General features: G+C 37.1%; 2 protein-coding genes across 2 annotated transcripts; one reads left to right on the top strand and one right to left on the bottom strand.

The window, feature by feature from the left end:
- Window positions 1-28,985: 28,985 nt before the first annotated feature.
- LOC116161419 (110 kDa antigen-like) lies at window positions 28,986-30,048 on the bottom strand. Its single transcript, XM_031474755.1, has 2 exons — window positions 29,956-30,048; window positions 28,986-29,294 (listed from the first exon to the last, which is right to left on the bottom strand). Exons 1-2 carry the CDS (start codon window positions 30,046-30,048, stop codon window positions 28,986-28,988), a joined length of 402 nt encoding a protein of 133 aa, XP_031330615.1.
- Window positions 30,049-47,343: 17,295 nt separating this feature from the next.
- On the top strand, window positions 47,344-70,553 carry LOC116161417. Its single transcript, XM_031474753.1, has 5 exons — window positions 47,344-47,634; window positions 47,687-47,845; window positions 70,122-70,236; window positions 70,296-70,361; window positions 70,486-70,553. The coding sequence occupies exons 1-5, from the start codon at window positions 47,344-47,346 to the stop codon at window positions 70,551-70,553; spliced, it is 699 nt and encodes a 232-aa protein (XP_031330613.1).
- The last annotated feature ends 1,536 nt before the right edge of the window (window positions 70,554-72,089 follow it).

The raw sequence follows: 72,089 nt of genomic DNA, 5'->3' as shown, positions 1-72,089 counted from the left end.
CGTGCGGTTTTGAAAAACAGTTTCGCAATAATTACTAATCAATTAATTATTCTTATATAATAAAGGGGTAATTACGTTGCAAGGGCCGCAGCTTTTATCGTATTCACTAAGGCGACATTTGCGTTATCGTGTTGGGAAATGCCGTGATTTATTGGTTACGAATTTTTTGATAAAAACACCATGTAGTAATTCAAAAAAACAATGGTCAAAAAAAGTCTTCAACAGCTGCGCCAGTTTTTTGCCGAAGTGGTTTTATGAATGAACCTGATAAGTTAAAAAAAACGTATCTGGAGTTTTTTTGTTTATTATTGATATAGGGTTTTTGACGAGTTTGACCAATGCAGCTTTGGCTCGCAGCGTTTGTGCAACCCCTCCGATGTCTCTAACTAATTTTTTAGATAATTCATTTTTTTAAATTACACATCATTAATAACCCCGAATGCAGATCGTTTATTTATTACAAGTGACCCGTCCCCTCTTAGATTAGTGTTTATCTGTTTCCGTAAGTTGTAAGAAGTGCGGCGATTACGACGATTGTGGGTTATCGAAAAAAATTTTGTAATTATCCTACACGTGCTGCTTTTCGTTATTATTTGTTATAAATAATTTGTTAGCGAAACGGGAAGGGCGTAGTATTTTTCATAAAGGACGCCGGCGCCGGTCCATTTGTCATGACGTCACGCTGTCACTTCCGGAATGGGATCGCGTCCACAGAGAGTAACTATCTGTAACGTCATCTATTGCTAATGCGAATCCCATTCCGATAATCTTTCCCCGTCTTTCGATTTTCAAATTAATTACGCACGGCCCTGCATCGAGCGCAATTAGCATTTTTTTAAGTGGGCCAATAAAAACTTTACGGCACTCATTAGACCGCAACCGAAAATCTTTGGAATTTCGGTACGGGTTGTAAAAAGGCGCAGGGATATACGATTTCGGTGGATTGCGTAAACACGAATCGAATTTCGATATTGGGCTCGTTGACCTAAAGAGAAATTTGAAGATAACGGCGGGAATTAATTACACACTCATAATTTCGGTGTAATTATGGCATTAGTAGCTACAATCAAGACCTACCCCAATTGGACACTTCTTGCATTCTAGCTATAACCTCAAAGACTCATCAGGATTATAAGGCTCTAAGATCCTTAAACCCTTACTGTAGGCAACCCTTAAGAGCTTTAGCGCAAGAAGTCATTAGAGAAAATCTCCGCAACATTGCATTTTCAAGATGTTTTCACATCGCCAGTAGACTCGTCTCGTCCAGGTCCAAACGTGCCACCCTCCTCTGACATTCCGCCCTTGTGATATGATACCGATCATGGGTCGAGGAGGACTGTAGTTCATAACAATTAATTCCTTTCAGTGAGACCTTTCATTAGAGTACCATGAATAATAAAACCAGCCTCCTCCTCCCCCCCCCCGGTTTTGCAAAAAAGTTCAGGATTTCATGACAATTCTACCAAAAGTATAGATCTTTCAGGGTTTACTTTAAAAACCGTTTAAAGGGTTGCAGTCTCCAGGCCTTCGAATAACTTTCTAAAGACTAAAGGACTTTAAAGATCCTAAATCCGACGCTCTCTTTTTCGTGTCGTCAATAGAAGCTCGAGCTAGGAGAAGTACCCAAAAATTGAGTACTATTTTGTGGCGGGTTTTTACCGAAATCCACCAAAATGTACAGTGACGTCGGAGGTGGGTACTGACAAAGGGAATGTGGTAGTCCCCTACAAGCTATTGCCAATGGTTGTTAGTCTTTGCACTTGACGTACACTTTTTCATCTGGCCAGGTACCAATTTTCTGTCACTACGTCATAAATTCGCTCGTATGAGCTAATTAAGGTTAATGGGGATTCAATAAAACAAGCAATTATGCGCTAATTACGTACAAAAATCATCTTGAGGATTCTATTCTGGCTTTCCCCATAAATTACAAATTTTTGATCTGGTCAGATACAAATTCTCATAATCTAATTCTAATGAGCTAATTAAGTGCAATTGAGTTACAATTAAGCAAACAATCATGCGCTAATTATACCCTAAAACGCATTTAAACACATTTGCCACTAATTCATAAATTGGAATGAACCAATTAACGTTAATTGGGTGCAATCAAGTAAACAATTAAGCCTTGAATATGCGCAAAATCATCTTCAAAGCTCTATGCTGGTCTTTGCACTTTACTTACACGCTTATTGGTCTGGGCAGGTGTCAAATTTCTGTCACTGATTAATAAATTAACTCGAATCAGCTAATTTAAGTCAATTAGGTTACAATCGAACAAAAAAAATTAAACGCTAATTACGCGCAGAAACGCTCTTTGCACTCAACCAATTGTCTAATTACCGTTAGGATTACAAGCAAGCAAATAATTATGCGCTAATTATACCCTAAAACGCATTTAAACACATTTGCCACTAATTCATAAATTGGAATGAACCAATTAACGTTAATTGGGTGCAATCAAGTAAACAATTAAGCCTTGAATATGCGCAAAATCATCTTCAAAGCTCTATGCTGGTCTTTGCACTTTACTTACACGCTTATTGGTCTGGGCAGGTGTCAAATTTCTGTCACTGATTAATAAATTAACTCGAATCAGCTAATTTAAGTCAATTAGGTTACAATCGAACAAAAAAAATTAAACGCTAATTACGCGCAGAAACGCTCTTTGCACTCAACCAATTGTCTAATTACCGTTAGGATTACAAGCAAGCAAATAATTATGCGCTAATTATTCGCAAAGTGATCGTGAAGATTGAATCTTGCCTTTGCACACAACTTTACTTTTTTATCTCGTCGCTACGACCTAATTTTATATTAGCCCGAATAAATTAATAAATTAAGGGCAATCAGGTTACAGTTAATTCAAGTTGCGCCAATGAATCGTAGCCATTATCAATGTTGTACTTTCGTGTTAAAATGCAAGTTGCACGTTTTTCGGGCTATACATACACTAATTCACTACTACTCAATTACCAAAAGTAGGTATGCCCAATTCAGTTACAGTAAATTAATTTAGCATGCACTAATTATGCGCTCAATGCTAAACCTTCACTGCAAGTTTCGCGTTTTTGATTTGACGGGGGACTACCAATGTACTAATTATGCCCAATTAGGTTACAATAAATTAAGTGCACATGCGCTAATTATGAGCGAAATCATTTTGTGTGCTAATTAAGTCCAATCATGTGACAATGAATTGGAGCTACAATTAATTAGACTTACTTGCACTAATTACGCGCGTATTTGATTCCAATCAGGCGACATTCAATTAAACTTAGGTACCTGGGCTGTTTATTTCGATATTCTAGAAAGGTCGTCTCACTAATGATTCAAAATCAGTTGAATTTTAGAGATTTATGTGCAAGACAGGACCAAAAAATCATTCAAGTGAGCGATTAGAGTACCGTGAAGAATAATAAAATCACCCCCCCCCCCCCCCCAATCGGCAATATATTTCACGGCTTCAGGACAATTCTACCAAAAGTAAAAATGGCATATTACTTCACTTCTTAAAGGGTTGCACGACCCGGAAAAAAATTTTCCTTATGTGGCCTGTAGAATCCACAACTTCAAACAGTTCCAAGATTGGGCTACTAGTTCAAAAGTTACACTTACAATTAAGCAAACAATCATGCACTAATTACACCAAAAGGCATTTGCTATCAACTTACACACATTTGGCACTAATTCATAAATTGGAATGAAGCAATTAACGTTAATTGGGTGAAATCACGTAAACAATTAGGTGTTGATTACGCCCAAAATCGTCTTCGATGCTCTATGCTGGTCTTCGCGCTTTACTTACACGCTTTGGTCTGGGCAGGTACCAATTTTCCGCCACTGATTAATAAATTAATTCGAATCAGCTAATTTAGGTTAATTAGGTTATAATCGAACAAACAAAATTATACGCTAATTACCTGCAAAAACGCTCTTTGCACTCAACCAATTAGCTAATTACGGTTAGGATTACAAGCAAGCAAATAATTATGCGCAAAGTGATCTTGAAGATTGAATCTTGCCTTTGCCTCATCGCTACGACCTAATTCTATATTAGCCCGAATGCACTAATTAAGGGCAATCAGGTTACAGTTAATTCAAGTTGCGCCAATTAGTCGTAGCCATTATCAATGTTGATGCAATGTTGCACGTTTTTCGGTCTAATCATACATTCACTTCTACTAAATTACAAATTAGACCGAATGAACTAATTATGCTCAATTGGGTTACAGTAAATTAATGTTACATGCGCTAATTACTAACGAAGTCAGTTTCAACATTGTCTCTTCGTGTCAAAATGCAACTTGCACTTTCTGGTTAGATCAAGCATTAATTCGTTGCGGCCTAATTATAAAGTAATTAAAGCCATACAGTAAATTCAACTTTCATCCGCCAATTACTCGTCAAGTCGTGCCCAATGTTGTACCTTCGCGTTACCATGCAAGTTTCTTGTTTTGGTCCATTCAGGAGGTAATTCACTGCTACCCAATTACATATACACTACTTCAGGCCAATCTGAATGTAGTCAATTAAACTTACACGCGCTAATTTTGCGCGAAGTCATTTTTAAGGTTGTTTCTTCGTGTCAACTTGCAGCTTTTACGATCTCCATCTGGTCGGAATTGATTTCGAATGAAGTAATTAAGGCTAATTAGGATACAACAATGAAATTATATGCGCTAATTATGCGCTCAATGTTGAACATTCACTGCAAGTTGCGCGTTTTTGATCTGACGAGGGACTAATTCACTACTACCAATGCACTAATTATGCCCAATTAGGTTACAATAAATTAAGTGCACATGAGCAAAATCATTTTGAGTGCTAATTAAGTCCAAACGATGAAGTAAATGCGATAATTACGCTGGAAGTCTCAAATTGTACGTCTATAGTCCTAATTGTAAATTAGCTCGAATATACTAATTGGAGATACAATTAATTAGACTTATTTGCACTAATTACGCGCGACAATCAATTAAACTTAGATACCTGGGCTGTTCATTTCGAGATTCTAGAGAGGTCGTCTCACTAATGATTCAAAATCAGTTGAATTTTAGAGACCATAACCATAGGACCAAAAAATCACGAAAGTGAGGGATTTTTTTTGACGCATGGACGGTTTTCACCGCTCACGATGCTATATTCGAACAACCTCAGATTATTAACCTTAATTTCCAGATTGTAGTGAAGCTGTCACTCTGGTGGCCCCAATTGAAATAGTTTTCACAGGTAATAGAGACCCAAAAAAATTCAACTGAATTTTATTAACAAACGGGCTCAAGGCGCGATATTCAATCAGTTCTAAATTTGAGATTCTATTAGGGGCTGTCGCTGTAGCGCCTCAAAAAAGCAACCGAAATAGTTGAACAGAGACCCAAACAATCATTCAAGTGAATTGCAGCTAAAGCTTTTAAGAGCTTCTGTCATACGTTGTAAGTATAACACGGATTTTAAGGACTTCACCAATAGATGTCTCGTCCAGACTTTGTGAGTACTTTCCTCCGAAAAAAACCGTTTTTGAGATATTCGCTCTTAAAATTTTGACGTAACCAATAGATGTATTTCTTCCAGGCGTCTCAATTCTTATTCTGAGAGCCAATAATTCCCGATATGCTTTTGGTATTCTTCTGGAACTGGCGTAAAACAACTTATAGGTATTGCTGTGTGCCCCACGTTCGGCGCCACAAAAGAATGCTGTGTGCCCCACGTTGGGCGCCACAAAAGAATGCTGTGTGCCCCACGTTGGGCGCCACAAAAGAATGCTGTGTGCCCCACGTTGGGCGCCACAAAAGCATGCTGTGTGCACTGATCCGTAGACCAGAAAGACCGTACACAAAACACCAAAACAAAAACCTAGCTAGCTCTTTCCCTTTACTTGTTAACAGGGCACAAAACTTTTCCCCTGCACAGAGGACAGATTTTTACTCTGCTCTCAGGGAACCTGTTAACTTCTAACAGATAGTGGGGTAAACCCGGTAAACCAAATACCTTAAACTCCAAATTCAAAATTTTGAATAATTAAAATGGACCTTGAGCAAGCATCCAATAAAAACAACAGGTAAATTATAAAAGAAGAAAATTACAAAAATGCGATTTAATCTTAACACACAACAGAAAAATGGTACAAAAACACAAAGAATTATGACAGACTAAAATTAAGACTGAACTACCTACATTATTTGTCTGGGAATTGAAATATTCAAATAAAAGGTATCCTTACACAGTTCACAAAAATAATTTTCAATGAACACACTTTATACTAACGACCGGGTAATCGCAGCATCTTCTCTTGGGGTAGATACGGATGTTCCAAATTTAAAAAAAACTCAACTTCAAACTGAATCACGTTGAAAACATTCTTATGAAATGCCGATAAACTTTCAATGCTGGCTGTGGCTTCAAAACGAATAATCATCGATGGAAATCGCAAGAAACGAAATAAATTCTTCAACGAAACGTAGTACTGCGTAAACTCTGGCAAAAAACTGATTTAAATTGGCAGCACTATGGCCTTAAATTTGGCATAAAGCTGATTTCAAATCTTCAACAAAACGTAACTCTGCTCTGAACGTAGCAAAAAGAAACTCTCAAGGAAACGTAGTTCGGCGTTGACTGTGGTTAAAAGCGACGCGAATGATTTTTTGGGTTTCAATTATTTCGGTTGATTTTTTGTGGCGCTACAGCGACAGCCCCTAATAGAATCTCAAATTTAGAACTGATTGAATATCGCGCCTTGAGCCCGTTTGTTAATAAAATTCAGTTGAATTTTTTTGGGTCTCTATTACCTGTGAATACTATTTCAATTGGGGCCACCAGAGTGACAGATCTGGAAATTAAGGTTAATAATCTTAGGTTGTTCGAATATAGCATCGTGAGCCGTGAAAACCGTCCATGCGTAAAAAAAATCCCTCAGATTTTTTGGTCCTATGGTTATGGTCTCTAAAATTCAACTGATTTTGAATCATTAGTGAGACGACCTCTCCAGAATCTCGACGAAATGAACAGCCCAGGCACCTAAGTTTAATTCATTGTCGCGCGTAATTAGTGCAAGTAAGTCTAATTAATTGTATCTCCAATTAGTATATTCGAGCTAATTTACAATTAGGACTATAGACGTACAATTTGAGACTTCCAGCGTAATTATCGCATTTACTTCATCGTTTGGACTTAATTAGCACTCAAAATGATTTTGCTCATGTGCACTTAATTTATTTTAACCTAATTGGGCATAATTAGTGCATTGGTAGTAGTGAATTAGTCCCTCGTCAGATCAAAAACGCGCAACTTGCAGTGAATGTTCAACATTGAGCGCATAATTAGCGCATATAATTTCATTGTTGTATCCTAATTAGCCTTAATTACTTCATTCGAAACGTAAAAGCTGCAAGTTGACACGAAGAAACAACCTTAAAAATGACTTCGCGCAAAATTAGCGCGTGTTAGTTTAATTGACTACATTCAGATTGGCCTGAAATAGTAATATGTAACTGAGTAACAGTGAATTACCTCCTGAATGGACCAAAACAAGAAACTTGCATGGTAACGCGAAGGTACAACATTGGGCACGACTTGACGAGTAATTGGCTGATGAAAGTTGAATTTACTGTATGGCTTTAATTACTTTATAATTAGGCCGTAACGAATTAATGCTTGATCTAACCAGAAAGTGCAAGTTGCATTTCGACACGAAGAGACAATGTTAGTAATTAGCGCATGTAACATTAATTTACTGTAACCCAATTGGGCATAATTAGTTCATTCGCTCTAATTTGTAATTGAGTAGAACTGAATGAATGTATGATTAGACCGAAAAACGTGCAACTTGCATCAACATTGATAATGGCTACGACTAATTGGCGCAAGTTGAATGAACTGTAACCTGATTGCCCTTAATTAGTGCATTTGGGCTAATATAGAATTAGGTCGTAGCGACGAGGCAAAGGCAAGATTCAATCTTCAAGATCACTTTGCGCATAATATTTGCTTGCTTGTAATCCTAACTGTAATTAGCTAATTGGTTGAGTGCAAAGAGCGTTTTTGCAGGTAATTAGCGTATAATTTTGTTTGTTCGATTATAACCTAATTAACCTAAATTAGCTGATTCGAGTTAATTTATTAATCAGTGGCGGAAAATTGGTACCTGCCCAGACCAAAGCGTGTAAGTAAAGCGCGAAGACCAGCATAGGGCTTCGAAGACGATTTTGGGCGTAATCAACGCCTAATTGTTTACGTGATTTCACCCAATTAACGTTAATTGCTTCATTCCAATTTATGAATTAGTGCCAAATGTGTGTAAGTTGATAGCAAATGCCTTTTGGTATAATTAGTGCATGATTGTTTGCTTAATTGTAAGTGTAACTTTTGCACTAGTAGCCCAATCTTGGAACTGTTTGAAATTGTGGATTCTACAGGCCGCATTCTATAAGAAAAATTTTTTTCTGGGTCGATCTGAGACAATTTTTTTTTCGGGCCTCAAAAAAAGGCAGTGTATAACCTTCCTTTTTTACCAAAAATCGACTGCACCAAAATTTCTCGGGAAAACACTTTTTCTTATTAATTTTGGTGCGTAGAATCCAAAACAATTCGTACTTTTTCGATCAGACTTCTCAATCAAAAGTTAAGACTAGAAACCAATTTCGAAAGAAAATCAATCAAAAGTTATAGACTAGAAACCAATTTCGAAAGAAAGACTTCAAAAAAGTTATAGACTAGAAACCAATTTCGAAAGAAAATTCAAAGGGCTGTAACTTTTGAACTAGTAGCCCAATCTGGGAACTGTTTGAAATTGTGGATTCTACAGGCCGCATTCTACGTACGTAGCAAAAAGAAACTCTCAAGGAAACGTAGTTCTGCGTTGACTGTGGTTAAAAGCGACGCTTTTCCTTTTAACGTCCTATTTAAGGCGAAAACCCTTCTTCCGAATATCAAAATTATAAGAACCAATACACAGTTGACAACAAAGACTATCTCCTCAACGTACGTTAATAGACCAAAAACTAGAGGTCGAATGATTTTTATAAATCAATTTATCAGAAATTAAGAGATAGATCCAACCTTAAATTCTAGGAAAAAATAAAATTTCATCTCTCTTAACTACACAGAAAAAAACGATAAATCACATCCACCTGTCAATTAAATTAAGCATTTACAATAAATTCATAACAGACAAAGACCCGACAATTCCTAGAGATTCTACGTTAAATAAAATAAAAATGTAAACAAAAACAACCTTGACCGCTTTCTCGTATGACACAATAATCCCCATGCTGTTACATAGACCAACGACAAATTAATAAAATTTAGCTAAAAATGTTAATTACACAAAAAAACACCACCCTTGTCCATCTTAATTAAGATTTCTGAAAATTTCATCCTGCCAGGCCAAATAAACACAGCAATAACAACAATAAATCTCATACACACCCCCAAACTACTACAAATAAGATTATTGCAATTTTACATGTTTTTTTAATCAATTTACCACTAATCTGCCTGGAATAGTTCAGGATTTGCATTTGAGGTTCGGACACGATCTCACAAAAACAATTTCCTAAACAAAATCAAACTCTCGCTCTGTACCAGAAATCAGAAATGCCCGAGAAAACAATCCTATCATCCCTAAGCTAATATTAAACCAAAATTGAACATCTCGCACTGTACCGTCAACCAAATATGCCTGTGAACCAATCCTATCATCCCTAGTCTTTTTCCTAAACTTTTTCCATTTTCGTTTTTCTTTTTCTACACCCTTCTCTAAATGAATTCAGGGTTTCTCTATAAAAATTACAAAAAATCGTTTACCTACTCTTTTCACTTATAATCAAATAATCAATTCCTACTTACTCCTTGCAAAAACTCACTACTCCTAATTTTAAACTTATCCTGCTTCCTAACATTCTCATCCTGTTCTAAGCTACTCAAATTCCCTTCATTCTCGATCGCTAATTCCAACTCTAAATCTCCTACATCCCTATCATAATAAAAATTCCTCGAAAAATTCTGAAAAAATTCTCCCTGATGGTTACCTAACATCTCATAATTTGTTTCTATCTCCTTCCCTCCTATTCCTTTCCTTGATAAAACGTTCACATTTAAATTATTACTCCCTTTCACGTACTTAATCTCAAACAAATTCTCCTGTAAAATTCTACCCCTACAATAAATCTTATTACGCAAAACTCTTCGCTATTAAATAATCCAAATCCCTATTCTCAACATCTATTTCACACTTCCTATAATTCAATAACTTCAACTTCATCTCAGGTTCCCTAACAATTCCTCCAATAAAATAACTACCTAAGTCAACCCTATTCTCTTCTTTCTCTTATACCACCTTCGTCTTGCCTATAAACTTCTTCAATACCGCAGTATGTGCTCTTCTGTATGTCGGTCTGTGTGTTCCATCGAGACCTCGGCCCCTGGGCCACCTAGAGACTTCGGGTTTTCGCTGACTGGCTGGCAGGCTGTCCGGCTGAGATCTCAGCAATTACATCAGCTGGAGCCTTTACAGCCTAGAGGACCTTTCGTCAATTATTGGGCAATAATCAAAAGTCTGCGTGTCGCTACGTCGACGCTGTGAATTTGTACAATACAAAATGATATAGGTGTAATAGGTAAAATGGCGGAAATACCCAATAAAATATCACTTCCGATTAGCTGGTGGTGGCGTATACAAATTCGTTTATAATCATTATTTGTCGAGGGCGTACCAAAAAAAAAGGTTGAATGCAAATATTTATTACGTCTCACTAAGTTTAATTGACGCCATTATCAATATTTCGGTAGCACATGAATCATGCACGCTCAAACACTGTCGTTTTTTGTCCGAATGCACAACGAAAATTACGTGTAGGTATAGGTAACCATGTGAAAAATTTTTCTAGTTAACCGTAATTTACACTCTAAAAAATGTGAATCGAAAATCGCTTTGTGTACTTATACGTATAACCTTGATTTGTATAGAATAAATTGTGTATACATAATAACCCTGATCTCTTTTTAATGGTCGCGCGGGCAATTTGAGTTAATACGACTTTTTTTGGCGGGAGAAAAAAATACCTTTTCGAAAAGTCCGAATCTCCTCCGCCGCGTGTGTCGAAATCGAAATTTACCGCGCGCGGCGAAAAAAAAAGGCCGCGTTCAGCGCATTTAGGAATGTGTCGGGTTTTGCTTTTGTTTCATGTCATTAGGACTAAATACGTACATTTCCTGTGCGAGCAGACGAATTTCAGGTCCGGTTAATGATGATTATACTTCGAAGAGATTGCACCTCGGATTAATCAAAGGTACTGATACGAGAGATGCGATGGTGAACGACCCTGCTCCATTTTAGATCTTGTCCCAATCAAATAATTAAATAGACGTTAGTGGAAGAACCGTTAGAAATTCTTCGCGGCAAGATTTATTAAATACCACGTAATCTTCCTCGAAGAAGCTGGTAGCGAATTTCGTAGACGAACGGAACCATCAAAGGCGAGCAAACTCGTTTTTTTTGTAGAAAAAATAATTTAAATATTTCGGTAGCTACAATAGATGCAATTTAATTAACATCGGGTCGTTTTTAGTGTGTCAAAATTTCGAGATCGAAATTAATTACGCCGACCCTACCGTCCGAATCTACTGCTAATTAGCCCATATTTCTATGATCGATAAAACAGGCGCCGTGCAAGATACAGTTTTAGAAAAGTAAATGGTTTCTTTAGCCTCGCGCGAAGGAAGTTGAAACTTTTTTGTCCCCCCTGGCCATTTCACTTTGGGACACCTGCTAAACTCCTAGGCCGTTGAACCAAAATCGAAATTTTGCGGTGCTCGAGCTTTTCCATTGGTTCAGTGACTTGTCACTATCAATCTCTCTCTCATTAGTTTTATCGTAATCCTTTTATCTATTCGTAAAAGGAATGTGGATGGCCATTTTTCAGGTTTTTGAGAAATCGCACCACTTAAGAGTTGGCGTTTTTTGCCCTTTCTTCTAGTGACCGACTTCCAAAATCGTTTCTGAGGCCAACAGAATGTTTCTAATAAGATTGTTACTTTATCATCTAAGGACACTTCTAGGAGATTTCGAAAAAAGGCCACTAATATTCCCTATAAGTGATTTAAATTTTTACATTAGTTTAAGAAGATTTATAAAGAAGAAGAAAACACCATCCAGAAAGCGTTTCAAGTTCCAAGAAGACTTCAGAGATTTTTAGACCATTTACCAAATGCTCCTAAAAGCCCAAAAAAACCTCTCGATAAGAAGTCATCGTCAACCTAGAAATGAAATTCCGTTGTCAAACTGTGGAGATACAACTAGCGTGGGAGAGGGTAGAAGCGAGGGGGTATGGAATACCTTCTGGGAAAGGACCAAATCAATCTTCACTGCCCTACAACTGCCATAAGGTATTCGTACACTGGGGGGGTATTCCATACCCCCCAGAGCTACGTTCTCGCTCGAAACGTTCGGATGTAAAGGCTCTTTCCTATCATTATAGTGTAAGTGCTAAGGTCTCCAAAACTCTTAGGGAAGAACGTAGAACCGCGGGTTCTGGGGGGTAATACCCCCAGAAATAGACCGAATCAATCTTCATTGCTCTACAACAGTCATAAGATGTTTATATACTGGGGGGTATTCCATACCCTCCAGACTCCCCGGTGCTACGTTCTCGCTCGAAACGTTCGGATGTAAAGGCTCTTTCCTATCATTATAGTGTAAGTGTTACGGTCTCCAAACCTCTTATAGGCTAGAATGTAGAACAGCGGGTTCTGGGGGGTAATACCCCCAGGAATAGACCGGATCAATCTTCATTGCCCTACAGCAGTCATAAGATATTCGTATACTGGGTGGTTATGTCTTTATATTATTTTATTAAGTGTTTATTGATGATGACAGTACATTATCGGTGTGATGTCGAGTAACCGTTTTTTTCCCGTGGAAGAAGTGCCTCATACAGTTTCGGTTTTTCGCTCTTGTGTCTTGGCAACACGAGAAGGAGGGCCCTCTAATTGACTTTTTCTGTATAGTATGTGGATCCGTTTGTGAGATTATCGAATTGATCATGAATGTACTTTTCGTGTTAAATTAATGGTAAACGATGCCGGGAACAGGGCCACGCCATTTTGATGTTTTAAATGTATATGCATTTTATCATTTTACCAGCTGTTTTGTTGAACCGTACATGTGTTTGATTTGTTTTTGAACCAAATTGATTTATCCTGTTTTCCATCGTGGACTGTGTATATTCTTTCTCCTGCATTTTGTTGTTGTAGTTGGTTTATTTCTTCTATTTTTGTATTAGGTCAGGTTTTTTGTTTATTGAAGTTTTTTTTCTGATCTTCTTTTGCGCGTAATATATTTAATTTATTATTGTCTTTCCTTACCCGCCAAACAAATTTTTATGCGATTCCCTTCCCGATTGCATCTCATGTTCCAATACTGTAACGGGTACACCCGGTATCTAGATGCGTTTTAAGTTGGGCGCTTCGTTACTAAGTACTTTCTGAAGCTCTCTTGCCAGGGAAGAAGAGAGAGACGTTTTAGGTTCCGATTAATCGATTTTAGTTTTCTAATCGTATACGAAAATCCAGGATTGAAACCGGCAAAAGGTCGTGGAAAACATCAACGTGACCGATTGCTCCGCTTGACCTCACATTCCAAGAAACAAAAGGACGCTGGTGGACTGCCAAATTTTGAGATTTCATTCCGACTATTTAGATAGAGTATAATTAATCGTAATTAGATGAATGGGTTACAGTAACAACCACCGATTAAGTCGAGATTACATCCGTTAGGTTCGCTCTTAAAAAACTTGAAATCTGACACCGGTCCTAGGGGGAAACAAGACCATTTTTGGTGTACACCAAAAATTCAAATTCAAATTAATTCATGTTAATTCAAAAAAAATTCATGTTAATTCAAGTTAATTCACGTAAATTCAAATTAATTCACGTTAATTCAACCTAATTATTACGTTAATTCAAATTTATTCACGTTATTTCAATTTAATTCATGTTAATTCAAATTAATATACGGTAATTCAAATTGAATCACGTTAATTCTCATAAATTGTCGTTAATTCTAATTAATTCAGAGGGGTTGTACACCTAACATTCAAAATTGTTTCCATCTAGAATTTTTCCAAGGCAAATTTTTACCAGGACTGGAGTTTGCGAGTAAAACATTCCAACGACAGATTTTTTCTGGGGACAAATTTTTTACACAAGTATACCAGGGAACAATTTTCCAAGAGCGATTTTATTAATCTTAAATTTTCAGGACGAGAACTTTTCCATTTCAAGGGCGATTTTTTTTTACGTTTCTGGAGACAAGTTTTCCACGCAAGAATCCGGGACGAGTATTTTACGCGAGTATTTCAGGGCATAAACTTCCAATGCAAATTTTCCAAGACAGATTTTCCCTGAACGATTTTTTGGGGACCGAATATTCGAATGATGATTTTTTCAACATTTTCTGTAGATGAATTTCCTTTGCTGGACGAATGTTTCAAGAACAAATTTCGGGGCCTACATTTTCCGTAGGTAAATTTTTCGGAAGCGAATTTTTCCATAGCGAATTTTCCCAGAACAATTTTCGTTGGGAGTCAAATATTCCAATAACGACTTCATTCATACGGCGAATTTTTTTGGAAAGGAAGAACCCTCCCGAAAATTGTTGGGGGTGAAGTTTTCACGCAAATATTACGAGAGGAAAATTTGTAGATGTGAATATTCCCTGTATGAATTTAAGGGTTGAATCTTACAGGGAAGCATGTTAAAAAGGGGATTTTTTCATAGCGAATTTTTTATGAGAGCGATTTTTCCTAGCGACTTTTCAGGAGATTTTTTACAGGAATCGGCGTATTTTTGAGAAACGAATTTTCCAGGTCAAATTTTATCAGGACGGGTGTTTCTGGGTCAAATATTTCAACGGAGATTTTTTCGAGACTAAATTTTCTGTGAGCAAATTTTTCACGCAAGTATTCCAGGGAAAAGTTTTCCAAGAACGATTTTTTCGTGTTTAAATTTTCGGGACAAGAATTTTTCGATAGCGAATTTTTCTAGAGCGAGACGTGTTTTTAATGTCAAATATTCCAAGAGCGATTATTTCGAGGCTAAACTTCCAGAATAACATTTTGTTATACAATTATTCCAGGAAAGAATTTTCCCATGCGCATTTCCCCAGGGCGAATTTTTCAAGCCTACATTTTCCATAGGTAATTTTCCCAGCAGGAATTTTTCGAGAACAAGTCTTTGAAGATTAAAACACAATAGTGATTTTTGGATGTTACATTTTCAGGATGAGAATTTTTCTATAGCGAATAGGTATCTCCAGTGAGAAACTTTTCCGGGAACAAGTATTTAGGGATGAAGTATTCCAAGGGCAATTTTTGAAGCGCAACCAAATTTTCCGAAGCAAACTGGTTGGGGATTTACAAGGGCAATTTTTTCAGCAATCGATGATTTTTTAGAAACGAGTTTTTCTTAATGGGAACAAGTACCATTTTTGGTGTACATCAAACACTCAAATTCAAATTAATTCACGTTAATTCATGTTAATTCAAGGTAATTAAAATTAATTCACGTTAATTCAAATGAATTCACGTTAATTCAAATTAATTCAGAGGGGTGTACACCACAAATTCAAAGTTGTTTCCCCCTAGCACCGGTCCCATATTTTTCCGATGATGTAGAAAAGTGTGATTAATTATACACAGTTTAATTTGGTGGAACGTATTGAGGGTATAAGCCTACGAGATGGGAACTCCAGTTTGTCCTTAGTCAAATGGACGTTTAGATAAATAGAAAGAGCAGTATGCAATAGTATCTTTTTGATTTTGGCGTTTGACCGAATAGTAAGTAGGTTTTTTCCTTATTTTTGTATCTCTCCTCAGGAGAGAACTTAATCACAAAGCTCTAAAATCACCTTACTACCTCCCTCCTTCACCTCGTACTTACTTAGTATGGCTGACTATGTTTTCCTAGCTTCAAAACCTTTCTGTTGTGTTTCGTTGGTTTATATCCGGCTCGAAGAAACAAAAAGTATGTTGTTCTCTTCTTGATAACACCCCGTGTATTTAATTTCAGGCTCGTTGCACACCCGTACTTTGATTGTATAAGTATTTCCAAGTTTACAACGTTACCGTACTAAGGGAGTGGTAAGGGTATCCAAGTATTAAATTTTCGCCACCCCCTTCCCTATTTTACATTTTTCATGAGAAACGTTTAGGGCGAGCACTCACATAAAATTCCCCCCCCCCCTCCCCCTTTTGTAAAAAGTATAAGAGTATTGAAGGCGTGTGTGGATCGCAGCAGCGGGGGGTCTCCTCCCAGTGTGTACGAAGATTCGATTACTTTTCCCAAAACCTACCGTGGAAGTGCTAGGAATAATAGAAAAAGAAAGAGAAAGAGCCCTGCATATTTGAGAGTGCTCTGCTGGGAGTATTCCATAACCCCCCAGACCTCCCTAGTGATAGCCTAACACCGGCGGGTTGGGAGGGGGGATACCCCCCAGTACAAATAGTCTATTACCTTTCCTTACATACTACCATGACAGTTGTTTTCGAGATAGGGTCATCAAGCACCCCTTTGCGGGGGGGGGGGGTTGTTCCATAAACCCCAAGCCCCCCAGTGCTGTGTTCTCTCCCAAAACCAGTTCATCCCTTAGAAATCTACCCCCCCGCACAGAAGGAGTCTATTACCTTTCCCTACATAACTACCATGACAGTTATCTTCGAGATAAGGTCATCAAACCTCCCCTTGCTGGAGGTATTAGTATATACCCCCAGACCCGCGGTACAACCTATGTTCTCTCCCAAAACCAACTTATCAAATTCGATGGCACTCCCTAAAAAGCAATCATTTTGGGAGGTGAGAAAGTCTAGCACCGGGGTGTTTTGGGTTGGGGCCATCCCAGCACAGAAGGAGCCGATTACCTTTTACTACAAACTACCATGACGACAGTTGTTGTCAAGATAAGGTCATCAAACCTCCTTTTGCCTGGGGGTACACCAAATCCCATATCCCCCAAAATCTTTTCATCCTTTAGAACTCTCGTTCATAAAATGCCTCCCAGGAAAAGAAAATTTTCTGGCACTCCCAGGGAAGTAATCTAAAGCAATGTAGAGTGAAAGCCTAGCACCGGGGCAGTCTAATACTCGATCTTCACCTGTACTAGTTTTATGTAAGGGATTCCAAAATTTTTAAAAATTTTCCAAAAATTTCCTACTTTGCTACATTTTTGAACACGATTGTTTTTAATTTTTTAAAATATAAGAATTGGTTGCTATAAAACTAAATTTTCAATAATAGTCATTACCTGTACTGTTTTCAAAAAGCTCTCCCTAAGATTTCACATTTTGCCACAATTTTTTTGAAAATGTTAAACATGCTCACTCTACTATATTTTTGAATCTACAACGATTTTTTTTGAAAATATGATATTTCTTAACCACATGAAACACCCTTGAACTTTTTTTACGTAAAGGATCTCAAAATCTTTCATTTGTCACATTTTTGGATACACTATTGATATTTTTTTGACAGTAATAAACTTGCCCACTCTGTAACCTTTCTGAATACATCACGTTTTTTAGTTTTTCTGAAAATATGACTTTCAATTTTCAAAAAATGCCTCAAACAGGTCTCAACAATTTGGAAACTTATGTTCTCAAATTTTGAGATATTGGGATTAAATTCGAATTCCTTCACTCAGAATTTCGAACTGTCCACAAGATTCCAAAATTGCAATTGTTTCAATTGTCGGAATTCCAACTTCCATTTTTGAGATCTTCAGCTTCTTTGGAATGAGATATTTTAAAATTTTTTTGATTTTGTGATACTGGAATCGCAGGGTCTTTACTTTGTTGCAGTTGGAGCTTTTATGTGAACTCGAATTTTCAAAAATTATTTTTAAAAAATTTATTGGTGGTACAATCCTGAATTTTCCAAGATCTTCCAACATTCCAAAGTCTCAATTTTTGACTTGAAGCTGCACTGAGATTGCCAAATATTTGGACATTAATTACATCTAGTGAAATTAAAATGGCTTCTAAGTGTCACCTGAAATATAAAGACACTCTAATGAATTCCAGGTGTTACACTGTGTTGATTAATTAAAAGGGTGATAATTTAATTTAATTGTGTCATGTAGGCCACTCCTCAGGTAGCACCAAACACGCATGAATACCTTACAAACACTGCACGTTGTTGATAATATATTTATCATGTCTAGACCGGCGTAAAAAATACGACATAAAAAAAATAGTTAACAACAAAAAAGGAAGTTTTACACAATTCGCTCGTTTAATGAATGCAACGAATTGCATTTTAATTAGTATGATTTATTTGTACCTGTTCCAAGGGAAATCAACCGTTTTCCGTTCCCTCGACTTGCATACACATAAATACAATCGTCCGAATTAAATAGAAAAAAAAGTGGCAATTAAAATAAATTAAGACGTATTTTTTTTTATTGGGTTATCTTTAATTATTTGTCTTTTGACCTCTAATTCGATTGAACTGGAATTAATGGTTTAGTTATTTTGAGAAGCGCGCGCGCGTTCTCGATTCTCGGCCGAAAAAGGTCGCAGTAGTCCAATTTTGACGTAATTACTGCAGAAGGTTGATTAAGTTGCGTGCAATTACCTGACCTGGACCTTAATTTAATTGGCGAAATTGTTAATTAACGCCCAATCTTTAATTGTAGTCACAAGAAACTGGATGGCATTCGTAAGATAAACACAAGAATAGCCATGTCTCCCAATTTATTGTATCTTGTAATTAGCGTTTGAAGGAAATTAATTAATTACCGATGAGAACCCAGAACCCAAAGCTTTTGATTTTCGTGAATTTTTTGTTTTGTGTTGCTACTTCAGTAAAGTTTCCAATTCCAAGTTTTCCATAATAATTAGACACAAAAAGGTTAGGTGAACTTCATTGGTTCCCAATTATTGCGGAAATCTAGGGCGACTTCAAGTGGATAGCGCGTAAGTACTAAACACGGAAAAGGTAGTAAATTGGGAGACTAATTTTTAAAGTTCCTCGTTTGTCTCCCAACAAGTCTTCAACTACCAGGTTCCCAATTCTTTGTCTGAACATATTTTTGGCACCTGTTTTTATTGGAACTCATGCGTTAGTCTTGCTAAGTAAGTGTCTAATTGGATCTCGAGATCGGAGTTGGTTGTCGTATTGACTCCCAATTTTCAATTTCCAGAATTCCCATGGGATTTTGGGCCCCAATCCGCGTATTTAACAATTTAATCAAACCCCAAAGAACCCTCGCTGAGAATTGTATTACGTAGGGAACTATAAGAAAATTTTACGCAAGGATCCCAATTTTAAACGAATAAAATCTGGTGTATAACATTAGGTAAGGAAGAAGTAGGTGTCCCCAATTTTGCTTTCCGCCGTTTGAATGTGTAAAAATGAATTGGTTTACTTTTACGATCCCTAGTATCTATTCATTTTCTAATAAGAAGAATAAGTAATTCTCATTGTATCTTGGCTCCCAATCATTATTTTACCTTCAAATTTTATTCGAAAACTTAAAAACGTTGGGAACTTCGGAGGCATCCTCCTGGCACTAAAATGAAGCTGTAGAGAAATTCCCAAGAAAAGGTCCCAGCTTGTTGATGATTATATGAACGCGCCCACTTTTTGTAATTTTTTATAATAGCAAGGATAAGTGGTTCCAGTTGGGTTTTGGCTTGTTTCAATCTTGCTACGTCAACAACTCCACTTTTGAGATCTTATTCCAATTCTAGATAAAGAAAGTATTTCTCAATGGATTTTGGGACCCTATCATGCTTGGCACTGCACTAATGTGGATAAATGGCTACCAACCTCGCTACTAACTTTACCTGAATGGCAAAAAATTATTTGTAAGTTATTTAGAAGCAACTGGAGCTGAACGAAAATTAGTACGCAGGGTCCCAATTATAAACTTATAAACTTCAACTTTCGGGATCCTATTAGGATAGAGTTTACGTGACTTTTAATTTTAGATAAAATAGTTAGTAGGTTTTATCTGATTTTGGGTTCCGAACGTGCTTTTTACCGCATGAATGTGTATCGATACCTCCCAATTTTACCTAAAAGGTAAAAAAATGTATTTCTAAATTGCATATTTAGAAAAAAATTGAACAGAAATTAACTCGCAAGGATCCCAATTTTTAATTTATGGTTAATTATTTCAAAGGTTCAACTTTAAGAATGAAGTATTAAATTTTGGGTTCCAGTCAATATTACACTTATTGATCATTATATAAAAGGATCACTTTTTGAGAGCATAATGTGATAAAATAGAAACAAGTAGTTCCCGTTGGATTTGGGATCCCAATCCTGCTTCGCAGCGCGCGAATATGCCTAAATAGCTTCCCACTTTATATTTAAAAGTCAAAAAAGGTATTTCATTGACAAGGTTCCCAATAAAATGGGAATAACTACTTTTAGGTCCCAATTTGTATGAATATATATAAATGGCTCCCGACTGTAAATGAACACCAACAAATTCTCATTGGGTGCAGGGACCTGCCTGTTTGACAAAAAGGTGTAAGTTGCACATTTTAAATATAGTGGAACAAAACGTAAAATATGCAAGGGTCCCAATTGTAAACTGGTTGGTAAGTACTTTTGGGATGCTATGATAAAACCTTCGTGCCTTTGGTCTTAGATGAAAAAGTTCCCATTGGAATTTGGGATCCGTCTTGCATTACTTCTTACTAATGTGTGTAAACGGCTCCCCGAGGAGCTCCCGATTTTTAGAGGAAACTGGAAATTGACACACAATTAAAGGCGTCACTTTCGCGAGCCAAATAGCATAAGGTTTATTTGTTTCTCCATTGAAGATTAAGTCTTGGGTTCAACATTGCCCCTAAGCCCATGATTGTATATAAATCCCTCCCGAAAATTACCACGAACGGTCCCAATTTCAAACGTTGTAATAAATTTGTGAACCCAATTTTGGGAACCTGCTAGTATAAATGTATTTGTCTTCCAATTGTACACGAAGTAGTCGGTTTTGGGTCCCATTAAAACTTTTGTTAATCAATTATATGAAAGTGCCCAATTTTGGGAATCCATTAGTGCAGTGTATGTTTATCTTCCAATGCAATCTAAAGTTGGAGCTCCCAGTTTTGATTTTTACAACATTAATGTGTATAATTGGTCCACGACTGAAATGGTGACTAGGAAGTAGCGTCACCCCTCCGCTCACCCCCCTCACATCCGGTCGGTTTCACAGTTATCACCTCTTTTGGAAGTTTATTAATAGATCTTTAATAATGCCTATCGATTCAAGGCAATTTTAGAACGTGGATTTTTAGTAACCTATTGGAATAAGGTATCTTATAATTGTAGATAGTTATATTCGATTGGGTTCCAACGTGGCTCAAACGCGTATATAAATGGTTCTTGAAAATTGCCACGAGAAAGTCCCAAATTAAAACTGTTTGGTGAATATATGAATTTGGGAACTGGGAATTTGGGGCCCAATTTTGCTTTGAACCTCATGAATTTGTAAGTCTCCCAGAAATTCCACGGACAGGTGCCAATTATATGAAAGCGCCCACTTCTGGGAACCTATTGGTATAGTCTATTAGTCTCCCAATTATAGACCGGGTCGTCGATTTTGGATCCCAATCTTGCTTTGCAACGTGCATGTAAATCGCTCCTGAGCATTACCACGGAAAGGTCCTCTTTGTTACCTAATTATCGAGCACTTTTGGGAACCTCAATGATAAAGTTTGTCTCCCAATTGTAGATTGCGGGTTTTGGGTTCCATTATTGCTTTGCCCCGCATTAATGCGTACAAATGGCCCGCGTCGTTAATTAAAATGCAAGACAAATGTTTGGTGGTATGACGAATTTCGCAAATCATACGGGTTCAACAGGTTATGGGTTCGGCGCATATCAAATTTGCGATTTTTCTACGATTGAAATAAATAAAATACAGGCAATTAGTTTAATTATTTCAAACGATAACCTTCGGAATCCAATTAATTGATCACGTCTGTTGAACTCAAATTCCCTCCCAGCATTTTGGCTCAGATTTTCTACTTCGACTTCGCGTATGTAACATGGGATTAATTTAATGTAATTCCATTAGGAAGTCTTTGTACTTGGGAATAATTGTGGGAAAGTGCGCGAGTTTCCCACCGATTTCGAACTTAAAAATAGAAAGACGCGTCGCGATTTTATCATTTTTCGCTTCCACTTCGGTAAGGCTGACATTTTTTTTGGATCTGTTCATAAAGAGTCTTGTATATGGGTGGGGGAGGTTGTCCCCGTGCGCTGTAAAGTTCGCAGAGATAATCTACAGCGATTGCGGTCTCTAATGCATTTATATCCGATCTCGGTTGTGATATGTTGCCCCGACGTGTACAAATGATCGGGGGTGGTCTCACCATTATCGTTAGCCCCCCGGTCCTGGTGGGTGGTGGGTCGGTGGGTGTTCCCGGACAGGCAGTCATCAGTCATTAGCAATCTTTCTGGCTGGTACATCAGCACTTCGTGTGCGATGCGAAGACGCCACTTTATCTCTAGCCACCCTCGCGCGAGACTTCCTTTTTCCTTCGCCCGGACTAGCGCCGGGACGCGCGCGGAAAAAATCTATACGTAACCAGCGCGGCGCGTTTCGGGCGTCGTTACCCTTTCGGCCCTCTTCTGCTTAAAATGTAATAAACTAAGTGTGTCAAATTTAGTTGGCGTAGGCGGCTCTATTGTTTCATTCCACCCACACGGCCAATGGTTGGAAGCCTAATTCCCCGCCTACTTCCTCCGAGCGTCCCCTGACGTCATACAGGTGCATGTTTACCTGCAATGCGACTGTGACAAGTTTTTGCTGGACCCCGCTTAATAAAATGCAGCACTTCAACCTGCCATCACCTGAGCGCGCTTGATCTTATCGTTACTTACGATCATTGCCTTCCATCATGAACCCTGTCAGGGCCTACTTGATGTATTGTAATTAATTAGGTGCGCCACTACGTCACGAATAATTATAATTTATTATACGGCCATCGTCCTTCCTCCTTTGCGTTACATTTTTTCAACCCCAAGTCAGCCAAAATTAACCGCAATTAGGCCTAATTTCTTTGAATGACTTAATTATCAATTAATTCCTGCTTAATTACATAGAATTTTCCAATTTTCACACAATCCGAGAACACAATTACCGTCTACAATCCTACAATGTTGCACGTCCTCCTTCAGAATGTGGGGTTCCACTCATGTTTCTTGAAACATACCTAATTTCCCCTCAAATTCTCCTCAAATTTCACTCGCCACCTCCCCAAGCTTCTCTCAATATCTTCATAAACCGCTCTCAGGAGACGAGGAGTGACTTACAGGTTAGGTTAAAACTTGAAATATGCTCAAACCAGAGCAAACGAATACCTTATGATAGCAAAAGTGAACACTACACCATTCTTGGAATGGGGGGGTGGGGGAGGGGGGTTCTTGTACCCCTAGCAGGGAAAACAAGATAAGAAGAATCGCATACGATTTTTAGTAGGGGAATTTCCTGCCAATCAGCTCGCGTTCGGAAACCAGACTTCTAATCCGGCTCATATTCAATAGCACTGATCCTTATACTCGTAGAAATCGTTTGGCGAAGGTTTAACGTCTAGTTCCGTTATAGAGTAAGACCAGCAACAGACGGACAGACAGACCAACCATCAGATAAGGGGAATTCCTTTTCTTTCCCTAAAAGTCGATGTTTTGAGTGTTTTGACAAAAACTGTAACGAAAGTGGGGAAGACTAGGTTTAGTGGAGGAATGTAACAACGGGAGCTCTTGGGTGGAAGGTATAACATTCCAGGAAAGATTTACTGCTCCATACCCCGAGACCTCCCGGTGGTACGTTCTCCTTCAAACGGTTCCAAGATTGGGCTACTAATTCAAAAGTTACAGCCTTTTGAATTTTTTTTCGAAATTGGTTTCCAAGTCTATAACTTTTGATTGAGAAGTCTGATCGAAAAAGTACGAATTGTTTTGGATTCTACGCACCAAAATTAATAAGAAAAAGTGTTCTCCCGAGAAATTTTGGTGTAGTCGATTTTTGGTAAAAAAGGAAGGTTATACACTGCCTTTTTTTGGGGCCCGAAAAAAAAAATGTCTCAGATCGACCCGGAAAAAAAATTTTCTTATAGAATGTGGCCTGTAGAATCCATAATTTCAAACAGTTCCAAGATTGGGCTACTAGTTCAAAAGTTACAGCCGTTTGAATTTTTTTTCGAAATTGGTTTCTAGTCTATAACTTTTGATTGAGAAGTCTGATCGAAAAAGTACGAATTGTTTTGGATTCTACGCACCAAAATTAATAAGAAAAAGGGTTTTCCCGAGAAATTTTGGTGTAGTCGATTTTTGGTAAAAAAGGAAGGTTATACACTGCCTTTTTTTGAGCCCCGAAAAAAAAATTTTCTCAGATCGACCCGGAAAAAAAATTTTCTTATAGAATGTGGCCTGTAGAATCCATAATTTCAAACAGTTCCAAGATTGGGCTACTAGTTCAAAAGTTACAGCCTTTTGAATTTTTTTTCGAAATTGGTTTCTAGTCTATAACTTTTGATTGAGAAGTCTGATCCAAAAAGTACGAATTGTTTTGGATTCTACGCACCAAAATTAATAAGAAAAAGTGTTTTCCCGAGAAATTTTGGAGTAGTCGATTTTTGGTAAATAAGGAAGGTTATACACTGCCTTTTTTTGGGGCCCGAAGAAAGAAATTGTCTCAGATCGACCCGTCGATTTTTGGTAAAAAAGGAAGGTTAGTTTAATTCAAATACTATGCGAAGTATTCGAATACTAAATATTTGTGAAAGTATTTGAGTTAAAAATACAAATACCGCTTCCATAAAAGTATTTAATTACAAAGGACTTGTATACTAAAAAGTATTTACAAAATCGAATACTGCCCAGCTCTGCTTCTGGTATGCAGAAAAATCATTCAAGACCTCCTGGCAGTAAAAGGCTTTTCTAACATACTGATACCCTTTATATTGGCAGCAGAAACACTTTGCACGTTATACTCTCATGATATACATCTAAGTATAGTTTTGAAACTTTTCTCTTAAAAATCGAAAAATACCTCTTCCACCACATGTTTTCTTGGTGCTACTCCGTGTACTACCTAGGAGCAGAAACACCTTCACGGATATTATACTCTCCTGATACCAGATTGTGAAACTTTAAGTCAAAATAAGGGGCTGAAACATTTTTCTCAATAATGGCCTCCTAGCCCATTATGTCCTCCTGATACCTAGCAGGATACACTCTTTATTGGTACGTTTATATTCTCTCGACACAGGATTCGAAAATGTTTAAACGAACAAAATCTGTAGCTAGACAAATTTTACGATACTTTTCTGTGCATTAGAAGCAGAAACAATGGATAAAGACTTCCTCGTTCAGTAAGTTCTGTTGGTATTCAATGGTCGAGCGAGCCATCGGCGAATTCGACACAAATTCAGCGAAAATTTAGCAATCCTACACTTTTACCATGCATTTAAGAAGATATATACGCGGGTCTCAGTTAAGGAGGCAGAGGACTCGCTGTCTTACTGGACTTGTAAGAAAACATCGCTTGACTGGTATGGGCACCTGGGGCAAAATTGCTGAGGTTCGTCGAATTTGTGCCGAACTCACCTTCGGTTCGCTGAAGAATTGCATGTGTGAAGTTTCGCATCAAATTAAAGTGATTGAACTAGAAAAATCGTAAAAGACACTTGCTCCACATTCAATTCAGCAAAATTCAGTAAAATTTCAGCAATTGTACTCCCTTATGAATTTAAGGATAATATTTGTGCTGAATTCACCTTCGGTACGCTAGACGCGTACATATTAATGTCAAATAAGTGATTGAACTGGAAAAATCCTAACAGGCACTTGCTCTACATTCAATTGCCGAGCGACACAAATTCAGCAAAATTCAGCAATTCTACACTCTTACCATGCATTTAAGAAAATATCTACTCGGGTTTTGGGTCAGAAAGCAGAGAATTCGCCGTTGTACTGGGATTGTAAGAAGACGTCGCTTGAGTGGTATTAGCACTTGGGGCAAAATTGCTGAGGTTCGTCGAATTTATGCCGGACTCACCTTCGGTTCGCTCGCCAATTGCATATGTACATATTGACATCAAATGTATGATTGAACTAGAAAAATCGTAAAACACTTGCTTCACATTCAGGCAAATTCAGCAAAATTCAGCAAAAATTCAGCAATTAAACTCTCTTATCGTGCATTTAAAGAAAATATTTGTGCCGAATTCACCTTCGGTGCGCTAGATGCGTACATATTGATGTCAAATACGTGATTGAACTAGAAAAATCGTAACAGACACTTGGTCTACATTCAATTCAGCAAAAATTGAGCACTCTTTCCATTTAAAAGAGTACGCGGGTTTCGGATCACGACTCAGAGAACTCGCTGTCTTAATGAAATTGAAAGAAATTGTTACTTGAGTGGTTGCTGAGGTTCGTCGAATTTGTGTCGAACAAATTCAGCAAATATTCAGCAATTTTACTGTCTTGCAATGCATTTAAGAAGATATTTACACGGGTCTTAGGTCAGGAAGTAGAGAATTTGCGATCTTATTGAGACCTTAGTACATTTTGTTTGAGTGGTATAGGCACTTGGGGCAAAATTGCTGAGGTTCGTCGAATTTGTGCCGAACTCACCCTCGGTTTCGTTCGGTAATTGCATGTAGACATTTTTACTACAAATAAGTAATTGTACCAACTCGAAATTATTGAGCCCTTAGCAAAATTATAAATTAATTAATTGTTGCTAATTAATTAAATGCCACCAATTTTCCGAACTTAGTCAAATTAGGAACAATTCGTATCTTAATTACTTGGGGGTAATTAGACTAAAAATTTACGTAATTTGACGAAACAGAAGATGTTTCTTCCTGGTTTGGGGTTAGTCGGAAGGCCTATGACCCTCGGCCGTAGTACTTAGCAATTTGCATCGTTAAACTGCACGCAAGAACGCCCATTTAATTAGCGATTGATATTCCCTTACGTACGGTAATTGGCAGCGTAAACAATACAAAAGATGTCATCTCGCGCACTCTGTATGCAAATTGGTGTCAGAGTGTACATTGCACTACTTACTTATTGCGTGAAAAGTGATAGTAATAATAATAATTATAGAACCGTTGAAGGCCTTTAAGTAATTAAGCGTAATTGTTACAAATTGCGCACTTTATTAAAACGCGCGAGATGCGTGCTGCCCCCTAAACGCGTTCGCCAGCATCACCCAAAAGGGGGTTGAACAAAAAATCAATACCGCCGAAAATCTTCAACCCCCAAAAACGCTTCGTCTACCCTACGGTAGAGAGCGCCTCCGCGTCGTCGTCGTCGGCGCGCTGGCGTGCTCTCTTCTTTTGTCTCGCTAGAAAAATCATTAATGGCCAATTGTAAAGAAGAGGAGAGAAAAAAACGGGGAATCATTTGTGTGTGCGTCTTGTGTGTTATTAACGAAAAGTCTCGCATTCAACGCGTACGAAACGGTAGGCAGTGGAATTCTAAAACCACTTTTTACTAAACTTGACAATCGTCCGTCAATGTCAGAAGTTCGTCAGAAATGCAGCGATTCTTTTGTCTTGGCGAATGCCGCCTTTTGTTCCCCTTGCCTTTTGCAGCCTTAAATATTTTTGAGCTTATAATTCTACAATTTATATTTCGGTTCTGAATTTTAGGAATACTTAGGGGCCGCCGGGCGGTTATTTGAAACTGGCGTACATTTCTGTTTTATATTGCCCTTTTTTTATGCCTCGTTCGATTTTGTTTTTAATTTCCAGTCGTATATCATATTTTCTATAATTAAATGAGTTCGTCTGGATCTTTTTTGGTCTTCGTATCTCGGTCTGATGCACGATTAGGATTCCAAATTAGACCACTCATAATTTTGCATCAAAAAAATAGCTTTTGACTTGAGTACTGAATTTTTAATGTGCGACTTTGAACTTCAAAGGTTAAGAGTCCACTTTGTAAACCTTGTGGGAACCTAAGGCAAAGGCTAAACGGTGATTATGGAATCGGAATATCGGAATAATTAAAAACCAATTAAGAGATACGCAGAATTAGAATTGGAAAATTCTTTCCTTTTTCCTGATTCCTCAGATATCTTTTCCTTTTAAATTCTTCCAATTCTGCCCTTTGGATTCATTATCCACGCCAAATCCTTCCATTACATACACCTACTTCGGATGCTTCGAATCCTTCAAAATACCTATTTGGTTGTTTTTGATTTTTCACGGTTTTTGGATTCTTCAGATTCTGTCGCTTCAAGATTTTTTGGATTACTCGAAATTCGAATTTCTTCAGATTCAACAAAATTCAGATTGTTCAGTACCTTTGGATTGACATAATTCACATACGCATAAATACAAAACGATCAATGGCCCACTCACAAAATGTACAGGGTGAGTAGTAATAGGCATTACTCGATTTGGGTATACTACCGGGCGGTCTGGGGGGTATGGAAGCCAAATAGAAAACTTCCATACCCCCCAGTGGTACCCTCTCTCACAAAACGTTATACCCTCAGCACTTTTGTGGGATTTTATAAGAAAGAGCCATCGAATCTTCCTTTCCGGATGAGAATGAGTATACCGGGGGGTCTGGAGGTGGGGGGGGGGGGGGAATACCCCCGAAGCAAATAGAAATCGGAAGATTCTTTTCCTAAATTCATCATCATCATATAATGAAATGATTTGAATATTCGTAGAAATGAGGGTTTCGTACACTGGGGGATATTCCATGCCCCCCCAGACCCCCCGATGATACGTTCTCTCACAAAACGTTATACCCTGAGCGCGTTTGTAGCGGCTTATAAAAAATCATAAAATTTTCCTTTTTGAACTGTGTCGAGTATACCTACAACCGGGGTACCTGGGAGTATGGAATAACCCCATGCAAATAGAAAACTGGAACATTGGGTTATCTATACTCACTTGATTCAATCACACAAACTAAGTGAAAGATTCGGCTGCGCTACATTATGTCTACTTTTTTGAGCAGCCCGCGCACAATCTTAAAGAATGCTCAGACTCTTCAGAACCCTCAGACTCCTCGGATTTCTCAAACTCCTCAGACTGCCCCGACTCCTCCGACTCCTCAGACTCCTCAGATTCGTCAGACTCTTCATACTCTTCAGACTCTTCAGACTCTTCAGTCTTTTCAGACGCTTCAGACTCCTCAGACTCCTCAGACTCCTCAAACTCCTCAGACTCTTCAAACTCGTTAGATTCCTTAGTCTCCGCAAACTCCTCAGACTGCTTAGACTGCTTAGACCCCTCAGACTCCTCAGGCTCCTAACTCTTCAAACTCTTCAGACTCGTTAGACTCCTCAGACTCCTTACACTCCTCCTCCTTCTTCCTTAAGATTCTTCCTTCAGATTCTTCCTTCAGATTCTTCCCTTCGATTCTTCCTTCAGATTCTTCCTTCAGATTCTTCCTTCAGATTCTTCCTTCAGATTCTTCCTTCAGATTCTTCCTTCAGATTCTTCCTTCAGATTCTTCCTTCAGATTCTTCCTTCAGATTCTTCCTTCAGATTCTTCCTTCAGATTCTTCCTTCAGATTCTTCCATCAGATTCTTCCTTCAGATTCTTCCTTCAGATTCTTCCTTCAGATTCTTCCTTCAGATTCTTCCTTCAGATTCTTCCTTCAGATTCTTCCTTCAGATTCTTCCTTCAGATTCTTCCTTCAGATTCTTCCTTCAGATTCTTCCTTCAGATTCTTCCTTCAGATTCTTCCTTCAGATTCTTCCTTCAGATTCTTCCTTCAGATTCTTCCTTCAGATTCTTCCTTCAGATTCTTCCTTCAGATTCTTCCTTCAGATTCTTCCTTCAGATTCTTCCATCAGATTCTTCCTTCAGATTCTTCCTTCAGATTCTCCCTTCAGATTCTTCTTTCAAATTCCTTTGAACTCTTCGGACCCTTCGAAATCTTCGGACTCTCCGGACTCTCCTAACTCTTCGTATTTTTGGATTCTTCTGATTCTTCGGTTTCATCGGATTCCTCGGACTCTTCGAACTCTTCGGATTCTTCAGATTTTTCGGATTCATCAGATTCCTCGCACTCTTCGGACTCTTCAAACCTCGGTTATAGACTAGAAACCAATTTCGAAAAAAAATTCAAAGGGCTGCAACTTTTGAACTAGTAGCCCAATCTTGGAACTGTTTGAAATAATGGATTCTGCAGGCCACATTCTATAAAAAAATTTTAATTCCGGGTCGATCTGAGACAATTTCTTTTTCGGGGCTCAAAAAAAGGCAGTGTATAACGTTCCTTTTTTTCCAAAAATCGACTACACCAAAATTTCTCGGGAAAACACTTTTTCTTATTAATTTGGGTGCGTAGAATCCAAATCAATTCGTACTTTTTCCATCAGACTTCTTAATCAAAAGTTATAGACTAGAAACCAATTTCGAAAAAAAATTCAAAGGGCTGTAACTTTTGAACTAGTAGCCCAATCTTGGAACTGTTTGAAAATATGGATTCTACAGGCCACATTCCATAAGAAAATTTTTTTCCGGGTCGATCTGAGACAATTTTTTTTTCGGGGCTCAAAAAAGGGCAGTGTATAACCTTCCTTTTTTACCAAAAATCGACTGCACCAAAATTTCTCGGGAAAACACTTTTTCTTATTAATTTGGGTGCGTAGAATCCAAATCAATTGTACTTTTTCGATCAGACTTCTCAATCAAAAGTTATAGACTCGCTTCAAACACTTCGGACTCTCCGGACTCTTCGGATTCTTCAGTCGTCAAATTCTTCTGATTATTCAGATTGTTCAGTCTTCAGATTCATCAAATTCTTCAAGTTCATTAAATTCCTCAAATTCAACCAATTCATCAAATCGTTAAATTCGTTAGGTTCTTTAAATTATTCAAAATCTTCATCTTTTTACTCTGCAAATTCGTCAAAATCTTCAAATTCTTCAAATTCTAAAAAACCTTCAAATTTGTCAGATTCTTCAAATTCTTCAAAATCTCAAAATTTCCCAAACACACTGCACTCCAAATTCATCAAATTCCTGAATCGAAATTGTTAAATTCTTGACATTCTCCAGTCTTGAAATTCGTCAAATTCTTCCAACTCTTCAAGGACTGACAATTCTTCAAATTATTGGTTCTTTAACTTCTTAAGATTACTCTAATTCTTTAAATTCTCCAAACTTCACTCTGCAAACTCTTCGCTCTGCAAATTCGTCAAATGCTTCAAACTCTTTAAACACGATTCTTCAAATCTCGAATTAAAGTATGTCAATTTTTTTTTTTAATTCCCCAAGGCCCTTCTATTTTATGGATTTTTCAGACGGTGTACAAAGATTTTGAAGAATTTGAATAACGTGGAAGATCCCATTAACTAGAAGAACTTGAGAAGAAGAATTCCAAAAAGTGGAAAACCTCATAAATTTGGAGAGTATGAGCAATTAAAGAAAATTCAAAATGTGTCGCCATAGTCGAAAATGAGTTCGTGTCGTAGCCGATTTCTATCCTTCGTATCGGAGCGCGGGGATGCGGCATGGCAGCCAGATCTCTCCAAGACATGTGCTTGAGTAAAGTGGATTGAAAAAAATTGGTTGATAAATTTGAATTAAACGAAGAAATGGAAACAAGCATTAGAAAAAACGGAGTAGTCCAAAATAGTCTCAATGTTAATATCAAGAGCTGAACGAATTGAAAGACTATTGAGTTTTTTAAAGAATTTGAGTAGCACAGAAAATCCCACGAATTGGGAGAATTTGAAAACTACGAAGCGTATAATATTCAATAAAGAGAATATTGCGATACGATAGGATATGATATTGATGAGATTGGTTAGTTTGAGGAATTTTAAAGAGTATAAGGAACTATCGGTGAAGCTCAACTGATCTCAAGATTTTGAAGAATAAAGAATTTGAAGAATTAAAAATTTTTTTAATGAAAAATTCAAAATTAAAAAAAATGGAAGAATCTAAAGAATTCTAAAATATTTAAAGAACTTGAGCTTTTTATTAATTTGGAAAATTTTTAAAGAATAAAAATTGCGAAAAATTCGCGTTACCCGGCGTGTACGCGACCTTATCGAAAAGTCGCCCTTGCGTCGAGAACAATCGATAGCATTGCATTGTCAAATTCAAAAAATAAGGACGCGCATTTAATCGAAATTAGTTTCGGAAGGTTTAATTACCTTACCCCCGTTTTCACGGCGCGGAGCGTCGTCGCGAGCGTCCCGCTTTAATTTTTTTTCATGCCAGCGCATCGGCTTTAAGGCGAGACGGGCGATACACCTACTTGTATATCAATGAGTAGGTGGCTATGATATTAAATGGCCAAAAAATAACCTGCGTCGCGACGCTCGCTTTGAAGCCGCGCGGCACGCCATATAATTTTCCCGCTGTCCTACTTCGATGGTCGCCCCGCAATTTGGGGAGAAAACTCGACGGTCTCGCTTTGTAATTTAATAAAGCCCCGAGTTTTTTCCCGTGGTTTACGGTTACATGTAATTTAGCCGGTGGACGTCGAAATTCTAATTCTTGAAGTCCCTGTCCCAAAAGCGTTGCGCGCGCCTGCTGTTTGCACGTGAACCAAAATCGAGCAAAAACTTCAGTGTTTTACGCGGCACCGACGTCTTTTCCACCGCTTTTGTTCAAAGATGATTAGTTAATACGATCGGACGACGTCGCCGTCTAATTGCCAAACCCGCTGGAAGAGTAAGTCGACGCCGACGACGTCTCGGACGCGCACGGAATGTACTGTGATTCGCAAACTTGTGGCTGTGCTAATTTTGGGGGTTTTTGGGAACAAAATGCACTTCTTTGAGTCTTTCGTTAACTACAAGGTATTGGGTGTTTGCATTGTTTTTTTGTACACGTCTCGCACCTTTCTCAAAACTTTGTACACCAATCTCTATGTACCGGAGGGTGAACCACGTGTGAAGAAGATCTTAAGGTAACTCTTAGAATAACGTTATGGCGCCGTCGCGTGAGTGCAACGGTCCAGGTCGGGAGCACTGTGGCACTCCGCGAGAAAATAATTGCGATAAGTGTAATTTTTAGGGGCCGCTTGTGACAACAGGTTGCCTACGGGGGCGAATTAATTTTAGGACGCAATCGATACACTGAGACAGGTACCCCAATAGCTTTCACATTAGTTGGGGTTCAAAGTTCGACGAAATTCATTTTTTTTATCGATTCCGTCTCGATTAGCCCGCCAACGTCTGATGAAACGGAAGGCCGTACCAAGGCGCGCAACTTCGCCAACGCGGAAACCCTTCCAAGGTTTCGTAAGCTGTCGAGAAATGTAAAAGAAAATATTTTTCATTCGCGGTTTCTACCATCCCTGATGGGTAATTCGACCCCACACACGCACACGTGTTCGGCTGTTGCGCCCCCTCCACTCGTCCTGCGGCTACCTTTCGGTCGACGGAGGGACATTTTTTTTCTTTCGGAAAATACTCCTAGTGAAACCACTTATGTGACATTCCTGATATCCTGATACCACAATTTGTTTTTCAGTAAAACTGGAAATCTGTGATCCTGATATAAAATTTCTGCGACCATGAGACAATGCAGCTCGCGTGAAACAGAAATTTGTATCACAAAATCATTGTGAAAACGTATTTTTTTAAATAAATCTTGAAACCTTACGTTTTCTGTGATCCTAATACAAACTGCTTTAAATGCGTGAGCACAAAACGTAAGGGGAATGACTAGTAATAATTGTTAAATTTTCCCATTTCTGCGATCATGATACTCCATTGAGACATTTGTATCAGAAAAGCATAGGATATGAAACCTACTAATCTCTATCAATAATTTTTCAAACTTTCCATTTCTCTGATCCTAATAGAACCATTTTTAAATGAGCGACTTGACCCAGGACAAATTAAGAAGTGAGGGAGCGTCATTAAACTATAAATCTTATTATATTTCTGAGGTCCCAATGCAAAAAAGGAGGCAACGGTTTTAGGTTTTACACGTGCTTGCATTTTTAAACGAGCCTGTTCAAACCTCCACTCATTTCTGTGATCCTGATACCGCATATTTTAGAGGAATCTTAAGGAGACAGTGACCATGATCGATTTCGGTAGCCGTGATATGATGATAAAATCGCACATAAAGGAGAATATTGTGACAGGCGATGATAATACGCGAACTTGTGTTTTTTAGTAAACCTTTCTATGATCTTGATACATTTTAATGGAAAATCTTGAGCATAACACGTGAGAAGATGACTAATAATAATTTTTCACAACCTCTTCGCGTTTTTGCGACTCTGATACTGCAACGTCCCTTGACCCAGACATTTTATAACAAAAAATGTGAGTTTGTTTAACGAGAATTGTATTTAGGAAAGCAGAACGCGCGAGAAAACTAAAACTTCTTCGTGATTCTGCGATTATCATACCACAACCTCCCTTGAAAAAACACCAATTTGATCAAATGAGGAAAAGTGCCTTTTTTAAATAAATCTTGAATCTCCTAATAAAGCGCGAAATCGTATTAGGGAAACAGAACACATAACAAGATTACTAGTAGTAATTGTAGAAGACTTCCCCGCTTTTCTGCGATCATGATACTGCAACATTCTAACACTGGGGGGTGGGGGTGGGGGTATGGAACCTCCCAGCCACCCTATGGTATCAATTCCAGGAAAAAAAGCTCTCGGAATTTTAATAAAAATTCGCGACCAGGAGGTCTGGGAGGTACCCAGACCCCCTAAGGCGTACATCCCAGGATAGAAGAGCTCTGGGAATTCCAATAAAAATTCGCGAGGGATATTCACGAAATATGTCTTTCCTGGAATGTATTTGTTCCATACCTTCAAAAAAATAATAAAAATCTGATGGCCCTCCTTAAAAAATGGTCACAAGTGTAGTGAAGGTTTAAAAATTTGAAGGAGAGGTATTACATACCACCCAGACCCCCGCTGTTAGACTCTCCTCGGAATTGTTAAAATTGAACTGCTAAGGGACATCAATGTATTGGAAAATCGAACACCGAGGGAGGAAGGGGGAGTCTAGGAGGTGTGGAATACCCCCTAGTTCCTTAAGGTATACATTCCAGGAAAGAAGAGCCCTCGAAGTTTCAATAAAATATCGCGAGGGATATTCACGAAATATTCCTTTCCTGGAATGTACATCTTTGTGTGACTGGGAGGTATTACATACCCTCCCAGACTCCCCGGTGTTAGAATTTCTCTCTCTCTCTCTCTTTCTTTTGAAAAAAATCAATAAATCTAATAGGGCACAAATTAATAAATCATATAATCGGAGAGATTCATAGGATTTAGGAACATTCAACAAATTTAGACAAATTCAAAAATTCGGAAAGAATCAACAATTTATAAAAAAAAAGGACGTCATAAAATACGGGAATTCTAAGAAATTCAGAAAACATATTCCAAAAACACAGTAAAATCAGTATAACTAAAAAATTCATTTTTATATATTTTTAATAACACTGTACGCAAAAAATTAAAAAAACAATCAAAAATTTAAAAAATATGAAATCTGGAAGGGCAGCGAAAAATTCAGAAATTCAGGGAGACTCAACAATTCATAAAAATGGACTCTATTTAAAAGTGCAGCACGAAAGCAGGAATATTCCAAGAAGTTTACAAAATTGAGAAAAAAATTCTAGAAATACAGTAAATTCAGGTTTACTCAAAAAATAAAGAAAGTATCGAAAACTAATAAAAATCCAGCGATTTAATAAAAATTCAGGAAATTTGGCAAAATCAAAAAATTTAAGAAAGTTCCAAAAATTGGAACATGTTCAAGATTGCAAAACTCATTTTAGAATAATGCACTAAAAAGTGCACTAAAAAGCAAGTGTACATCAAAAATCAAATCCGTAAAACTTAAAGAAACTTTAGAAACTAAGAATTGAAATAAATGTGATGAAATAGATCAGAAATTAAATTAAATTTACAAAATTCGTACATGATCCACAATTCATACAAATTCAGAGAAATTAACAAATTTTAAACAAATTGAGAAAGACTAAATAAATTAAAAAAATCCGAAAATTTGGAGAATGTTAAATTAGAAAAAATCCTCGCGTACAGAACGTCTGTAATAGTGCACTGAAAAATTTAGCAAATAATACATAAGAATTTTAAAAAAATTAAAAAAACATTTCAAAATTAAAACAAATCATGAAAAGGTGAATGAGAATCCAGCATTTATAAATATTCAAAGAAACTCAATAAATTAAAATTAATAATTCATGTAATCGGAGAGATTCATGAAATTTGGGAAAAACTGAAGAAAAATTTAAGAAATTTAGAAAAATTCAAAAATTCCGAGATACAAGAAATTCAAGATAATTCAAGAAATAAAGGACATCGATAATTCGTATAAATCCAAAGAGATTAAAAAATTGGATAAATTGAAATTCAAAAAATTCGGTTAACTCAAAGAATTTAAAAAATTTCTCAAAATTGGACAATGTTCAAAACTTTAAAACCCATTTTTGAATAATTTTTAAATAACATTTTAGCAAGTGTTCGTAAAAATTCAAATACATCAGACTTAAAAAACATTGATAAACTAAGAATTCAGATAAATTTGAAATTAACTAGGAAATTAAATGAAATTAACAAAATTCGTAGATCTACAATTGATAGAAATTCACAGAAATTTTATAAACATTGGGAAGGACTAAGAAAATTCGACTAATTTAAAGAATTTTGGAAAAACCCGCAAATTGGAAGAATGTTCAAAGTTCCAAAAATTAAAAAACGTCGCGCAGTTCATTCCTCTAACACTAAGAATTTTAGCAAGTGTACGCAAAAATTCAAATATACAAGATTTGTAAAAAATCAAAAAACATACAAACATTTAAAAAAAACTATGAAAGTTGAAAGAAAATCAGACATTTATGACAATTTAAAAAAATCATTAAATTAAAAAATAGGGCACAATATCAAAAGAAATAACTATAATCAGAGAGATTTATAAAATTCGGTAAGTAGTGTCGAGAGAAATTCAAGAAATTTAGAAGAATTCGGAGAGAAAAAACTTCGAATAAAATAAAATAATTCCAAAATTAAGAAAAAAATTCCAATGATTCAAGAAATTCAGGATAATTCAAGAAAACATCCACAATCCAAAAAAATCCACAAAGATTATAAAATTTGAAAATATTTGATATATCAGAAAATTCGACTCACTCAAAAATTTGAAATTTGAGGAAATTCCGAAAATCCCTGGAAAATGTTCAAAAATTCAATTTTAAATAATTTTAGCAAGTATACCAAAAAAAGAATTTGAAAAAAATTTAAAAATACTAAAAGCTGAAAATTCAAAAAAATGCAAAATTGTTTAAGAAAATCTTGTAACACACGAGATTCCCCCCACCCCCACCTACCCGAAATTGCCTCGCCTAATTTCATCCTCCGCATTTTTTTCGATTCGCGCCAACGTCTACACCATGCAGACCTTTTCTGTAGATCTTCTAGTCTCTCTAGTTCTTCACAGACTTTTTGGTGGTCAAAATGAGATCGTCTGCATCCCCTTTGTCTTCCAGTTCGCCTAATGTCCTGTATCCTCCTTATCTTCGGGTTTGGTACTCAAGCTGTTTTGAACTTGAAGCACTGGAACCTTCTGAGCAATATACAGGTTGTCCGAATCTCTATAGAACTAGTTAATAATACAAAATATTGCGGGTGCTAAATTAAATGAACACACTGTATATAACTCGTTGATTTTATCCACTCTTCCCCATTAAATTGCTACAAGGTACAACCTGAGATAGAATTTCATTTCCTCCGCTTTGAGCTTTTGGCATAATGACAACTCGGCGAAACGAGAGTGAAAGTTTTCGCCTCACATTCTCCCTTTATTGCCGGCCGAGGTCAGGTCGGCTTGCGATTATTTCGTGCTGGCTTTGATGAGAGAAAAAATCCCCGAAATTCGAGCGCCTCCCCCCCCCCCCCCCCCAATGCGCAAACCTTTAGTGCCTTCTATTCGTGTTTTGAAAGAAAACATGCTAAAAAATGAAAAAACAACATTCGCTCCCGAACGACGCTGTCGACCGCCGATCTACTCGACGTCGAATTTGGAAGAGCTGAACGTCGAGTACGCTGGCCGTTTGCGTTATGAAAAATTCTGTTTTTCTATTTGTTAAAATAACAGTTTCTTATTTTTTTTATGGATATAAGGACGCTCGAGGTGTATTTCGAGGGAAAAAAATTTTTGATAATCAATTTGACCGGCACCGACGCCCACTCATTAGAAACCGAAAGGAAGACATTTGAATAAGACACATTGAAGGTAATGGGCAATAATGGGGTAACTATATAATATGCCGTTCCGTGCGTCGATCTTCGTTTATCATTTGCGACACGTATCTATCCGTTTCTTTTATTTTACGGCCGTCTACTGGAAGTCTAGCCGGGATTATTGATTCCTCTTCCGTCCTCCTTCCTCCGTAATAATACACGATTTATGTAGGCGTATTCATTTGCCGCCCGCGACCTACGCGATCACGTGTTATAAAAATTCACGTTTTGGGGGTGGGGGAGGTGATTGTCAATTTTTTTCGGCCCCCGCGACCGTAAGTCTGGAAAAACACCCGAAGGTGTATTTATTGGATTCGGAAATCGCGGGGGGCGAAAAAGCATAAAATTTTTTATCCTCTCGAGGGTTAAAGGATTAGCATTACAACGGGGGGGTCGCGATGAGAAATGGACGCCCCGTAAACAAACATCGACAATAAAATTCGGAGACACTATTTACTTTTACGCCACAATTAGAATGGCTTATTTGCGGTGTACGGTTGAGAGGGTTCGCAGCCGCGGAGAAGGTGAGAAGCGAATTATGCAAAAAATTTCATTGTCGCATCGCACAAAGGAGACCTGCTAAATTTAAATCGGGTCGTCTTGCACTCGAATTGATTTATGTACGGGTGTCGGGTGGCCTCAATCGAAATTTACGTAATCGCGACGGAATTAGCTGGGGCAAGTTACAGGGAGGCGGAAGAAATCCCATGTGTCGAATTCTATTACAAGAAGTGAGGGATAATTACCCTTACTTAAAGTCAGGAAACAAAAATTGAAACTCAATTTAATTAATTACATTTCTCAAAAAGAGTTAATTCTCTAGCTAATTCACTGCTAATTTTAATTATAGAGTTGCTAATCACTCTCTACTAATTAATTAGCAAAAGATTTTAGACTTAAGAGACCAATTGATTGGTTCTATTGGGAAGGGGCCAAAATGCCACATTACAGATTGTATTACACGGATAATGGCGAATTAATTAACTACGCAAATAAATTACAACATTTTTGAATGTGCTTAATTATCTTTGAATTACGTTTGTATTACTAAATTAAATTCACCTCTTAACGAAGTAAAATTATGGAGGATGGGGTTGCGATGAAATTAGGTTATAGTTATTTTTGAGCAATTTATAAGGGTTGAGGGGAGAGGAGCCAAAATACAAAATTTACAGATTCTATTACAAGGTGAATGGCGAAGTAATTAATTACTCAATTAATTAACAAAACATCTGAATTACCTTTTATTTAAGTTCATATTGCTTAATTAAAAGGGCGGAAACTGTAGAAGGGGCTTTTAATTTGGAACCAATTTGTTGGGGTTTAGGGGGCAGGAGCAAAATGCGACGATTACAGTTTCTATTACAAGGTCAATGGCGAATTAATTAATTACGCAAATAAATTATAACATTTTTGAATGTGACTTAATTATGTTTTAATTACGTTTGTATTGCTAAATTAAATTCACCTCTTAACGGAGCAAAATTATGGAGGATGGGGTTGCGATGAAATTTGGTTATAGTTATTTTTGAGCAATTTATAAGGGTTGAGGGGAGAGGAGCCAAAATACAAAATTTACGGATTCTATTACAAGGTGAATGGCGAATTAATTAATTACTCAATTAATTAACAAAATTTCTGAATTACCTTTTATTTAAGTTCATATTGCTTAATTAAAAGGGCGGAAACTGTAGAAGGGGCTTTTAATTTGGAACTAATTTGTTGGGGTTTAGGGGGCAGGAGCAAAATGCGACGATTACAGTTTCTATTATAAGGTCAATGGCGAATTAATTAATTACGCAATTGAATTACAACAGTTCTGAATACGACTTAATTACTTTTTAATAACGTTCATATTACTTAATTATATTCTCGTCTAAACGGAGGCAAATTATGGAAGGGGAAGGTGCGACGAAATTAGCCTGTAGTCATTTGAGATCAATTTATTGGGGTTTATGAGAGAGGCAGAGAGGAGCCAAAATGCCACGTTTACAGATTCTATTACAAGGGTCATTGGCGAATTAATTAGTGAGGCATTTAAATTAAAAATGTTTAAATGTGACTTAATTACTTTTATATTACGTTTATATTGCTTCACTAAATTCTTCTCTAAACCGACGCAAATTATAGAAGGGGGAATTGCAACTATAGCCATTTAGAGTCAACTTATTGAGGTTTGGGGGGAAGGATCTAAAATACGTCTTTGCAGATTCTATTATAAGGGCAAATGCGAATTAATTAATTACGCAATTAAATTATAATATCTTTGTATGCATCTTAGTGACGATTATATTGCTTAATTAAATTTTCCTCTAACCGGAAGGAAATTACTGAAGGGGAAGTTCCGACTAAATTAGGTTATAGTCACTTTAGTTCAATTTGTTGGGTTTGAGGGGAGAGGAATCAAAATTTTCAGATTCTATTATAAGATCAATGGGGAATTAATTAATTACAATACTTAAATGCGACTTAATTACGTTTATATTACTTAATTAAATTCTTTCCTAAACAGAGCAAATTATGTATGAGAAAGTTAGAAAAGTTAGGTTATAGTCTTTAGAATCAATTTGTTGGGTTTGGGGGGAGGGGGCAGGCAAAATGCGACGTTTACAGATTCTATTACAAGGTCAATGATGAAAAACTTAATTACACAATTAAATTAGAAAATATCTGAATGCGATTTAATTATCTTTTAATTACGTTTATATTGCTTAATTAAATTTTCCTCTAATCGGACGCAAATTATGGAAGGAGGAGTTGCAAAAATTAGGTTATAGACTTTGGAACTTATTGAGGTGGGGGTGGGTGGTCAAAATGCGACCTTTACAGATTTTATTATAAGGTCAATGCCGAATTAATTAATTACACAATTAAATTACAACATTTTAAAGTGCGTCTTAATTACGTTTAAATTGCTTAATTAAATTTTCCTCTAAACGGAAGGACATTATGGAAGGGGGAGTTGCGAGGATATTAGGTTAGTCTTTTGGGTCAATTTATCGGTGTTTAAGGGAGAGGATCCAAAATACCACCTTTGCAGATCTAAGGCAATGGCGAATTAATTAATTACGCAATTAAATTACAAACTTTCTGAATGTGACTTAATTATCTGTTAATTACGTTTATATTGTTAAATTCAATTCTCCTCTAAAGCAAATTATGGAAGAGGGAATTGCGACTATAATCATTTCAACCCAACTTATTGGTGTTAAGAGGGGAGAAGCTAAAATGCGGCCTTTGCAGATTCTATTATAAGGTCAATGGTGAATGAATTAATTACGCCATTTATTTACCAAAATTCCGAATGCGATTTAATTACGTATTAATTACGTTCATATTGCTTAATTGATTTTCCTCTTAACGGAGGCAAATTATGCAAGATGGAGTTGCGACGAAATTAGCTTATAATCATTTGGGGCCATTTTATTGAGACTTAGGGGGGAGGAGCCAAAATGCGACGTTTACAGATTCTATTATAAGCTCAGTGCATAATTAAATTCTCGGTGGCAAATTATGGAAGGAGGGGGGGGGGGGATTTGCGACGAAATTAGGTTATACCCATTTGGGCCCAATTTATTGGGTTTTAGGCCAAAATGTGACGCTTACAGGTTCTATTATAAGGTCAATTGCGAAATAATTAATTACGCAATTAAATTAAAAATTTCTGAATGCGCCTTAGTCACCTTTTAATTACGTTGATATTACCGAATTAAATTCTCCTCTAAACGTCTGCAAATTATGGAAAGGGGAATTGCGACTAATGAGGTTTAGGGGTGAGGAGCCAAAATGAGACCTTTTGCCGATTCTATTATAAGGTCAAATGCAAATTAATTAATTACGCAATTAAATTACATCTTTGAATGCGTCTTATTACATTTATATTGCTTAATTAATTTCTCTTCTAAACGGAGACTAATTATGGAAGGGGGAGTTGTCGACGAAATTACGTTATAGTCGTTTGGAACCATTCTATTGGGACTTAGTGGATAGGAGACAAAATGCACCGTTGACAGATTCTATTATAAGCTCAATGGCGAATTAATTAACTACCTACTCAATTAAATTACAAAATTTCTGAATGCCACTAATGACATTTTAATTACGTTTATACTGCTTAATTAAATTCTCCTCTAAACGGTGGCAAATTATGGAAAAGGGATCTGTGACGAAATTAGCTTATTGTAGCTTTGTTGATGAAGGACTCCATTTTTGTTTGAGTGATTATTTAATAAATGATGAAAAATAATTGAGACTCAAAAAAAAATTTTTTGAGTCTCAATTGTTTTTCATCATAACGAAATTTTTTAAGTGACTTGAAACAACCTGTAAACGACTAAAGCGACTTGTAAACGGCTTGAAACGACCTGAAGCATTTACAAACGACAAAGAAAATCGGGGCGACTTTGGCACAGCTATAGCCAGTTTATAACAGGTTGAGGATACTTGAATTGAAACCACTTGAAGCCGCTGGTACCAATTTGGGAATGGATTTAAGCGATTTCACTCGCCTTGCAGTGTCTTAAAGCGCCCTAAAAACGACTTGAAAAGTCTTAAAACGACTTGAAACAATTCGAAACGACTTGGAACAATTGAACTCAATTAATGATGTACTAAATTCCTTTTAATTAATCGCCACAGTAGAATTTTTTCACGATAATTAGAATAATTAATTGTAATTTCCATCGATAGTTCAAATTTACACTGGCATTTACGAATCCGAAGTGGAAAACATCTACTAATTAATTAATCGAAGTCGGTGGAGAAAATTTTAATTTGTTGATGCCATCCAACATTATTTAATAAAATAATTTCGCGTCAAAGTCAAGGAACGGTAGCGGTTAAGGGAGTTCTCTCGTCTTCCAAATTTACAAAAAACAATTAAACCGCATTTCTCGTTTAATTACTTCTACTGAGACGCTCGTCTCATACGAATCACGAAAAAAAAACTTGTTCAAAGGAAAGCTCAAAGTGATTTTTTTCCTCATAACTTTATGCGATATCCTCGCTTAACCTTGTCGAATTTTCTAGTCTATCGCATTTATGTAATTAACGGGAGTTTGAATTGTGTGCTAATTTCGATCTAATAGTTCATTATTACAATTTCAATTAAGCGACACTGCGAGCTTCATTATTGTTCGTTAGTTGTATTTTCGCACAAAACCTTCAATTACGCTATATTTGTTACTATTTTATTATGCTAATTTAACGTAATTGGCGATGCACAAACTTTTATAGCTTTTTGCAAACATTGTAGGTGTTAATTTACGTCGATTATTAATAATTTCCATTTACAACTTACAAGTGCACCTTGTTCACAGTACAACCATACCTATACCTAATTTGCAGTAGGTAATTAATTAGGGATATTGATTTAGATCGAATTATGATGAATTAGTTTGTAGAACTGTAATTAGTGAGTTCTTTTCCTTAAAATGTAATAATTAGCCATAGAAAAAGAATAGTTCTGTGTAATTACTCGCAATTATATCATGACAATTCCCATATTTTCTTTAACATTATGAAGCAACTAAATTAGTTAGTTGTCATCTTTTTGTCACCAAGTGTTTCAGTATAAATTATTAATTTATATTTATTTTAATTAAAACCGTGAAGGTGTAATTTTAATTTCGCCTGACACAAATTTCTCAGTACAAAATTGTTGCTAGGAGAATGACAGGGATGAGAGGTCTCTACAAGTAATCGATCGATTTCAGCTTCTCCTCACCTAGTGCTGCAAATTTTTGTTTTAAAGACGCAAGATCACAAAGTCCAATAAATATTATCACACAAGCTCGTTTAAAAAATGCTAGATCAGGATCGCTGAAACGCAAGAAGGTTTATTTATTTATTTATTATTATCCCTCTCTTGTTCTGGGCCAGATTTATTCAAAAAGACACAATTTCACTATTATGGTCGCCTGATACACATGTGTTCTTTAAAGTTGATTGGTATCTCTCTTTTAAAGATTGTAGAATCAGGGTCGCAGGAACGCAAGGACGTTTAAAAATTATTTCACTTTCGTAATTGTTGAGATCTACAAATAGAATTTTTCTTTTAAACGATGTTACACCAGGATCACAGAAACGTTTCAAGATTTAATTTTTGGCCAATTATGATCGCCTGATAGCACTGATGGGTTAAAGTTGCTCGCCATGATTTCAAAAGCGCAACGAAATGTAGAATTAAATGACAGCGCTTTGCGCATTAGGTTTACCTAGTATCTCTTTTAAAAGTTGTAGTGTCAGGATGACAGAAACCCAAGGAGGTTTTTTAAATTATTACTAGACAGTTTTCCACTGTTGTGTTCTTCAAATAAAATTTTTCGTTTAAAAAATGTTAAGTATATGAGGATTCAAGATTTATTTTAAAAAAAAACCTTTTCATGTGTCATGATCGCCTGATAACGGTGAGTCCTTTAAAGTTGGTTGTATGGATTTCAGAGACGTAATGAGATGTAGAATTAAACATTACGCATTAGGTTCACTTGGTATCTCTTTTAAAAACTGTAATCAGGATCCCAGAAACGCAAGTAGGTTTCAAGATTTATTTTAAAGTAAAGCCTTTTTGGGTATTATCACCTGATATAAATGTATAATTTATAGTTAGACGGATTAGGTTCACGTGAAGGTCACTTTTGGAGTTTGTAGTATCAGGATCGCAGAAATGCAATAACCTTTCAGTATTTAGTTAAAAAAAACACCATTTCACGTATTGGGGAGATGAAAATTAACACTAGATAGTTTCGCACGTGTTCTGTTCTGCAAATAGGAACTTTATATCAGGATTACAGAAAAGGGTCCTTCACATTGTATCATTTTCCGGAACAAATGCCTCGTTCAAAACAGCTTTATATTATGACCGCAGGACCGTGCATTGGTTTGAGAAATTATTGCTGGCCATCTTCTCACGCGTTGTTCTTTCCTAATATAAGTTCACATTTAAAGATTTTGTATTAAGATCGCACTGTCTTATGGACTAGATTCTTCTGGTGCCTAGTTCGATTCTGAAAATCGTAATATCGGGTTCGCAGGAACGCAAGTATGTTTTAAAATCAGTACTAGATATTTCTTCACAAAAAAATTCTATAAGACGTGAACGTTTCGAGCTAAAACGCACCACCTAGAGTGGTATATGGCATCCCCCCCCCCCTCCCGTACCATACCTCCCACAACAGAAGATTTTACGATCAACATCAAATCTCTCTTTTCGTGTGGGGTATTCCAGACCCCTCGGTTTAATATTTCCCAAAATGTTTAACTTAGCATTTATACTATAATTTTTGAAAAAAAAGTCCTTAAGACCTGAACATTTCGTGGTCAAACGCACCACCGGGGGGATCTGTGTGGTATGTTAAAATTTTGTGACGATCCAGGACTCCAAAATGGGTGCTTACGAAGCTTCCGAAAATTTTTATGGGGATATTTGGTGTGATTTCTCCGGAGTCTTCTAATATCTCCGTGTTTTTTTTTGAAGCGACTATTAATTAACATTTTTTTTAACCTTTGCATTGATTTTTTTAATGTTTGATTTTTTCGGGAACAATTTTTGATTTTCCTAATTCTTCAACTATTCCCGAATTTTAATTTTTAGTTTTCTGTATTTTTTGATAATTTGTCGTCTATTGTGAAGGTAGCTAGGAATCGAGTTTTTTATTTTTATTTTTATGAATCTTTTCCAATTGTGTTTTATATTTCATATATATTTTATAATTTTTTTAAAAATTTTCTTTATGAATTGTTATGTACATCCTTTGAATTTCTTTTAACTTATGGCATTTTCTTGAACTTTGTCGAGTTTTGAACTTTTTTTTTGATTTTTTAATTTTTCAGAAATCTTTTCAATTTTTTTAATATTTCTGAATCTTTAATTTTTCCAATTTTTCTGATTATTCTAATTATTCTCTTAAAAAAAAACTCAAAAATGCACAAAGACAGCTATTCTCCCACGTGCCAAGATTCTGATTACAAATTTCCCTTTGCAAGTTATGGTGTCAGGACTACAGAAACACAAGAAAGTTTCAATACTTGCAAAGGCCTGTTGACGTATTATCCTGTACAAATGACTTTTTGAAAGGTTGCATCAGGATCCCAGAAATTACTAATTAATTTTTATGTGTGACTAAATCAGCGAATTAATGACTTAGCTAATAGGACTAATTTAATGAATTGGCAAGTCGATGACGATGAAATTAAGCTGAACTCAAATCAGAATTTTTAATTATCTAAAATTAGTGCGACCTTGGGTCGGCCAAGTAGGCTAATTACGTAGAACTAGTTTACTTACTAAAGCAATTTCTTAATTAATTTACAGTTGAGAGGGGATATGAAAATTGTGCACATGTAATTAGCGTAACACCGGATGGTGCGATTTTTCTCCGTTGAGCGTCGAAGTTTTAATTGTGACGGTGGCGGTAATTTATAATTGGATTACGCGCGTTTAAAAGTTTCATTGATAATTCGCGTCGGTCGCAATTATTTCGTACGAAACTGCCTTCGGCGAAGGGCGGTTGGGAAAAGTAATCAAAACTTCGGGGGCGAGTTTCTGCGCGTCTTGAGACCGGAAGTATCGCTGCACTTGCACCATGACGAAATATCCAATCAATATAAAACTTCTTGCGCTCTATACTGTCTTCCGCGTGTATGTACATACATTTTTTTAGCATTTTTTCCTCGGTGCACTTCTTTTTCTTATTTCAGTAACCCAGTTCTGGTGGCGCCGTCTTCTCAGTCTGCGGTAAGCCCGTGTACTAAGTGCATCTGTGCGCTTCTTAGCTCCACGTCCGCCGTGTCTTCCGGCTGACTTCCCTGATATGCGCGATTCGCCCTCTCGTTCTTTGACGAACGCGCTAATTAACCCTCTCATACATACTACTAAATTAAGTGCATCTTCCGCGCGTGCCACGCGGCGCGACCGACGGAGGGGGGGTTCCTTCCCCTCCAGTCGCCTAATGAGCCTAATTACTAATTTCATATTTTTGCATACGTAAGTGACGCACACGCATATTTCGCCACGCACAATTGAAATATGTAAAAGTATGCCGACGGTAACCAAAGTTCCTAATACTCAGTGATAGCAATTAGTTGATAATGACCGCGATTAGGGCGATCCAGGATGCGGTCTCGGACAGTTCGGACTCGAGCGATTCCTCCTCGTTTGCCCACGGCGAGGGTGTCGCCAATTTGAGTGCGTACAGAAACGAGGCGGCTCTAAAATGTGCGTCATTCGCGAACAAATTAGACACTTACAATAACAATCAACTGCTGCTTCCGGCGCAGTTTTACAAGACTTTGCTCGCGAAGGCGGTGCTCTCGTCGAATGGCGACGACAAAGCGAGCCTGTACAAAAACATGCTTTTCCACAAAGACAACTTTGACCAGGTACCCCCGAGGTCCAAACGGGCGTATATGCTAATCCGTGTTTTTCTTACAGAAAGCTTTCGGCTGGGACGGAACGCAAACAGGTGGCAGTCCCGCCGGTCCCCAAACTGGGGGGGTAGGGGGCCAGGGGGCCCAGGGCCTCGTCCACTGGATGAGCGTGATGGCCGAGCACATGGATCCGGCCGTTTCCCACTACATGTGGAACCAAGAGGTAAGTAACCGTCGAAGACACAATTTACATACACCTCGCCGAAGCTTTTTTCGAAACCCCGACCTGTAGGAACATAGACAAAAAGCGACCCTCTAATTTTTTTATCTGCGTTTTCAACCCGCAGCGGTTCTCACGACGATTCAAATGAATCCGAATCATCTATCTTCCATTTGTCTATTTCTTAATAGGCATTTTTGTCACGTTAATATTTGCATACGAGGCCCTTTCATCCCTTACAGTATGCAGATGCCTCTTTAGTTTTACCTTTTATCTCATGGAGTGGCTTTACACAAAGAAGGGGCCTCTATTATAATTTTTATAATTTTATTTATTTATGCGCACGTAACCAAATTTGAGCGTTTATCATCACATTCGGGCATTAAAAAGCTCGTTAATTGTTAAATTTCCTCCCGAAGATGGCTGTGCGGCGCGAGAGGGAAAAAAGGGGGTAAGCGAAAAAAAATGCATCGCATAGGTAATTACCGGACCCTTCCTTTTGAACGCACCCAGAAATAAAGAACGGATTATGGTGTATATTCATTAAGCCCTTAAATATATGGGATGCACATAACGTATGCAAAAGACGTGTGTGAAAAAATCCCGCTCGTCTTTGAAAAGGTGAAAAAAAATCTGTGTACGTTAGAAGTTTTTCTGGCCGCGGTCTTAACCCCTTCGCTTTTTTTTCCGTAAATTTTTTACGCGAGATTACGCCCAGAAAAAACTTAGGTGCCACCCTTGTTTTGCATTCTCGTTTTGTTCGTTACACAACGTAACGTCTTTAATTTTTTTTTCACTCGCTTTGAACTTCCTCTGATTAATTAGTGATTTGAGTTCAACGTAATTAAAACGAGAACAGGTGTCTTCGCTTTTTTTGGTAAACTAACCTTGAAAGCTAAATAGGGTCACCTGTCCCAAATTTCTATCACTTTCATTAACTATTAACATTTGTTGAACCGTTCTTTTATATTAAAAGAAATTATTCTCTTAAGTTACAAACTTTTATTACTTCATTTTGACTGTCCAGCAAAAGTTTCATTGCTTAAAAAAGCACAATTTTTGATTGGGATTTTTTAATTAAAAAAATTGTCACTTCAAGAATGCAATTTTACTTTTTTAATTGGAGGCGATTAATTAATGGTTCTGACTAACAATTTTTTTTACTTCACTACTAGGGAAATGATTTTCCTGAAAAAATGATCATATTACCTTCTCCTAAGAAGCACTGCTGAGGATGTAGCTCTGGTGGTATGGAATACTCCCCAGTACACGTTAGTTCCTTTGCCATTTCTAAAAAAGCACCATGAGGGTACTAACGTGTATAGGTATATGGAAAGGGTTCTCGAACCTTACTTTGCTAGGTGTGTGGCTGGAGGGTTTTCCATACCCCCCAGACACCCCGGTAACATTTTCTTCCAAAAAAAGTTTAGCCTTGGGAGTCGGATGATTTTTTTAAGAAGTACTCGGTATATTGTAGTTCTGTGGGGTACCACCATTACACGTTACTTCTGATGGTTATATAGGAAACGGGTTCTCAAATCTTACTTTGCTGGGGGTACCTAGGGCTGGAAGGTATTCCATACCCCCCAGGCCCCCTGGTAGCATTGTCTTACACAAAACTTTTATTCTTATTGAGAAGTGTTATGATGGTTGTTGCGGAAAAATGATCATATCCCCTTCTCCTAAAAGGTACTGAGGATAATGTAGTATCGGGGAGCTAGGGGGTATGGAATACACGTTACTTCCATTGCCATGTCCAGTAAAGCACCACGTAAGCATTACAGGTTATAGGAAAAGGGTATTAGATTTCTCTTTTCCCAACCCGTTTGTAATATAATTTTGCAGAAGTGGTCATCGCAGTTTACTTTTCTGGGCGTATTCCATACCCCCCAAACCTCCCCTTATTTTCTTCGCCCAAACGTTTAACCTGCAGAAATCTGCCAAAACAAGAGAGGGATAATAAATAAATAAATTAATTAATTAATAAATAAATAACGTTTTTATCTAAAAACCGTTTAGCCCTGAGGAGCCTCATGATTTTTTTTTAAATGATCATATCACGTCCTTTTAAGGAGTATTGCGAAGAATGTAGCACCATGGAGTCTGGGGGATATTCCAAACCCCCAAAACCCCGAGGACAAGTTTTCTTCTACAAAACGTGTAGCCTTCAGGTTGTCTCGATGATTCATTTTTAGGAAAAAAATGATGATACGCTCTTCTTCTAAGAAGTACTGCGGGTAATGTACCACCAAGGGGTCTGGGGATGATGGAATACCCTCAAGTAGCACGTTAGTCCCATTGCCATCTCCAGTATAGCGCCACGAGGATACCGAAAATTATAGAGAAAAGGTTATCAGATTTCTCTTTACCCAACCTTCTTTTAATATAATTTTGCGGAAATCATCATACAAGATTATATGGCTGGGGGGTATTTCATACCCCCCAGACCCCCCGGTCAAGTTTCTTCTACAAAACGTGTAGCCTTCAGGTGTCTCATAATTCATTTTTATTAGGAAAAAAATGATGATACGCTCTTCTTCTAAGAAGTACTGCGGGTAATGTACCACCAAGGGGTCTGGGGATTATGGAATACCCTCAAGTAGCACGTTAGTCCCATTGCCATCTCCAGTATAGCGCCACCACGAGGATACTGAAAATTATAGAGAAAAAAAAGGTTATCAGATTTCTCTTTACCCAACCCTCTTTTAATATAATTTTGCGGAAATCGTCATACAAGTTTATATGGCTGGGGGGTATTCCATACCCCCCAGACCCCCCGGTCAAGTTTCTTCTACAAAACGTGTAGCTTTCAGGTGTCTCATGATTCATTTTTATTAGAAAAAAAATGATGATATGCTCTTCTTCTAAGAAGTACTGCGGGTAATGTACCACCAGGGGGTCTGGGGATTATGGAATACCCTCCAGTAGGTCGTTAGTCCCATTGCCATCTCCAGTATAGCCCCACGAGGATAATGGAGGTCCCAGATGTGGACTTAGATACAGGTTTAGTTCCATAGTTAGGAATTGCAAAAAAAAACAGGGTGTCAAAATTCAGCCCGTTTCAAATTCAGATTAGAATTGAGATTGAGATTACGAACCAAATTTGGACATACATGCTGATTTCAACTCCCAGTTCAAAAATAGAAAAGACGCAAATTTGGGGCCAAAATTAAGGCTCAGTTGTAGGTGCAGATTAAAATTGAGATTGAGATTAAAACCCAAATTTGGACTTACATGAAAATTAGTCCCACAGCTAGGAATTACAAAAAATACACCACCTTGGGTACAACATTCAGGTCCAAACTCAATGCCAGGTTGAAATTGAGACCCCAATTTGGACTTGGATGCAGGTTTAGTCCCACACTTAGGAATTAGAAAGAAACACGTCAACTTGGTTTCAAGTGCACATTATAATTGAGATTACGAGCCCAAAATTGTTCTTAGATGTATGTTTAGTCCTACAGTTAGGAATTACAAAAGATGACGCCAAATTGGGATCCAAACTCAAATCCAGCTTCAAGTACTGATTAAAATTGAGACAACAAATTTGGACTTACGTCCAAGTTCAGTTCTACAGTTAGGAATTACAAAAGAAAACACCAACTTGGGGTCAAAATTCAATTTAAATTGAGATTACGACCCAATTTTGCACTTCCATTTAATCCTACAGTTAAGAATTAGAAAATATTCAAACTTGGAGTCAAAATTCAAATTAAGTTGCAAATTGAGATTAAAACTGAGATTAAGATTACGATCCAAATTTAGACTTCGATGCTAGTTTAGTGCCACAGTTACGAATTACAAAGATAGACGTCAACTTAGAGTCAAAATTCAACCACTTTCAGTTTCAGATTAAAATTGAGATTAAGATTACGACCCAATTTTTACTTAGATGCAAGATTAGTACCACAGTTTGTAATTAGAGGTAAAGACATAAACTTGGGGTCAAAATTCAGGCTTAGTTTCACGTTCACAATAAAAATTGAGATTAAGATTACAGCCCAAATTTTGAATTAGGTGCAGGTTCAGTCCCAGTTAAGAATTAGAAAGAAAGACGCAAACTTGGGATCAAAATTCAGTCTCAGTTTCAAGTCTAGGTTAAAATTGGTGAGATTGAAATTGAGACCCAAACTTGTACTTAGATAGCAGGATTAGTCCCACAGTTATAAATTAGAAAGAAAGGCGCCAAATTGTGGTCAAAATTCATGTCCAGTTTCAAGTGCAGATTAAACTTGGAATTGAGATTATGGATCAAATTTTGAATTAAATGCAGGTTTAGTCCCATAGTTAGGAATTAGAAAAAATGACGCCCACTTGGGATCACAATTCAAGCACAGTTTCACGTGAAGACTAAAATTTGGATTAAGATTAAGGACCCAAATTTCGAATTAGATGCAGGTTTAGTCTTACAGTGGAATTAGAAAAGATTCCAACTTAGAGTCAAAAGTCAGGTCCAGTTTTGAGTCCTGGTTAAATGTGAGAATGAAATTGAGACCCAAACTTGGACTTCAAGTTCAGATTAGAATTAAGATTACGACCCAAATTTAAACTTAAATGTTGGTTTCACCTCCCAGTTAAAATATAGAAAATACGCAAATGTGGGGTCAAAATTCAGGCTCAATTGCAGGTGTAGCTTAAATTGAGATTGAGATTAAGACCCAACTTTGAACTTAGATGAAAATTTAGTCCCACAGCCAGTAATTACAAAAAGACACGACCTTCGGATCAAAATTCAGGTCCATACTCAATTCCAGGTTGAAATTGAGACCCCAATTTGAACTTGGATGCAGGATTAGTCCTACAGTTAGGAATTAGAAAGAAAAACGCCAACTTGGGGCCAAATTCAGGTTTAGTTTCAAGTGTAAATTATAATTGAGATTACGGCCCAAATTTGTTCTTGGATGCATGTTTAGTCCTACAGTTAGGACTTACAAAAAATGACGTTAAATTGAATTCCAAACTCAGATCCAGCTTGGGGTCAAAATTCAGCCCGTTTCAAGTTCAGATTAGAGTTGAGATTGAGATTACGACCTATATTTGGACTTAGATGCTGGTTTAGTCCCACAGGTAAGAAATAGAAAAGAAGCAAATTTGGGGTTAAAATTCAGGCTCAGTTGCAAAAGCAGATTAAAATTGAGATTGAGATTACGACTCTAATTTGGACTTGAAAATATTAAAACTTGGGGTCAAAATTCAAACTAAGTGGTCAGTTGCAAATGGAAATTAAAATGAGATTACGATTACGACCCAAATTTTGATATAGATGCAGGTTCCCACGAATTAAAAAGATAGACGTCAACTTGGAGTCAACATTCGACCACTTTCAGTTTCAGATTAAAATTGAGATTAAGATTACGACCCAAATTTTGACTTAGATGCAGGTTTAGTCCCACAGTTTAGAATTAGAGATATAGACGTCAACTTGGAGTCAAAATTGAGGCTCAATTTTACGTGCAGACTAAAAATTGAGATGAAGATTACAGCCCAAATTTTGAATTAGGCGCAGGTTCAGTCCCAGTTAAGAATTAGAAAGAACACAAACTTGGGATCAAAATTCAGTCTCAGTTTCAAGTCTAGGTTAAAATTTGGATTAAGAATAAGGACCCACATTTTGAATTAGATGCAGGTTTAGTCTTAGAGTTAGGAATTAGAAAAGATGCCAACTTGGTGTCAAAAGTCAGGCCCAGTTTTAAGTGCAGGTTAAAAGTGAGACTGAAATTGAGACCCAAACTTGGACTTAGGTGCAGGTTTAGTCCCACAGTTAAGAATTAGAAAGAAAATCGTCAACTCGGGGTCAAAATTCAGAATCAGTTTCAAGTTCAAATTTAAGTTTTGAGGTTGAGATTACGACCCAAATTTGGATTTAGATACAGGTTTTGTCCTACAGTAAAGAATTAGAAGAGAGGAGTTGGGGTCAAAATTCCGCCTCAGTTGCAAGTGTAAATAAAAATTCAGATTGAGATTACGATCCAAATTTGAGTCCTACAGTCAAGAATTAGAAAGAAAACCGCAAAAAAGTTCAGATGAAAATTGAGATTGGGATTATGACTTAAATTTGGACGTAGATGCACGAGTCCCACAATTAGGAATGATAAAAGAAGACGCTAAGTTGGGGGAGGGGGGGGGCTCAATTTCACGTGCAGCTGAAATGGGAATTGAGATTACGGCCCAAATTTGGACTTAGATGCAAGTCCAACACAGTTATGAATTAGAAAAGATTCAACCTTGGGGTCAAAATTCTGGCTCAGTTTCAAGTTCAGGTTAAAACTGAGACTGAGATTACGACTCTAATTTGGACTTAGATGCAGGTTTAGTCCTACAGTAGGAGTTAGAAAGAAATATGCCAACTTGGCTTCAAAATTAGAAAGAAAGATACAGTTCCCCGGTAAAATTTTTCCCATAAAACGTCTGATAATCAGAAATGTTATGATGGTTATTGTGAAAAAATGATCATATCCTCTTCTCTTGAGTAGCACTGCGGATAATGCAGTACCGGGGGGTCTGGGGGGTATAGCAAGGTAGAAGCTGAACCATAATAGGATACACTGTACATAACAAAGCAATTAGGTACCTATGGTTTTTTGATTAAGTATTAGCTAATTAAGAAACAAAAATATTTTTTAAATTTTAATTAGGATTTGTTAATTAGGATTTTTTAGTTAAAAGAAATTATTTGCTGTGTTGTTGATTGGAATTTTTTAATTCAAAAAAGTTCGTGGTTCTATAATTATAAAATTTTGTAATGGTCTATTTTTGTTTTTCTGATATTTTTTGAAACTATATTGATTACCATTTATTTTCACACGCCCCCTTACCCCCCTCGAGATAAAGCACAAATTTATAGAATTAATAACAACATTTATTTTATCCATAACAGCAATTATTTCGTTTTTAGATTTTTATTTCTTTTACTTTACAGCACTTATTAGGTTAAACTATTCATTTTTAAAATTAGTTGTGCAATTTTGATTCATTCATAATTAAATTGTAAGTCATTTTCCGATACGAGGCGAATTCGAGTTTCGGTAATTTTTAATTTATAATTTGCGAAAGAATCTTGCGGAACTTTTTTTTATTGAAGCTCAACGAAAGCTTATACTTTGTCAGGACAAGAAAATTGAAACGATGGAAAAAAATGCGTTCGTTGTTAGCATACTTGAAATTGCGAAGCTGCAGATTAAATTAATTCTCTATTTGTAATTTGGGGGCGGAGGGTGACTTTGACAAATTATAGATCGCGCGCGTGTAGATATCGTCGGGGAAAAAATCGCGACAAAAAGATAAGAAAGGAAAATCGATGTCCTGGTGAATAAAATTTGAGGTATCGGAGGTCAGTACTAAAGTTGGACAAAGAAGAATGATACGAAAATCAATATTGTTAGACAGAGTGGGGTTGAGGGAGGGAGAGGGAAAATCTTAACACGCAAGCGCTTTTTATGCACCAGAAAAAAAGTCTATTTTTTATGCATTCTTTTCAAATATTTTTGTTATGCTCGCTCGCGGAGGACAATATTGATACAACTTCCCGATCCTCCTCCTCCCCCACCAAACCGCCCCGGAGCCAAACGACTCTAATTGCGGGCGAAATTAGCCCCGAGGGGAAACTTACATATTTTCAATTTGAATGGCGTCGATTAAACGCGACCTTTTTTTCGAATGCAAACCGCCAAGACAAAAACTCACACTCGACCGAGTCCGAATGAGCGAAAATGGTTGTAAGGACATTGTTAAAACCAAAACATGATAATACCCCGATTATGTAAATGCAACCCTTTACTTAGCGCCTCTTGGCAGGGGTGCCGTCCCGAATTTGCGATGCCTTCGGCGTTACTACCTACTTCAAAACTGCTAATCTCCATTTGCATCATTTATGCGGATTTTTACAAACGAGGATTAAGGAGAGGAAAAAAACAGTTTCTGTTTGCCCAAACGATTATCATATCTAAAGGGCCCATGCGAATTATTCCTGATTAATTAACTGCCCTTCAATTCCACTTCGACGAACTCCTCTTTTAGGTTCAACTTTCGACGTATCGATTGGTCTGTAATTTACTGACCGCATATAGCCATACGAATTGATTTCTATACGAAATACATCGACTACCAATTGTCCAATTCGCGTCCTTCATCCACGTTAAAAAAATCTGAGCACGTTACTAAAATAAAATTTCACTAATTAGGGCTAATTAGGGGCTAAGTAAGCGCAATTAGATTCGATCTAGTACATAATTAAGCCCTAATTACGCACAAATTGTATCACTTTCTCTACCACCAACTTGTAAATTACCCTCCACGAATATTTTATACATTAAGATGAAAGTACTAATTAACCTTAATCAAGTAAACAATTATGCGTACAGTTATCCTTAAGATTGCATCTTGTCTTTTGCATCCAACTTAAATTACCACAAATTTGCTAATTAAGGTTAATTATGCGCAAAGTCATTTTGACCCGCTGTTTGCACTCAACTACAAGTCTTTTTATCGGGTCAAGTACTAATTATCTGCCATTAATTCATAAATTAACTCGAATTAAGGTCAATCAGGCTACAATCAAGCAAACAATTATGCGCTAATCACGCGCAAAGTTATCTTGAAGATTCTATTCTGGTCTTTTACCACTTTTTGTTCGGATCAAGCACTAAGTCTGCACCACTAATTCATAAATTAATCCGAATGAGCTAATTCAAGTCTTACAATCAAGTAATTAATTAAGCGCTAATTACACAACAAGTCGTTTTGACGATTCTATTCTTGCACCTAATTTACACGTTTTTATTCTGTTCAGGCACCAATCATCAGTAATTTATAAATCAACTCGAATGAGCTAATTAAGGTCAATCAGGTTGCAATCAAGGAAACAATTATGCGCTACCTACGCGCAAAATTATCTTAAAGATTCTTAATTCTGATCTTTGCACTTAACTTGCTCGGTATTGATCTGGCCAGGTAGAAATTGTTTGCCAATAATTCATAAATTAACTCGAATTAACTAATTAAGGTCAATCAATCTAGTAAGCAAATATGCGTTAGTTGCGCTGAGAATCATCTTGAAGGTTATATTGTGGCCTTTGCCCATAAACTCAACGTTTTTGATCTGGTCAGATAATAATTTCTTGCCACTAATGCTCAAAGGAACTAATTAAGGTCAATGGGTTACAATCAAACAAATAATTATGCGCTAATTATGCTCAAAAACATCTTTAAAGTTGTTTTCTGCTGTTTGCACTAAATTAACAAGTTTTTGATCTAGTCAAGCACTAGTTCTCTGCCACTAATTCATAAATTAATTCAAATGGGCCAATTAAGATCAATCGGATTATCATAAAGCAAACAAATAGGCGCTAATTACGCTCAAAATCATCTTGAAGATTCTATTCTGGTCTTTGCGCTTAATTTGCCCCTCTTTATTCGGGTTAGATACCAAGTCTCAGGCACTTATTCATCAATTAACCAGAATGAGATAATGAAAGTCAATCAAGTACTTAATTAAGCGCTAATTACACACAAAGTCGTCTTAATATTCTATGCAATTGTTTGCGCTTAACTTACACGCTTTTGGTCTAGTCAGGTACCAATTGCTTGCCACTAATTCATAAATTAACTCGAAAGATATATTTAATGTTAATTGGGTTACAATTAACCAAAGAAGTATGCGCTAATTTCTCGCAAGATCATCTTGAAAGTGCTATTTTGGTCTTGACCTATAAATTATCTGTTTTAACCTAGTCAGATACCCATTCTCCGCCATTAACCCATAAATTGACTCGAAGGGGCTAATTAAGGGCACTTGGACTGCAATAAAGCAAACAATTATGCGCACTGATCTTGCCTTTGCACGCAACTTTATGCTTTTTATCTCGTTATGCAATAAATCGCTTCAATTAATTAACCCGAATGCACTAATTAAGGGCAATCAGATTACAGTTAATTCAACGTGCGCCAATTATGAGTAGATATTCTCAATGTTCTACTTTCGTGCTAACATGCAACTGCAACGTTTTTGTTCTAATCAGAAACTAATTTCACTACTACTCCACTGCAAATTAGACCAGAGACACTAATTATGCCGAATCCCGTTATGGTAAATTAATTACTAGCGAAGTTATTTTCTGATCAAGCATTAATTCCCTACGACCTAATTATAAATTAGAACTAATTAAGGCCAAACAGGTTACAGTGAAGTAAACTTTCAGCGCCAATTACTCGTCGTTAACTTGCAGCTTTTACGTTCTGGATCTAGTCGGAATGTATCTCGAATGAAGTAATTAAGGCTAATTAGGTTACAACAAATTAAAATTATATGCGCTCTATGTTGAACCTTCACTTTAGCATGCAAGTTTCGCAATTTTGATCCGGTGAGGGACTAATTCACTACTACCGAATTGTAAATTAGTACGAATGGACTAATTATGCCCAATTAGGTTACAATAAATTAAGTGCACATGCGCTAATTATCGGCGAAATCATTTTGAGTGCTAATTAAGTCCAATCATGTGACAATGAAGTAAATGCGATAGTTACGCGCGAAGTCTCAAATTTTACGTCTACAGTCCTAATTGTAAAAAAAAGCTGTCACTCTAGTGACCCCAACTGAAATAGTATTCACAGGTAATAGAGGCCCAAAATTCAAATAGAATTTATTAATTAATGGACCAAAATATACAGGACTCAACTCAGGCAATAATTCTAAATTGGAGATTAAAGGGACTGTTACTGTAGCGCCTTAAAAAATCAACGGAAATAGTGACCTTTCAGGGCTTTAACAACTTCCAAAAACATTTAAGCCCTTAAAGGTCGCCAAAGGTTTAAAAAATCGAAGAGCTTTTTCTACTTGATTTGTTTCAAACTAAGTTTGCAGACCCTCAAAATGATTAATGATCTAGGAGGATTCGAAAATTGAAGCTCTAAGTTCAAGGCCCAAAGAAGAAATTCAAAAATTTAATACTTTAGTAGTCGGGCGAAGATTCCAGGGTGAGAACTTTGGAATTTCTTGAAGCCTTAAGAAATTCAAAAATTGAAGCTTTTAGTTTAAGTTGCCGAAAGTCATTAAATCGCATAATCTACCAGGATCAGGACGTTGGAATTATTTTCAGCCTTGACAAATATAAAAATTGAAGCCTTAAGCTGATAATCATTTAACATGCCAAAAGTCATTAAATCGCATAATCTAGCAGTCCGGCGAAGATTCCATAGTGAGGATTTTGGAATTTTTTGAAGACTTACGAAATTCAAAAATTGAAGCCTTAAGTTAGTGATCGTTTAAGACACCGAAAGATATTAAATCGCATAATTTAGCAGTCTGGCAAAGATTCGTGTGTGAGGCCTTTGGAATTCTTTGAAGCCTCGAGAAGTTCAAAAATTGAAGCCTTTAGTTTAAAATGCCAAAAGTCATTAAATCGCATAATCTACCAGGATGAGGACTTTGGAATTCTTTTAAGCCTTGACAAATTTAATAATTGAAGCCTTAAGCTGATAATCATTTAACATGCCAAAAGTCATTAAATCGCATAATCTGCCAGGATCAGGACGTTGGAATTCTTTTAAGCCTTGACAAATTTAATAATTGAAGCCTTAAGCTGATAATCATTTAACATGCCAAAAGTCATTAAATCGCATAATCTGCCAGGATCAGGACGTTGGAATTCTTTTAAGCCTTGACAAATTTAATAATTGAAGCCTTAAGCTGATAATCATTTAACATGCCAAAAGTCATTAAATCGCATAATCTAGCAGTCCGGCGAAGATTCCATAGTGAGGACTTTTGGAATTTTTTGAAGACTTACGAAATTCAAAAATTGAAGCCTTAAGTTAGTGATCGTTTAAGACACCGAAAGATATTAAATCGCATAATTTAGCAGTCTGGCAAAGATTCGTGTGTGAGGCCTTTGGAATTCTTTGAAGCCTCGAGAAGTTCAAAAATTGAAGCCTTTAGTTTAAAATGCCAAAAGTCATTAAATCGCATAATCTACCAGGATGAGGACTTTGGAATTCTTTTAAGCCTTGACAAATTTAATAATTGAAGCCTTAAGCTGATGATCCTTTGACATTTAACTGACAAAGATTCGAGGATGATGACTTTGGAACTCTTTGAAGCCTTGAGAAATTCGATAAATTGAAGCCTTAAGTTCATGCTAGTTTAAGATACCAATAGTCATTAAATCGCGTACTCTAGTAGTCTGGCGAAGATTCCAGAGTGAGGATTTTGGAATTCTTTTAATCCTTGATAATTTTAAAAATTGAAACCTTAAGTTGAAGATCCTTTACGATGCCGAAAATCAATAAATCGCATAATCTAGCAGTCTGACGAGATTCCAGGGTGAAGACTTTCGAATTCTTTTAAGCCTTGACAAAAATAAAAATTGAAGCCTTACGCTCATGAGCATTTAACATTTAACTGGCAAAGATTCAAGGGTGAGGACTTTGGAATTCTTTGAAGCCTGGAAAAATTCAAAAATTGAAGCCTTAAGTTTAAGATCGTTTAAGATGCCGCAAATGATTTGAACGCGTAATCTAGCAGTCTGGCGAAGATTCCCGGCTTTTGAGGTCTTAAGACTTTTTAAGGACCTTTAGAGAAGAAATAGAAACGAACCCTGTGTCTTCTTATTTAACTGAATTCTTTTACTTGATTTGGCCCACCCTTTCATTTTGAAATCTTTCAAAATTGACGGAAAGTCCTTGGAAAATCAAAGATATAAGTCCATGATACATTCAACGTCCGAAATATTTAGATTGTTCAATTCAGCATTGTGGTGAATTGAAGCTTTAGAAATTAATTGTAGCCTTGAGAAGTTCAAATATTGATCCTTCTAATTTTTAAAGTTGTCAAATCTAGTGAGTTCAAATCTGATAATCCCATATCCTCAATAATCACTCGAAGGGCATTTGAAAATTGAAGCCTTAATAGTTGATGAAAGTCATTAAATTGCTGAACCGAGCACTCTGGAGAATTCAAATTTGAGGACCTCGGAATTCCATTAAGCCTTGAGAATATTAGATATCATTGTTCCAAATTCTTTGGCATCTTAAAGTTTTGGGATCGCAAAAATCGTAAAAATCAAATTTTGACATTTAAAAATCCAATACAAGAAGAGTCCTAAGTTGATCGAGAGCCATTAAATCGCAAAAAAAACAAGGTTCAGGTTTATGGAGCTTTAAAATTCCGACATTCATATTTAAGAAGCTCCATGAGTCACAAAATTTTTTTTTCTAAGAGCCTTTGACAACCAAACGTGCCCTGACAAGCGTTTAAGGGACAAAAGCTTTTGCGTGTCTTGGGAAATACTCTCCCAAGGTCGGAACTGAGTAGAGCCTTAAGAGCTTCTGTGAGATCTTGAGAGTATAATAAAACGACCTTTATGGTATGATTTCAAGGAGTCGGCGAAAGCTTTCTAGGTCGAGCTTTACAGTCTTACGAGGTTTTATGAGCCTTTAAAACTGTGAAAAGCCCATGGAGTTTGTGCGTATCTACAAGATTCTTCAAAATTGTTTATTTGCAAGGGTCCCTACGAGTGTCAAAAAGCCTTCAAGGGTAGACCTTTAAAAGGACTTTAAAGCTTCGATCTCTTTTGAGGTCTTTGAACTTTTAAAAGACCCTTAAAGAAGCAATAGAAACAAAACTTCGCCTTCGGCATTAACTTTCATTATCTAATCAATATAAAAAGGTTCTGTATGAGAAGTCTAATGAAGAGATAATACGGAAATTCTTGTAGGCCTTGAGAAACTCAAAAATTTCTGCTTCAGTTTGAAGCTTTGAATTATTAAATCTAACAATATGGTAAACATTCAAATCACTTACCCTCAACAATCGCTTAAAGGCTTTTGGGAATTCAAAAATTTAAGCCTTAAGCTAATTAAATTCCAGGAATTCTTTTAAGCCTTGAGATTGATCGACCCTTAAAACCCTGAGCCATTAAATTCCAGAAGAAGAAAATTAATTATTGAAGGAATTTAAAATGTAGAAAATTTTTGAATTGTTCAATCTAGTATGTAAGTTTCAAAGAATTTCCGTGAGCAAAAAATCGAAATTTAGTTTCAAGTGTAATAAGTTTATTTGTCCTAAAAGAGATTACATTACACCCTCAAAGATCATTAAGAGAACGAAAATAGCATCGCTTTTTATGGTATATCTTTCATCATTAACATGGGAGCACATGTGGATTTTATAAAGTGTCAGCAGACTAAAGCGACCAAAAGAAGCTTTGACCACTTTTAGGGGGATTTTATCGCTCGCGCGGCCTTTAAAAGCGTAACGAGGAAGATGGGCTTCTGCCGCACGGCCTCGCAAAGAATCGAGAATGAGGAAATATGAATTCGATAGTCGTTAATTATTTTTCGAAAAAAAAAGTGAGCGTCGTCGCTTAATTATTCGAGAATATTTGCATGGCCAACTTATAACGGCCACATGTGTCGTTTTTTTTCCTAAGAATTAAGAAGCTTAGTGTGAACAGTCTAGTATATACATTAGATTAACTGATGCAGGGAAATGGGTGTTTTTTAATTGAATTGCATTTGACATTAAAGCATCCGCCGGCAACGATTACTTTCGAGATATCGCCGAAAATTGTGAGCATTAATTAAAAATTGTTGATCTAATGGAGCACGGCGACGCCCTAATGAGATGATTGCAATTTTTTATCCAATTGGAAACGAGAGGGACAAGAAAAAACTGCCAATAATTAATATAAAACGGAATAGCAATCTAAAATTGGTTCTTACAGTCTTGCATAATTAAAAAATTCGAAATTAAGAAAATTAGAATATATAATATCTGCCACCCGGGGACGCGCCTGATGGATGCCTCCACCGCACGAGTTGTCAAGGCTTAAAAGAATTCCAAAGTCTGCACTCTGGAATATTCGCAATACTGCTAGACTGCGATTTATTGTCTTGCGGCATCTTAAACTAACATCAACTTAAGGGTTCAATTTTTGAATTTGTCAAGGCTTAAAAGAATTCCAAAGTCTTCACCCTGGAATCCTCACCAGACTGCTAGATTATGCGATTTAATGACTATCGGCATCTCAAACGATCAACTTAAGGCTTCAATTTTTGAATTTTTCAAGGCTTAAAAGAATTCCAAAGTTCTTCACCCTGGAATCCTCGCCTGACTGCTGGATTATGCGATTTACTGACTTTCGGCAGCTTAAACGATCATCAACTTACGGCTCAATTTTTGAATTTGTCTAAGGCTTAAAAGAATTCCAAAGTCTTCACCCTGGAATCCTCGCCTGACTGCTAGATTATGCGATTTAATGACTTTCGGCATCTTAAACGATCATCAACTTAAGGCTTCAATTTTTGAATTTCTCAAGGCTTAAAAGAATTCCAAAGTTTTCACCCTGGAATCCTCGCCTGGCTGCTAGATTATGCGATTTAATGACTATCGGCATCTTAAACGATCAACTTAAGGCTTCAATTTTTGAAATTCTCAAGGCGTAAAAGAATTCCAAAGCCCCCGCCCTGGAATCTTGGCCAGACTGCTAGATTATTCGATTTAATGACTTTCGGCATCTTAAACGATCATTAACTTAAGGCTTCAATTTTTGAATTTGTCAAGGCTTAAAAGAATTCCAAAGTTTTCACCCTGGATCCTCACCTGACTGCTAGATTATGCGATTTAATGACTTTCGGCATCTCAAACGATCAACTTAAGGCTTCAATTTTTGAATTTCTCAAGGCTTAAAATAATTCCGAAGTCTTCACCCTGGATCCTCACCTGACTGCTAGATTATGCGATTTAATGACTTTCGGCATCTCAAACGATCAACTTAAGGCTTCAATTTTTGAATTTCTCAAGGCTTAAAAGAATTCCAAAGTCTTCACCCTGGATCCTCACCTGACTGCTAGATTATGGGATTTAATGGCTATCGGTATCTCAAACGATCAACTTAAGGCTTCAATTTTTGAATTTTTCAAGGCTTAAAAGAATTCCAAAGTTTTTACCCTGGAATCCTCGCCAGACTGCTGGATTATGCGATTTACTGACTTTCGGCAGCTTAAACGATCATCAACTTACGGCTCCAATTTTTGAATTTGTCTAAGGCTTAAAAGAACTCCAAAGTCTTCACCCTGGAATCCTTGCCTGACTGCTGGAAACGAATGACTTAAGGCTTCAATTTTTGAATTTGTCAAGGCTTAAAAGAATTCCAAAGTCTTCACCCTGGAATCCTCGCCTGGCTGCTAGATTATGCGATTTAATGACTTTCGGCATCTTAAACGATCATCAACTTAAGGCTTCAATTTTTGAATTTCTCAAGCTTAAAATAATTCCGAAGTCTTCACCCTGGATCCTCACCTGACTGCTAGATTATGCGATTTAATGACTTTCGGCATCTCAAACGATCAACTTAAGGCTTCAATTTTTAATTCATCAAGGCTTAAAAGAATTCCAAAATCTTCACCCTGGAATCCTCGCCTGCCTGCTAGATTATGCGATTTAATGACTTGCGGCATCTTAAACGATCATCAACTTAAGGCTTCAATTTTTGAATTTGTCAAGGCTTAAAAGAATTCCAAAGTTTTCACCCTGGAATCCTCGCCTGCTGCTAGATTATGCGATTTAATGACTTTCGGCATCTTAAACGATCAACTTAAGGCTTCAATTTTTGAATTTCTCAAGGCTTAAAATAATTCCGAAGTCTTCACCCTGGATCCTCACCTGACTGCTAGATTATGGTATTTAATGGCTATCGGCATCTCAAACGATCAACTTAAGGCTTCAATTTTTGAAATTCTCAAGGCGTAAAAGAATTCCAAAGCCCCCACCCTGGAATCTTGGCCAGACTGCTAGATTATTCGATTTAATGACTTTCGGCATCTTAAACGATCATTAACTTAAGGCTTCAATTTTTGAATTACCAAAGGTCTTTAGCTGATTGCTGACGGTGTGTGGGTTGGATTTTTACCATACTGTTAGATTTCATAATTCCAAAATCCTTAACACTTCAAACTGGCAGCAATTTGAAGCAGAAATTTTTATATTTCTCAAGGTCTAAAAGAATTTCCATATTATCTTCATTAGATTGCCCAAACAGAACCTTTTTATATTGATTACATAATCAAAATTAATGCGCGAATAATTCAAAACCTTTTAAAACCCTTAACAGCTTTCAAAGGCTCGACCTATAAAGCTTTGGTCCACTCCTTGACAATACTCTTAAGGAATCAGCTCTCAAAGATTCTTGAATAGTAATCAAAGGGCATACTATAAGCGTTCTTACAAATTCTTAAGGAATCAGAAAAGGTTTTTAAAGTGCAGTAACGCTTTTCAAGGTTCGGCTTTCAAACATTTAAAGGTCTTTGAGACGTTGTCATAGACTCTTGGATGCTTTTGGACTGTAAGAGACTTTAAAAAACACTTCTTAAAGATTTTTGAAGGTTGTAAGACCCTTTAGTAGACATTTATGGACTGTGTTTTTCGACGTTCTCAGAAATTGTTTACGATCTTTAGAAAGTCTGTAAAATGGGTGAAGATATTTCAATTTTCGTAAAAGGTCTTAGCACTCCTCTAGAGTTGGATATTAAAGTGGGCTCTATAAAAGGGAAAAGGAGAGAATCTTGGAGACTCTAAAGGCTTTATAAAGACTTTCTGTTGTTTGCCATCTTAAAAAGGTCTTAAATACTTGTGAAGGTATTTAAATGCAGAGATCTTTAGATTTTCGTCAAAGACTTTTGGGTGAGAACGTGGGGGGGGGGGGGGGGGGGGGGGGTCTAAACAAAAATCATTAAGTAAAATTAAAAAAATGTATCCAAGTGGTAAATTTTAAACAAACTTTTTGGAACTTCTACAAATTCACTTTAAAAAACCGAGTCTCTTTTATTTGTTGATAAAGACACATTTTCAAAAAATTTAAAAATCGCGATGTGTTCAAAAATGTGATAAAGTGGAACATTCTTAGCAGAATTTCTTGGATTTTGGAATCCCTTACGTAAAAAAGTATAATTTCAGCTTCCTTTCGACTGCAGGATTGGAGAACAATTTTTTGCAAAAAAGTAAAAAATTTGGGGCGATTATTTTCGGAAACAATTAATTTGTTCAAACATGTGACAAAGTGTGACCTCTTTGGGAAAGCTTTTTGAAAATTTCGAATCTCATAAATTAATTTTTTTAATTTTCTGCTTGGGTTGATAAAAACTCTCATTTTCAAAAAAGTTAAAAAATGTGACGACGTAGAACCTTTACTTGAAACCCTTTTTAAATTTTAGAATCTACTACGTGAAAAACAATTCTTTGAAATCCCTTACGTAAAACGACTAAAAATTCAGTTTTATACTTCAAAGTGCAGGTAAGATTTGAGGAACTATTTTTTAAAAGATTCGTTTTATCGTTAAGATTTGCGTATTTTCAAAAAATGAAAAAAATCGTAATGTTTCAGCAATGTATCAGAATGAGTAGATTTATTCCTTAAAAAAATTAATAATCATAATGCGCTCAAAAATATGACAAAGTAGGAAATCTTTGGAAAAGATTTTTAAAATTTTGGAATACCTTCCGTAAAAAAAATACAAATTTAGGCTTTCAAATTTCGAGTGCAGGTAAAAGTTGACAATCTATTTTTTTAACTATCCCATTTTAAAGAAATTAGAAAATCGTAATGTATCCAAAAGTGTGGCAGAGTTTTCAAGTTTATTATTTTCCAAAAATGTAATAGTGGCGTGTGACTCTGAAAAAGATTGAAGAACTACTTTTTGAAAATTTTGTTTTATGGTTGATAAGAACTCGTAGGTATATTTTCAAAAAATTTAGAAACCTGAAGGAGCAGAAATTCAGCTTTAAAATTTCGAGTGCCGGTAAAGATTGACGACCTATTTTTTGAAAATTTTGTTTTATATTTTATATATTTTGAAAAAATCTTAAAGCCGTGACGTCAGTGGGGAATTTTAACAAGGTTTTTTTGAAATTCTGAAACCTCTTACGTAGAAGGAGCACACATTCAGCATTAAAATTTCAATTGCAGGCAAAGACGTGTTCAGAAATGTGGCAGAATGGGCAAGTTGTTTATTTTCGAAATAGTTAATAGTCTTGGCATGTTCAAAAAGTAGCACATTTTTGGAAAAAAATCCACGTGCAGGCAAGGATTTTTGTTTTTACTTGATAAGAGGAATCATATTTTCAATGCATTTAAAAATGTGAAAAGGTGGACAAGTTTGAAATTTTCAAAAAAATAAAATCGCGACTTGTACAAAAATGTGACAGGGCGGGAAGTTTTTGGGAAAGATTTTTTTTTGAAATTTTGGAACCTCTTACGTAAAGAATTCAAATTTGGCTCTAAAATTCAAAGTGCAGGTGAGGATTGAAAAACTGTTGTTCTGAAAATTTTGTTTTGTAATACCATATTTTCAAACAACAAAAATCGCGATGTTCAAAAATTTGAGGTATAAAGTTTCTTTAAAACTGTTTTTTGAAATTATTCTTTAAAATTTGATTAAAATAAACTAAAACGTCAACGTTTGATGAGATTTTGACTCGTGTAAAGAAGCTAACAATATACAGGCTGTTTTTTTTTAATTTGGGGTTAGTTCCGCCCATACCGGGTTGGAAAAAGTTCTCATTATGACCAATCAATTCTTTGCATTTTACGGTACAGTACATTTCCGTTCATAGGCCCCCAATCCGGTACCTATGTCGCACTCTTGTCGTAAATATTATTAAAATGATCCAAAAACTAATTAAAGACTTTCAAAGCGCGTAGAAGACTATTGGAGGAGGCTATGAGTTCTTACAGGCTTTAAGGACTATTCATAAATGGCCATTCTCAAGGCGATTTTCAAAATTAAAGGACTCTTGGAGACTCAAAAACCTTTGGAAACTCGAAACAGCTATTTGATTCAAGACTGTTGTAAAAGCCCCTTCAAGTCCCTAAGTGTTCCTTAACTGAACTTTTTGTAGACTCCCAAAGGCTCTTAAAGCCCTTTAACGACTTTTTTGTGAGCAAATTGTCACATCCTCTTCTCTCAGGAAGTACTGCACATAATGTAGCACCTGGTGGTCTGTGAAGTATGGAATACCCCCAGTGCACAGGTTGGCTCACCTGGGGGTCTGGGGGGGAATGGAATACTCCCCAGTACACTGATTAGCCCCATTGGCACATCCAGTAAAGAGTTTTGGGTTTATAGGGTAACGGCCATTTCTCTTCTCTTAAGAAGTGCTGCAGATAATGTAGCACCGGGGGGTCTGGGGGGTATGGAATACCCCCAGTACACTGATTAGCCCCATTGGCACATCCATTAAAGAGTTTTGGGTTTATAGGGTAACGGCCATTTCTCTTCTCTTAAGAAGTGCTGCAGATAATGTAGCACCGGGGGGGGGTGTATGGAATACCCCCCAGTACACTGATTAGCCCCATTGGCACATCCATTAAAGAGTTCTGGGTTTATAGGGTAACGGCCATATTCTCTTCTCTTAAGAAGTGCTGCAGATAATGTAGCACCGGTGGGTCTGGGGGGTATGGAATACCCCCCAGTACACTGGTTAGCCCCATTGGCACATCCCTTAAAGAGTTTTGGGTTTATAGGGTAACGGCCATATTCTCTTCTCTTAAGAAGTGCTGCAGATAATGTAGCACCGGGGGTGGGGGTGGGGGGGGGTATGGAATATCCCCCAGTACACTGGTTAGCCCCACTGGCACATCCATTAAAGAGTTTTGGGTTTATAGGGTAACGGCCATTTCTCTTCTCTTAAGAAGTGCTGCAGATAATGTAGCACCGGGGGGTCTGGGGGGTATGGAATACCCCCCAGTACACTGATTAGCCCCATTGGCACATCCATTAAAGAGTTTTGGGTTTATAGGGTAACGGTGATATTCTCTTCTCTTAAGTAGTACTGCAGATAATGTAGCACCGGGGGGTCGGGAGAGGGGGGGATATACCCCCAATACACTGGTTATCCCCATTGGTACATCCATTATAGTGTAGTGTAAGGGTTATCGAATTTTACTTTCGTTGGGTGTTTTCCATACGGCCCAAACCCCCCGTGACATTTTCTTTCACAGGCCGTTTAGTCTGAAGATGGGAAAGGGCATCGAATTTGACTTTGCTGGGGTGAGGGGGGGTCCATACCCACTAGGCACCCTGGTAGCATTTCCTTTCAAGCCGTGTGAAGTCTCATAAATTTTGCTGTGGAAATATTGGCATATACGCTTCTCTTAAGAAGTACTTCATGTAATGGAGCACGGAGGGGGGGGGGGGGTACACAGGTTATCTCCATTGGCAGATCCATTAAAGTACTATTAGGGTACTAAAATACTGTTTGGTGCCTTTTGAGACCTTTTGAGGCCTATTAAAGACTCTTAAAACCTCTTGTAGGCTCTTGAAAACTTTGAGAGTTTTAAGGACTCTTAAAAATTCTTAAAGGCTCTTAACTTTGGTTTAACAACTTCGATTAATTGCATTGAAAAGGCCGTCAAAGGCTTCACAGTGTCAACAACACCGCTAAAGACCTCTCTGTATGACTCTTGAAAGCCTTTTGAAGCCTTATTCAAATCTTTTATAACCTCTGTCCGTCTGTCATATTGTTTTGAAAATATTGTCTTCGATAGGTTCCAACGAGAAATATTCTTTGCTGCTTCTTCTGGATGATCCAGAAGTGATATGCATTTTTATCACCAGAACAAACGCTAATCTTTGGCACAATCGGCCGTTTCCATGAAAACTCCCCTTTGTACCCCCCATTGGAAGCACTAATGGAAAACTAACGATCATTGTGCTTTTAATGGTCGCCCAGAACTTGTTTTACCTTTTTCGTACCAGAAGGCACAAATGGTAGAGCGATATCCGACGGCAGCATCTCTCCCCGCACCTTGGATTGGTGCTCCAATTCTCTCATTCTAATTTCCTAAAATGAGTGTCGTCTGTGTCGCAATAACAACGAGGTGAACGAACGAATTTGGCTTTGGGCTCGTCGAAATGACGGAAGGTCGTCCAACCTGAAAAATTGATTGCGCCTCGACGGGAATGCGAGCGAAAAATTTAAATTCGGGATAGGCGGGCCGGGGAAAAAATGAAACATTATCGATAATATAACTAAGACAGCTGAACTCCGTCTGGGGGTAGTTTTTAGGGGTGAGGCCACGACCTTGCCGTTGCCATGAAAACGAGACAACGCTTACCCCCACTCGCGTTCCCAACCTGGGAAAAATATGTCGAGAATTTTTACTGATATGGAAATTTCATTATTTACAGAAACTGATACGTCGGCGATGAGGGGAAAAAATTAATATTCGAGGCATCTCTTCAGTTTCTCATTTCGTCTTGTCTGATCCCGCTAATTTTGTTTCAGCAATGCGGACAGCACGGAAAGGACGACTATCCGAACTGGACGAGAGGGACAATGGGAATGAACAAGCAGGGATACGAGTCGAAGATGAACGAGAATCAGCATCAGATGCAAAAAGGTAGATAATTATTGTCGACGTTCCCGCATCAAGTCGACTTCCATCTTGCGTTTTTACAGGATCGAATTTTCCGCTAAGAAAAATAGGCGCTACAAATCAAAATTATTGCCATCCGATGTACAAAGGTAAAAGCCCCTTTTTTCCGAAACGCCCACGTATGATAAGTTCCCCATCTGGGCCGCCCCGTCTAAAGCATTAATGCCTGAATTGATTAGGACTTGAGATGGAAGTTCTCGCATCATGTTTTAGCGGTGTCGAGGTCCTTGAAACTTAACGCCGAAAACGGGGAGGAGAACGAGCGAATGTTAATAATTTAGACAATATCGATTAACACACGTTTACTGAGTGGAGATGAATAACCCAGAGCCGCTCTCTGAGATTTGAGAGCTTTCGCCAGAGTTTATCGCGATTAAAGCCATCATTTGAGTTATAAAGAAAGAATCCCTCATTAATTCGATCGTAATAGGCTCGATTTACGAATGCAACATCAAATTTTAGCTGTTAACTGCATCAGATCAATCTTTGAGCTGGGATCGCCACTGAATTACCCAATCCTGAAATTTGGCCAATAGAGTCAAATTCATTCTATTCTGTGCTTTAAACAAATCAGTTTTAGGGGTGATTCACCTCTTGTCCCATATATTGTGTTCAACACCACCTCAGCACCTAAATCTGCCCAAAAAATTGGAGCAATTTTTTACAATTCACGCACCTCCCGTTTAGTAACCTAAATGTAGTATAGAGGAAAATAACTTCGATTTAGGGCCGACCCAGTTCCATTAAGATAATTTAGATGCAGTAAATTAACACGGCAGGGGGAGCACTCATCCGATTGAGTGCAAATAAAACTCGAATTGCATCTAACGCAGAATCTACACACTTCAACCCCTAAATTGGGCCAAAAGCTTTGGACAGATTGATTAAGCTTTTTCTTTAATCCAATCACTCTTCATTCTGTAACACAAATGTAGTATGGGCGGATAAAACATGGATCCGTTCACTTAGCCCCCCTCCCCCATTAACCAAAAAATTAACCAACTTTTTTTACATCTATTGTGCCTCAATTGTGCGTTTGTGCTTTTTTGTTTTAGAAAATTCATATGAACCAAGTGGGGACCAAGTGCCCCCCCCCCCCAAAGATTAATCTTTTTATACTGAAATCGACGGTATTTCACAGTACTTTCATTGGACGAGCCAAAGGAATGCAAAAGTGGTTATTGTGCGCCCCTTTTTGAAATACTTAGAAAATCCCCCAAGATAAATGAGGTTATTGTTAAAGCAATCTACTGGTAGCAGTCGCCAGTTTGTCGATACAACCAAAAGGGGGTTGGGGGGGGGAAGAGACATATTCGGTCTGTATATCTGTATAAGTGCACAATTAAGCACTATGCAATACCGTCATTTCAGTATGAAAGGGTAATTGGTGGGGGGGGGTTCACTTAGTTCCCCTTTGAATTTTTATCTTCTGAAACCAAACAGGCACAAACCGTCAGAATATATGCAGAATTGAGGCACACTAGATACAATTTTTTTTCATTTTTGGGGAAAGGGGGGGGGCGAGCTAAATTAATGGACCCGTCAAATCAACCTTGAATCTGTGCATTTCATCCCCCCCCCCCCTCCCCCAAGAGATTTCGCAATAGAATTAAGTATTTTACAAAATTGTAATAGGGCAATAGGGGCAGAGCATTCAAGTTTCCGTTCATTTGCCCCCCCCCCCGGTATTGGATCAAAAATGATTTAATACCTCAATTGTGCATTTATGGTCACGGATTGTGCCTTTTTGGCCCAAATAGGGGGTAATTAAGTGCTTATCTTCATCCCTTTCACCCCTTCAATCTTTTTCATACTGT

The sequence above is a fragment of the Photinus pyralis genome, unplaced genomic scaffold, assembly GCF_008802855.1.
Source record: "Photinus pyralis isolate 1611_PpyrPB1 unplaced genomic scaffold, Ppyr1.3 Ppyr1.4_LG10, whole genome shotgun sequence".
NCBI lineage: Eukaryota > Metazoa > Arthropoda > Insecta > Coleoptera > Lampyridae > Photinus > Photinus pyralis.
Note: the sequence above shows the minus strand (reverse complement) of the source record. Positions and strands in the feature narration are given on the sequence as shown.

Bases quoted from the DNA above. Each gene is read 5' to 3' on its own strand.
- LOC116161419 (XM_031474755.1), bottom strand. From the start codon at position 30,048: ATGAATCCGAAAAATCTGAAGAATCCGAAGAGTTCGAAGAGTCCGAGG. The intron at 29,295-29,955 runs GTTAGGAGAGTC...TTGAAGAGTTAG, and splicing joins AGAATCCAAAAATACGAAGA to GAGCCTGAGGAGTCTGAGGG.
- LOC116161417 (XM_031474753.1), top strand. From the start codon at position 47,344: ATGACCGCGATTAGGGCGATCCAGGATGCGGTCTCGGACAGTTCGGAC. The intron at 47,846-70,121 runs GTAAGTAACCGT...ATTTTGTTTCAG, and splicing joins ACTACATGTGGAACCAAGAG to CAATGCGGACAGCACGGAAA. The intron at 70,237-70,295 runs GTAGATAATTAT...GCGTTTTTACAG, and splicing joins TCAGCATCAGATGCAAAAAG to GATCGAATTTTCCGCTAAGA.